General features: G+C 33.1%; 8 protein-coding genes across 12 annotated transcripts; 5 read left to right on the forward strand and 3 right to left on the reverse strand.

Moving 5' to 3' along the window:
* Window positions 1–12,631: 12,631 nt before the first annotated feature.
* LOC129886632 (flap endonuclease GEN-like 1) lies at window positions 12,632–19,069 on the forward strand. Of its 2 annotated transcripts, XM_055961405.1 has the most exons (9): window positions 12,632–12,940; window positions 13,875–13,905; window positions 13,987–14,051; window positions 14,883–15,053; window positions 16,063–16,244; window positions 16,391–16,637; window positions 16,770–16,899; window positions 17,983–18,449; window positions 18,559–19,069. In XM_055961405.1, exons 1-9 carry the CDS (start codon window positions 12,746–12,748, stop codon window positions 18,799–18,801), a joined length of 1,731 nt encoding a protein of 576 aa, XP_055817380.1. In that variant the 5' UTR covers window positions 12,632–12,745; the 3' UTR covers window positions 18,802–19,069. The 2 variants fall into 2 exon arrangements, with proteins under 2 accessions (XP_055817380.1, XP_055817379.1); XM_055961404.1 differs by having other exon boundaries at window positions 13,875–14,051.
* Window positions 19,070–22,014: 2,945 nt separating this feature from the next.
* LOC129884045 (two-component response regulator ARR14-like) lies at window positions 22,015–24,622 on the forward strand. The gene is made up of 5 exons (XM_055958420.1): window positions 22,015–22,144; window positions 22,364–22,516; window positions 22,570–22,968; window positions 23,099–23,175; window positions 23,606–24,622. Exons 1-5 carry the CDS (start codon window positions 22,015–22,017, stop codon window positions 24,620–24,622), a joined length of 1,776 nt encoding a protein of 591 aa, XP_055814395.1.
* A 260-nt stretch (window positions 24,623–24,882) lies between these two features.
* LOC129886633 (ribosomal RNA small subunit methyltransferase, chloroplastic) lies at window positions 24,883–30,386 on the forward strand. Of its 2 annotated transcripts, XM_055961406.1 has the most exons (10): window positions 24,886–25,279; window positions 25,486–25,635; window positions 26,079–26,135; window positions 26,331–26,432; window positions 26,600–26,695; window positions 28,111–28,195; window positions 28,896–28,948; window positions 29,412–29,495; window positions 29,706–29,816; window positions 29,927–30,386. In XM_055961406.1, exons 1-10 carry the CDS (start codon window positions 25,031–25,033, stop codon window positions 29,990–29,992), a joined length of 1,053 nt encoding a protein of 350 aa, XP_055817381.1. In that variant the 5' UTR covers window positions 24,886–25,030; the 3' UTR covers window positions 29,993–30,386. The 2 variants fall into 2 exon arrangements, 1 of the variants encoding a protein (XP_055817381.1); XR_008766231.1 differs by lacking the exon at window positions 29,927–30,386 and having other exon boundaries at window positions 24,883–25,279; window positions 29,412–29,618.
* Window position 30,387: 1 nt separating this feature from the next.
* Window positions 30,388–31,270, reverse strand: LOC129886634 (uncharacterized). The gene has a single exon (XM_055961407.1). It carries the CDS (start codon window positions 31,149–31,151, stop codon window positions 30,657–30,659), a length of 495 nt encoding a protein of 164 aa, XP_055817382.1. The 5' UTR covers window positions 31,152–31,270; the 3' UTR covers window positions 30,388–30,656.
* A 958-nt stretch (window positions 31,271–32,228) lies between these two features.
* LOC129886636 (protein-ribulosamine 3-kinase, chloroplastic) lies at window positions 32,229–37,617 on the reverse strand. Of its 2 annotated transcripts, none has more exons than XM_055961408.1 (9): window positions 37,466–37,617; window positions 35,911–36,064; window positions 35,698–35,788; window positions 35,506–35,580; window positions 35,308–35,396; window positions 34,908–35,026; window positions 34,158–34,298; window positions 32,838–32,914; window positions 32,229–32,526 (listed from the first exon to the last, which is right to left on the reverse strand). In XM_055961408.1, exons 1-9 carry the CDS (start codon window positions 37,572–37,574, stop codon window positions 32,380–32,382), a joined length of 1,002 nt encoding a protein of 333 aa, XP_055817383.1. In that variant the 5' UTR covers window positions 37,575–37,617; the 3' UTR covers window positions 32,229–32,379. The 2 variants fall into 2 exon arrangements, with proteins under 2 accessions (XP_055817383.1, XP_055817384.1); XM_055961409.1 differs by lacking the exon at window positions 37,466–37,617 and adding an exon at window positions 36,182–36,358.
* A 1,090-nt stretch (window positions 37,618–38,707) lies between these two features.
* LOC129886637 (RING-H2 finger protein ATL64-like) lies at window positions 38,708–41,733 on the reverse strand. The gene is made up of 3 exons (XM_055961410.1): window positions 41,154–41,733; window positions 40,149–40,249; window positions 38,708–39,761 (listed from the first exon to the last, which is right to left on the reverse strand). The coding sequence occupies exons 1-3, from the start codon at window positions 41,310–41,312 to the stop codon at window positions 39,410–39,412; spliced, it is 612 nt and encodes a 203-aa protein (XP_055817385.1). The 5' UTR covers window positions 41,313–41,733; the 3' UTR covers window positions 38,708–39,409.
* Window positions 41,734–49,582: 7,849 nt separating this feature from the next.
* On the forward strand, window positions 49,583–50,437 carry LOC129884046 (ethylene-responsive transcription factor 3-like). Its single transcript, XM_055958422.1, has one exon. The coding sequence runs from the start codon at window positions 49,583–49,585 to the stop codon at window positions 50,435–50,437; it is 855 nt and encodes a 284-aa protein (XP_055814397.1).
* Window positions 50,438–62,173: 11,736 nt separating this feature from the next.
* On the forward strand, window positions 62,174–66,961 carry LOC129886638 (serine/arginine-rich splicing factor RS41-like). Of its 2 annotated transcripts, none has more exons than XM_055961413.1 (7): window positions 62,174–62,262; window positions 62,352–62,399; window positions 64,049–64,171; window positions 65,044–65,156; window positions 65,290–65,522; window positions 66,244–66,507; window positions 66,642–66,961. In XM_055961413.1, exons 3-7 carry the CDS (start codon window positions 64,066–64,068, stop codon window positions 66,676–66,678), a joined length of 753 nt encoding a protein of 250 aa, XP_055817388.1. In that variant the 5' UTR covers window positions 62,174–62,262; window positions 62,352–62,399; window positions 64,049–64,065; the 3' UTR covers window positions 66,679–66,961. The 2 variants fall into 2 exon arrangements, with proteins under 2 accessions (XP_055817388.1, XP_055817387.1); XM_055961412.1 differs by having other exon boundaries at window positions 62,175–62,262; window positions 65,287–65,522.
* The last annotated feature ends 4,112 nt before the right edge of the window (window positions 66,962–71,073 follow it).

Here is a 71,073-nt window from a genome sequence, read left to right on the forward strand (position 1 = left end):
TATATTATACGAACTCATTTGAATATTGTACTATATTGTATATAGACATAAGGAACTTAATCATAGTAGAGAACCTTCAATTTGTCTAAAATTATGTTTCGGCTTGTTAAGTTAGTACACGGCATGTTAATAACAAATCTTGCATAATGAATGGACGATTTTATTCGCAGATAGATTAATTAATCTGCTACTATTGATTAATAACTTATAATTTGTTTTAAGTTGTGATAAATGTGCCACTACAAACAAAGATGACTTGTTTGACTTTGTTAACTTTCATGCATTGATATTTATTTTGTCGTTTAGCACAAAATTAAAAGAAATTAAAAAAACTAAAACTAGTGATAGTTGAGAAAATGTGAAGAAGCATGGAGAGCCTTGCCTTGGTGTTGGATGCAAAAATAGTATAGTTAAAAGAAGAGCACGCATGGACTGAAACAATTTTGTACAATATATTATTTGCAAAATCAATTGGAGGTAGAAAAGTTGATTTTGGCATCAAACTTGTCTCCTTTTACTCCTACAACTACAAGTAATGGAGATTTTACTAAGTTGCAAATCTATATAACAAGTATTTTGGTTCCTAGTTCTCTGCACCAATTAATTAAGGTATCCAATGTTGCAGGTTTTACCTTGATTTTTCTCTTCTTTATTCAAGTGGTAAATGATAGGATCAAAATAATATGAAAGTTAATAATTATAAATCTTAAACAACAAATTAATTAAATATGAAAGACAAAAGTTTTACCAAAAAAAACATGACAGATTCTAACGGTAAAAACTTCATATTCATGTATATAATTATCATCTAATTATATATATGTTCTCTTAAATCAATTTTCTTCTGACCTTTAATTAGAATGGCAATTAACTTATAATTAAACTAATAAAAAGACATGGTTCACCTAATTTTGTATTAATACCTAGACAATGCGTGATTTTTCTTGTATGGATAAAATCTTTATATTTCTCTAGTCGTAATGCACCTCGCTAAGGGGTCATTTGGTTTGGAATTAAATTATATAAGGATTTATAACGTAGGGATTATTATGTAGGAACTAATATATAATGCAAGGATTAGTTGTAAATATTAGGATTGTAGTATATAACAAGGATTAAGAATGTAGAGATTGTCATGTGGGGATTATTTTATTATTAAAATTAATTTGTTGTGTCAAAAACTAATATATAGTGTATAATTTAAAATATTTATTTTTTAAATTTTAATAGGTGGAAGGAGAAATATTTTTAATCAATCCGAAAATTAAGGGTAATTGGAGTCTAATAAGAAGTTCATTTCCAATGTGTTTGGGACATTTTACCATTTTTACAGATTTCAACATAACTTACGTGTATTAGTTACGGAAAAGAAAAACATGAACCGTATATTTAATTTATTAGAAATATTATTTTAAAAAATTGAGACTGACTAAGGTAACAATCGAAAGGTGTTAACTTTTTTTAAAAGAATAAATCATATAGGTGTAATCTTGTATTCAACAATAATATCTATTACATATATATATTCTCAACCTTTTTCTTTTTTTCTAGGAGGTGTTTATTGGAATTATAATGCTTGGATTACCGACAAATTTTAAATTATAATCATTGCCGACACTTGAAATTATTTTTAGTATTATCCATCGCCTAACAATTACTGTACAAGGTTGTATTCATGAGTATTATCCATCGCCTAACAATTACTATACAAGGTTGTATTCATGAATCCCTCGATACACAAAGGAATAAGCATATAAGTGTGTGTTTGGTATGAAGGAGTTTCCAATCTTTTCATGTTTGTTTGTATTAGATATTTTGAAAAAATATTTTTGTGTAACCACTCATTAGGTCGTTTTGAGGACTAGAACTTTTTATTTCATAAACGATTCATTCCGTAAATTTTTAATTGGGTATTTTGGATTTTCGATAACTTCGGTTAATTAGTTAAGGGATAAATTTAAACAACTAATTTAATTAATGGGTTAAGTTAATAATTTATTTAATACTCTATACCAATTATTAAAATAAAAGGATAGGGTTTATGAATTGTAATATATAATTATTTTAATTAGAAAAGAAAAGAGAAGAGAAGGGTGTGAGAAAGAACTGCGGCGGCGGACGAAGAGGCGATCGAAGGCCTCCTTAAGAAAATTTGTTTCAGGTAACGACTTGTTTTGTGAAATACTTGCTAGGATAGGATATATATATAGTATATGACTTAATGTCCAATTAGTGTTGGAAAAAGAGTAATAATATGGAAAAGTTGAAGTCCTAAGTCATGTTACCTGTCGTTCATATATTGGGGTAATATAAAAAAAAAAAGATGTTAGCTATATTGGAAATAGTATACATAGGTTGTGGCTTAGTTCTGCAGTTTGTCCACCTGCTCACTTACTTCTTATTTTTGTATTAATTTATTCTTACAATTATCACATTATAATTCATGTTTTGGTTTATTGAGATAGGTAATTAAATATTAGGTGTAAGGTGTTATATGGATATCATCAAATTAATGATATTGGAGGAATTGAGGCTTAATCCTAGCCTTGAAATTTTAAGAAATTGATTATAGAATTGGGTGAGTTGTTGTGTCTAAGTTAAACACATAAATAATATTGGTGTCTACGGACTAGTTTACTTATATATATAATATATTTGATAGATTGAAAACGGTCTGAGGCATTAAAGAAATGAAGGACATTGGTGGATTAGCTTGTTTTACTTCGGTTTTCGGTTGAGGTAGGTTATGTTTTATTCTATATCATAGATAGACTCTTAATAGTGATTGATAGTAATTAAGTAATGCGTGAAGTTTACTATGCATTTAATTATTGTGGTTTGGATGGTTGGTATGTTCTTGTGATTTGTTTGAAATTCCAAGACCGTGAAATCCACAATCTTGAACTTGTCCTATCAAAAATGGTGTCTTGAATAAAGAAGACTTGATGAAATATTGTTAATGAAGTCGAATGTAATCATGAAGAATGATAAATTAATTATATTTGGATTGGGTGTCACATTCCGATACGGTATATTTGGATCGGGTGTCACATTCTAACACGGTATATTTGAATCGGGTGTCACATTCCGACATGGTAATATTAAAGGAAAACAAATTAAAATGACTTAATACTAGCCAATCCCTAATAACTCATTTTCCAAAAGAGTGTGATGTGGAGGCTTGAGTCCTCATGTGAGATCTTGATATTGTTGACTGGTTATGTAATTGTTCATTGGTTGCCACCTGTTAAGTGTTATTGTTGATTTTCCGCTATTACTTTATGCATATTGATTTCTATTTTGAGTCGGCCGATGATACTTACTCAGTACATATTGTCCTGTACTGACCCCTACTTGTATCTTTTCTTGTTTTATTTTGTGGAGTGCAGCGAGTGTTCCACCGACTTCGACTCAACCTCAGTTTTAGTCAGTCTCCAGTTCATCGAATTGCACGGTGAGCTATCCTTCTAGCTGACGATGAAATCTCTTGTCATGGCATGATGTCCTTAGTTTTCAGACACGTTATGTTATTTATTTATTTGGTGTTTGATAATTCGAGACTTAGTTTTAGAATTTAAATGTCCTTCATGTGATGACTTTCAGATTTTGGAAAAACATATTTAATTGAGCTTTCGCGTTATTGTCATATTTATTAGTTGGGATTTGTATCGTTGGATCTCCCGCTTAGGAGGTTAAGTGTGGGTGCCACTCATGGCCCATTTTGGGTCGTGACATTTTCAAATCAACTTATTTTCCTCAAATTTAAGAAAAATGACTTCCATTTATAAAATAGGGAAAACATTTTCTAAAATTATTTTGTACCTCACACCTAAACTTTCCATCTTAAGTTAAGTCTCGGGTATCAATTCTCGATACTAATTTGGATCTCGGATGGGTGTCGGGAGTCAGGATCAAGTCTCGAGTCAGATATTGAGAGTTCGATCTCAGATAAGGGTAGGATATCGCATCGAGATCTCGAATAGGGGTCTTAAGTCTCGGGTTAAGGTCTCGATCAGAGTCGAGTCTCAAGTCGGGGTCAGGGTCGAATCTTGAATCGGGATCAGGGTCGGATTTTGGATTAGTATTGGGAGCTACATTTCAGATCGAGGTTGAATCCCAGGTCATTGGGTCAAGGTCTTAGATTAGGATCAGGGTCGAATCTCGGATCTTGGGTCAAGGTCAGGGTCGGGGTCTTGAATTGGGATCTCGGGTTAGGTCGAGATTGGGGTCGAGTCTCAAGTCGAGGTCTTGAGTTGGTCTCGAGTCGGGATCGGGTAGCGAGTCGGGATCGGATCTCGAGTCAGGTGTAGGAGGTTGGGGTCGGGTTCAGGTTAGGTCTCGAGGGTCGGGTTCGGTTCTTAGGTCGGGGTCAAGGGTCGAGGGTTGGGGTCTTGGGTCGGGTATCGAGTGTTAGGGGTCAGGATCTGGGTCTCAGGTCAGAGTTGGGGTCGGGATTGGATCTCGAGTGGGGGTTGGGATCAGATTGGGTTTCGGAATTTTTTTTCTACTAACCAACCAAACACACCCTTAATGTTAATTTTTTCTACTAACCAACCAAACACACCCTTAATGTTAGAAGTCAACTTATTTTTCAAAAAAATATTTTCTAGCAAAAAAACTTTCATGAAAAATATTTTTCTTCACACCAAACACACCCTTAATGTTAATTTTTTTGGTCAAAATTGAACTTGTCTATATAGACTAGTGGTCTGTTTGTGTCCATAAATAATACCGCGTAGTGCGTATCCATCCCAATATCAATATGTTTGTCATTTGTTGTCACTTATTTTCCTTTCCTTTCACTGATTTTGCACCATTGCTAAAAAGTAAAATAATAGAATATCGTAATACTGAGTTCGTATGGTATATCTCCCAGAGAAATTAAAATTTCTTGCTCTTTTATAAAATGAATATAAAAAAATATTTATTTATTTACTCAAATTTCCTATATGTGAAGATGAAGATTTCCACCTCAAAGCAGGACTTCAGTTAGCCCATGATCAGAATCTAAGCCCCATTGAAATAAACATTGATTCAACGAAGGTTATTGAACATGATAACTTATTAATTTTTAATATCATATTTGAGTGCAGATCTTTGATGCTGAAATTGGAGGAACCTCAAGTGTCCCATAGCTTCGGGAGCAGAATAGAGTAGCGGATATGCTAAGTAAAAATGGGATAAAATACACGACTTTTGGATCAATCAATTTTCTGTTAGCCCCACCTATGTTTGTCTCAAAACTTTTATGGGCAGACAAGGTGAGAACTAATATAAATATACTATCTTAACAATTAATTAGGCGAAGAGAGTAAGCAAAATAAAAGAGAACAGAAGAAAAAAATAGAGGAAATTTGCAGTATCAGTGTTGTTCGTATCTTCACTTCTAAAGTTGCACAGATTTGTGCAACTTATATAGGCACATAAGTTAGGCCATTTGCAGGCAAATCACACAAGTGTCCAAGTGGGTGGGTCCTACTTGGATGGATGGAGACATGTCCACTTGGATGGATAGAGACATCCAATACATAATACTCTCCCTGGATGTCTATAAATAAAAATTAAAGAATAAATATACAATTAGTTATTCTGATTCTCCATAGATGTTGTGTCTACATATCTGGTAATACGCCTTAATTGCTGCCTAATTAAAAATCTTATCAGGAAAACCCAGTGGGACAAAACCTTGGTTAAGGAAAAAAGAGTGCAACGCGTATTTTACTCCCCCTGATGAAAGCTTCATTTGATATTTTGGAGACAACGCATTCCAACCTTATATCTTAATTTCTCAAAAGTTGATGTTGGTAATGCCTTTGTGATAAATCTGCAAGATTATCACTCGAACAAACTTGTTATACATCAATATCACCATTCTTCTGTAGATCATGTGTGAAGAATAATTTTGGTGAAATATGTTTCGTTGTGTCTCCTTTATGAAGCCACCTTTCAATTGAGCTATGCACGCGACATTGTCTTCGAATATAACTGTGGGTAATTTGACATTACTTTCCAGGCCACATCTTTCTTTGATGAATTGTATCATCGATCTCAACCATACACATTCTCTACTTGCTTCATGAATTGCTATTATTTCAGCATGATTTGAAGAAGTAGCAACAATGGACTGTTTTGTAGATCGCCATGATATATCAGTTCCATCGTGTGTAAATAGATAGCCTATTTGAGATCAAACTTTATGTGGGTCTGATAAATAATATGCATCTCCATAACCAATAAGGTCTGCACAACCTTTATTAGTATAAAACAAACCCATATCAATAGTACCCTTGAGGTATCGCAAAATATGTTTGATACCGTTCCAATGCCTTCGCGTTGGGATGAACTATACCTTGCTAGCAAATTAACAGAAAATGTTATATCAGGCTTGGTTGCGTTAGCAAGGTACATAAGTGCACCAATAACACTGAGATATGGTACTTCAAGACCAAGCAGTTCTTCATCCTCTTCTGGAGGTCGAAATTAATTTTTTTCCACTTCAAGTGATCGAACAATCATTGGAGTAATTAATGAATGTGCTTTGTCCGTGTAAAATCTTTTTAAGATTTTCTCAGTGTAGGTAGATTGATGGACAAAAACCCTGTCTGCTAAATGTTCAATTTAAAGACCTAGACAAAGTTTTGTCTTTCCAAGGTCTTTCATTTCAAATTCTTTCTTTAGATATTCAATTGCATTTTGGACCTCTTGAGGAGTTCCAATGAGATTTATGTCATCAACATAAACAGCGAGTATAACAAACTCTGATTCCGTTTTTTTAATAAAAATACATGGACAAATAACATCATTTATATAGCCTTCATTTATTAAGTACTCACTAAGGCGATTATACCACATACGTCCTGATTGTTTCAGACCATATAATGATCTTTGCAGTTTTATTGAGTACATTTCTCGAGGAATTTTACATGCTGCAGTTAATTTTAATCCTTCTGGAATGTGTCGGTCTGAGACGTATAAGTACTGCTGCATGTAAGATAGCATGACCTCAAACAGTAATTGACAATTTTATTTTTTATTAGTAGAGGTCTTGCTATCAATTATAGGCGCTTTATAAATGACTCTGCAAGGCCATTTTGAGTATGAACATGAGCAACAAGATGTTCAATTTTTAACCCAATTGATAAGCAATAATCATTAAAAGTTTGGGATGTAAATTCTCAAGCATTATAAAGGCGAATGGCCTTAATTGGATAATCTGGAAATTGCGCTCTCAATTTTATTATTTGTGCTAACAACTTCGCAAATGCCAGGTTGCGAGATTATAATAAGCACACATGAGACCATCTAGATGTTGCATCTATTAGGACCATAAAATATCTAAACAATCCACTAGATGGATGAATAGGTCCACATATATCTCCATGTATACGCTCTAAAAAGCCTGGAGATTCGATGCCAATCTTCAGGGTCGATGGTCTAGCAATTAATTTGCCTTGATAACAAGAAACACATGAAAATTCATCATTTGTAAGAATCTTCTGGTTCTTTAACGGACGTCCAGTTGAATTTTTAAGAATTCGTCTCATCATTATTGATCCAGGATGACCTATTCGATCATACCATAGCACAAATATATTTGGATCAGTAAACTTCTGGTGTACGATCATATATGCTTCAATTGCACTAATTTTTGCATAATATAGGCCAGACGACAAAGTTGATAATTTTTCCAGAATATATTTCTGGCCTGAGACACTCTTGGTTATACCAAGATATTCAATATTCATTTCATTTAGTGTCTCAACATGATATCCATTTCTGCGGATAGCTTTAAAATTTAACAAATTTCTTGGATATTTAGAAAATAATAGTGTATCTTCTATCACAATTTTTGTCCCCGTAGGCAGAATTATAGTAGCTCTTTCGGAGCCTTCTATCATTTTTGAATTACCAAAAATTATAGTAACATTTGCTTTTCTTCTTAGCAAGTTAGAAAAATATTTCTCGTCTTTAAATATAGCATGAGTTATTCCACTATCAATTACACAAATATCCTCTTGATTTATCATTAATCCAAATAAGATTTGAGGCATTTTCATATTTTCTTCAATAAAAAATAAAATAAGTATTAACACATGGTACATTACACAATTTTTATTTATTAAATGGACTAGAAAAATACAAATATAATATTTAATACAGATAAAAAAAATATTTACATATTATTAGTCCTATCGATATTCATATTTTTATCTGGAAAATTAAAGAAAGCAGCTGCATCCAAATGCATGGGCTCAATATTATTTTCAGAGATAAAATTTAGTAAACTTTACCTAAATCCCATAATGGAAAAGTCTAATTACTATACATCCCTCATTGTATCAAAATTACCCGATTTCCCCTTTTTTTTCAATTTTTCTGATACATTAGTTATGTATCTGATACATCAATTTAGCTGTAGAATAATTAATGAAGATCATCTATTTATGGATAGTATCTTAATATAAGGTATGATTAATTATTTAAATCAATTACTGATATAATTAATGAGATTAATTTGGTTAAAAAAATAACGGTTGTGTACATGAAGATTCAAGCCCAAAAATAGAGCATAAATTCAAACCAAATTCGATTTCAATTTTTTTTCCAGTTTTGCTGATACATAAGTTATGTATCTGATACATCAACTTTAGTTGTAGAATATTTAATGCATATCAGCTATTTATGGTTAGTATCTTAATGTAAGGTATGATTGGTTCTTTAATTGAATTACTGATATAATTAATGAGATTAATTTGTTAAAAAAATAACTGTTATGTTCATGAAAATTCAAGCCAAAAAACAGAGCATCGTCTCGAATGGAAAAAATAGAGCATCAATTCAAACCAAAGTCGTTTTCAATTATTTTTTCAGTTTTGCTGATACATAAGTTATGTATCTGATACATCAATTTTAGCTGTAGAATAGTTAATGTACATTAGCTATTTATGGATAGTAGATTGAGATAAGGTATGATTGACTCTTTAAATCAATTACTGATCTAATTAATGAGATTAATTGGTTAAAGAAAGCGACAATTATGTACATGAAGTTTCAAGCCAAAAAACAGAGCATCGACTCCAAGAAAAACAACAGAGCATCAATTCAAAACAAAATTCGCGTTTCATCAATTAATCGATGATTCAAAATCATCAAAAAAATTAGCCCTATATGCCATGCCGAATCTCAATGGATGGGACGGGATCTTCTTGATGACGTATTTCATTCTCTGCATTGACATGAAAAATGGTTAAATACAACTTGAACTTTATACATAAATACGATGTATCATATGCATTAAAATATTTGATACATGAGATTCTGATACATACAGAAGATGTATCAGAAGCAGTAAGGCTTTATAAATTATAATCTGATACATAAATATAGATGTATCAGAATCATTAAAACTTGATACAATAGAAACTGACACTTAAACACGATGTATCAAAAGTAGTAAATCTCCAAAAAAAATGGCATTTAAAAAATACACTATGTATCAGAAAAGTTAGCGCTTGATACATGATAAGCTGATACATAAACGATATGTATCAGAATCAAAAAACCTTCATAAAAACTTCATTAAAAAAACCTTAATTGAACCCATATCTTTGGGAGATAAGGGCGTGTTGTAACCCCTTCAATCTTGTTGTCTAGTTCTTTGGGTGCATGTTTAACTGGAGCTTTCGACTTCAATTTCTCACGTAGCTTATCCATTACTACTGGATCGTTACGATGTTTGGATGTAACCTCGTCGTAACCTTCCCAAGATGAATCAGAACCAGGTGAAACAAGAATTCCTTAATTTTTATTCGACTGTTTGAGACTATCAACGGATTCCATATGTATCATTGAAGATATGAGTTACAAAAACAGAAAGATTTACAGAAGAAAGCAAATGATATCAATTTTAGAAGATTTTTCAAAGATTTACAGAAGAAATCAAACGATACAAATTTTAGGAGAAATCAGATTGAATGAGGATGAAGTGAGATTCCATATAAGGAAAAATTAAAATATACCTTAGTTAGAACCTTGAAATTGAGTAACAGATGTACTCATAAATTCAAAATCTCAAAAACTGATGAAGAGGAGCGAATTAGGGAGAGGATTTAGGGAGGAAGAGTGATGTATCAGTGAGGGAGAGAGAGTTAAAGGAAAAGGAGGGATTTTGGAATTTTTTTGGTATAATAGGGAATATAAGTAAATATGGTATTAGAATATGTGTAAAAGGGTAATTTTTCCTAAAATTTATTTCTGAATTATTTTCTGCCCTCTTTAATGATGTTTGATATAGCTGAACCAGACGTTTTGACGATCGGCAAGTCCGCGACCAGTGCCCACACCTCCACATCTATGACATACACTTTCTGAATTATTCTTCAGTAAAGCTTCTGGCTTTTTACCCTGCCTTTTATATTGCTGATCATTTCTCGGTGCCAGCCGAGTATAATGATTAAAATTTCTTTTTTGACCATGACCACGATCATGAACACGACTGGGGCCATGACCTCTTTCTCGTTGGTTATAATTTGTCTGATTCACTTCAGGGAGTGGTAAAGAACCAACGGACCGACTATCATAATTTTTCATTAATAATTCATTATATCTTTCAGTAATAAGAAGGTTGGATAATAATTCAGAATATTTTGTAAAACCTTTTTCGCGATATTGCTGCTGTAGGAGCATATTCGCGGGTGAAAATGTGGAATATGTTTTTTCCAGTTTATCTTGCTTAGTGATTTCGTCTCCGCATAAATTTAACTGAGCTATAATTCTAAATAAGGCAGAATTATATTCAGTTATATTTTTAAAGTCCATTAGTCTCAGATTTAATCAGTTATGACGTGCTTGTGGAAGCATGACCAACTTCAGGTAGTCATATCTTTTTTTAAAATTTTTCCACAATTTCAGGGGATCCTTTAATGTAAGATATTGTAATTTTAGCTTCTCGTCAAGATGGTAGCAGAGAAAAATCATAGCTTTTGCACGGTCTTGACTAGATGTCGTGTTATCATCTTTGATGGTGTCTGCTAGACCCATCGATTCTAGATGAATTTCGGCAGCAAGTGCCCATGATGAGTAGCCTTTTCCAGAGATATCAAGAGCAGTAAATTCAAGTTTTGAAATATTTGCCATTTTATAAAAATAAAATTAAATAAAAATTTTACCACTTTTGTTACCTTGAATAAATAGCAGAGTTTCGTGCTGATAACGTGATATAAATATACTACCTTAACAATTAATTAGGCGAATAGAGTAAGCAAAATAAAATAGAACAGAAGAAAGAAATAGAGAAAATTTGCAGTATCAGTGTTGTTCGTATCTTCACTTCTAAAGTTGCACAAATTTGTGCAACTTATATAGGCATATAATTAGGTCATTTGCAGGCAAATTACACAAGTGTCCAAGTGGGTGGGTCCCACTTGGATGGATAGAGACATGTCCACTTGGATGGATAGAGACATCCAATACATAATAGAAACTATATTTTGGAGAAAAACAATATGTTGTAATAGTAACGTAAATCTTAACTACCAACAATGTTGCTTCGTCAAGCAACCCTTCTCTATTTAATGTTGCTAAATAAACTTCCTCTTTACCAAAAAAGAAGAAGATCTCTAGTAAAAAAATAATTGCAAGTGATCTAAATTTTTTTTTCCCTATATCCAATTGTAACCAGAAAAAACAATAGTAGACTCAATTTTCTCTTCCTAATTTCACGCTTCAATACATATATCCCTTCAAAATGATATTAAAGTATTATTTCGGGCATATTTTGGATTCACCAATTATAAAGGTTTCCTCAAGGAGAAATTACAAAATTGCATCCAACCAGGACTAATTTTTATACTATTTTCAATCTAACCTATTATTTTATGTGTTTCTCCCCAATTTTTTTTTCTCAAAGACCTAAAAATAGCATTAAAGACCATTGAAGTTTGGTTCAAATTTTTAGATTTGCATATTTGTGATTGGTTTTGATTGGGTAGTCTCTAACTTTATTAAAAATATCTTAAGAAATTTAAATATCAATTTTGGAGGTGTCTGAGTCGATTTGAGGTGGACTTTTTCTAGATTTTAAATTGGAAACTTGAGGTTGGATATGATTCCATCTGTATGTCCCGTATTGTATCCATTTATGTATATTTCATTGTATATCTGCTTACCTCTTGTCATTTGCGTAAATCCATGAAAAAATAGCATGATATACACTTTTATACTATATAAGTATACAACAGTATATACACAAGTCAGAGTGATGTCCATGAAAATATGTTTTTTTTAGATATACACGATATACCAGATAATATACACCCGTCGCGATTGCTTTTTTTAGATCTGATATTTTTAACTCCAAATCATCTCTAATTTTACTCAAATCTTTTATATTACACAAAAAATTTCATATCACACTATGCAATGCAACAACGAAAAAGAAGAAGACAGAGAACAAAAAGAAGATTATAATTGGGCTACCGAGTTTTATAATAGGTGTACTTGGGCTTTTCAATCCAATTAGTGACCCAAGTTTATAAGCAACGTCAAATTTCCAAAAATTTACTACCAAATCATGGGCCTACCAAGAAATTGCTCAGTATTAGGCTTGTTACAAGAAAAGAGCCCAACATTTTTCTTTTTTAACAGTCCAAGCAATTTCACAACGGCTAAAATTCCCCTCCTTCTTCTTCTTCCTCTGTTTGAAGTTGTAACTCTCGTAGAAACCTTTTCAATTTCTGAGGATGAAATGGGCGTTGGTGGAAATTTCTGGGATTTGCTAAAACCCTACGCTCGAGCAGAAGGATTTGATTTCTTGAGAAACAAACGTGTAGCTGTGGACTTGTCATATTGGATAGTTCAGCAAGAAACTGCACTCAAAGGCCAAATTCGAAATCCACATATCAGACTCACTTTTTTCCGTACCATCAATCTCTTCTCCAAGGTACGCTATACTTACGCACACCCAACTTAGAATTTGAATTCTTTTTCTTGTTTTTGAGGGGAAAAATCACCCTAACCAATGTTTTGGATTTTGGAGTCTTCGCCGCAACCTAGGTTGGGGGTGGGGTCATTAGACCAGAAAAGAACAAACTTGGCGAGTATCCTTGAAAGTTTTTTTTTTTTTTTTGGGCGGTGGGGTGGTATTATTGAGCATACTTAACAAATGTGTTCATGGTTTATTTGATCATCATTGTTAAGACAATGTCAATAAATTATGCCTCAATTCCATTTTTGTGGAAATTATATACCTGATCATTTGTATGATTTCGTTTCTTTTCAACATCGAGTACTGATTTTCTTTAGTTTGACAGTTTTTACACCAGCCGAAGCTTGGGATTCCATACACTTTGTGAAATTTTGATAGATGGAGTTAGAGCCGTTTGTATGGGCTCAAAAAAAGTAACTTTATGTAATAAGTGCTTTTAGAACTTTAAAGTGCTGAAAATTATTTTTATAAATAAACAGTTTAGTATTTGGACAAAAGTGTTTATGTTGAAAATAAGTGTTTGAATTTTAGGGTTAAAAGAATAAAAAGGGTAGTTTGAGAATTTAGTTAAAATGCAAGGAATATAAAAGTAATTTCCATGGTCAAACAAACTGGCTTTAAGCACTTAGAAAAAAAAAGTTAGAAATTCTAACTTTTCATTTTTGACTGACTTTAAGAACTTTATGGCTTAAAGCATTAGGCAAACACGTCCAAAAGTTAAAAAGGGAAGCCCATCCAAACGGGCTCTTAATGTAAAAACCTTTTGAACATAAGAATAGACATTTATTGCAAATAGTTTCTTTTTTCTGTATTGGTTTTCAATGGGAGCAAATAGGTGCTGCTTGGCAAACTTTAGTATTGAGGGAAGTGTTGTTTGATGATTTTGTAGTTTGGGGCATTTCCTGTTTTTGTCACGGATGGTACTGCATCACCGCTTAAGTCTCAGGTAAGGATTGCACGATTTTTTCGCACATCAGGAATTGATTTATTGAGTTTGCCAGTGGCTGAGGAGGGCACTTCAATTGAAAGGAACAAGGCATTTCAGAAATGTGAAAAAGATTGTGTTGTAAGTTTGTATACTGTCACTTTTTGTTTTGACTCTTTTATCAACATGTATCTTTGTGTTTCTTTTTGATCTCAAGATTTCTCCTTTGCAGTTCAGTATGACACTGGCCTAGGGTTCTTTTATACGTAAAAGTTGTTGTCACGAACCAGTTTTGATATTGTAGGAAGTATTGACTATTGAGGCTATGGTAATTTGTTGGATAACTTACCGCCAAGAAATTGGGTAGTAGGAATAGAAAGCTACTTTGGTTAAGGAGCTATTCACATACTTTATTTTGAAGAGTAAGTAAGATAAACCATCACATGCTTTAATAGAATTGTGGCGTGCCCTAATATCTCAGTTTTTCCCACCTAGGGTGAAAGGATGCAAAATTTAGTGCCTTTCATGTTGCTTTGACTGTTCTCCACGAGATGCCAAAGGTTATCAAGTAAATCTTTTCAGATGGAAGGCATAATATTATATGAAAAGTGGAATCTGAGGGTTGTGTCGTTATAGGACTCCACACTTTAGATTGCTATTTGGTCAGTTCAGTCAAGATCATGTTTGTATATATAACTTTCCTGTATAGAGGAGAAAAGCTTATAGATTGTAATTTGTTTAGCTTGTCCTATGGAAAATGCGGGGTTGTTTTGTCCAAATCTCGTTACTACAGACAAAATCAGTCTCTTATTGTTGACAAATTGACTTTATCCAACTTCCCTTTACTTTTTAAGTCACCACACATGGAAGTTCTTCTTTAGATGTTTAGTGAGCTTGACCTTCTGTTACATAGCTGCTAATATAACATGTTTCTGGTTGTTAGCTAAAGTATAAATTAATATGTTCTATTAGGAGCTGCTTGAACTTCTTGGAGTGCCAGTCCTAAAAGCAAAAGGAGAAGCTGAAGCACTCTGTGCACAGTTGAATAGAGAAGGACTAGTTGATGCTTGTATTACTTCTGACAGTGATGCATTTCTCTTCGGATCCAATTGTGTTATCAAAAATATGCAACCCAACTCCAATGTAAGTGTGCTTGGACTCTCTTTTCACACGAGGTCATGGTTAAACTAGATGCTTTTACTTGGACTCTCCTTCCCCATGGGGTCGTGGTTAAACTAAATGCTATTACTATGCTCCCAAGTATTTTTATGTGTAGAGAACACATGAAAGATGTAAAATTTTCGTTAGTGTGTATATAATTGTGGTACGAAACATATGACAGATATAAGATCTTATTGTATTGTTCTGTTTTATAAGGTTAGGTTGCTCTTCTTTTATTGTGTTTGTGAATCTTTTTTCCTTTCGTTTTTAATTTCTGTTTATGGGCTATGGTGCACATTCCTACTAGTAATCCTCATACATGAGTAAATGCTAGTAACAAAAGTTGAAACTAAGTGGCTATTGTTCTTACCAAAAGTTTTAATAGAATAGTTATATGATACATAACTAAATAGGTGATCATAAATAAATATAAATATATAATATGTCTTTAAATTTTCTAACATAGAGTTTGTCTTCTTCACTTTTATATTTGTTTTACTTTTACAAAAAAAGAAAATTTTATAACGTCAATTATAAGAAATATGATGTGATTTAGGCTCTTTTGTTATTCTATGTGAATATTTGTATGTCCTATTTAACCATTTATGATAAGTCATAAGTAACACACTAGCACTTCATATAAGAGAGAAGTATTCTAGTGGTACGCTTTTGTAATTCTTTTAGTTTCTTAATTCATATTTAGTTTAGTACTTTTATAGTTTTCACTTTTCTTCCATTGTTTTCTGTCTTAATATTTTCTATCAGAAAGGGATGTGCTAGCATAACTCTTGATAAGATTTTTCATGAACTTTGTATTGTATGAAAGGCCGGTAGAGTTATTTATCTAGCGAAACAAGTTGATAGAGTATCATGCTTTTAGCGGTAATTAAATGCCCGCAACTTTTTATACAGACGATTCAACTGATATCACTTGTCGTACATTGAGTCTAAATTAAATCTTACCTAAAGATGCATCTCATTTTTGGTGCAGGAACCATTTGAGTGCTATCACATGTCGGACATTGAGTCTGCTCTAGGGCTGAGGAGGAATCAGTTGATAGCAATTTCACTTTTGGTGGGAAATGACCACAACTTGACTGGTGTACCAGGGATCGGGATTGAAACAGCATTTCGTTTTGTCAAATCTTTTAGTGATGATGAGATTTTGTATAGGTTTGTATTTCTCTTGATCTGAGTGGGCAGGTGGATTATGGGCATGGAAGAGTCGATGATGATATTTTCAAATTTAAGTTGTTGGTATGAAAACAATGAATAGTGGTTCGTGAGTACCCATTACAGTTAACTGCCCATTAATGCAGGTTGCGGGAAATAGGTGGAGGGGATCTACAGGCGTTTCAGCACGACGTCAACTTAGACAGTAGTTTTATACCCAGTTCAGATGAGAGCCCTCGGAAGACCAAAGTGCCACATTGCTCAATCTGTGGGCATCCTGGCAGCAAGAAAGCTCACCTCAAGTTTGCTTGTCAGTACTGCAGTTCCACCGCCAATGAGGGTTGCATTCAGAAGCCATTGGGCTTCAAGTGTAATTGCTCCCCATGTGATTTGGTACATCTGAAACACCCTGCTTCATTGATCTTTTACTGAAATGATATGTTCTGTCAGGCTTCTTATTCAGGGCATTTCTTTTCCTTCTGGTCTCATTCTTCATTAAATGCTGGCTGTGGTGTTATATGACAGGATAATAAAGAAAAAGAACAGAAAAGAAATGAGAATTGGAAGCTTAAAGTTTGCAGAATGATAGCCTCGGAGCAGAATTTCCCAAACAATGAGATCACAGAAATGTACTTGAACAAGCAACATCAATATGGTGAGTGAACTGGCAATTATATAGAAGTTCATTTATAGTCTACCAGTTTGTGGTGCTGTTTGCATATTTCGAGAAAGGGACTTGAGAAAGAAAGTACAATTTGCATGTGAATAATAGGTCTTTTTTTGTTTTGATTTATTTAAGTTTACTGCAGTCACGATGGCATCTAAGTCATGATTTTTTTTATAAATGTGAACCCAGTGAGTCATGATTTTTTCTATAAATGTGAACCCAGTGCTTTATCCAGAGGGCCAGTAAACTTTTTGCTAATCACTCTGTCTGCTGGTTACTCACTAGAGCCAATGGATTTCCCACCACCCTCAGTTCTCCTTTTCTACATTTTTCGGTCTTCATTTTCAGCTCTACTTGTATGATTTTTCTGGCCTCTTGTTAACAAATTGGACCTTGTGCCTAATTCAACGCGGAAAACTTGCTCAAGTAGTGAGGGTATTGCCCAAGATCATACAAGGAGACTACATTCCATTCACTTAACTGATGTGGATTCTAACACCCTGCATGCCCAGGGCTGGACATTTAGAGTGTGAAGATATCACATATGTGGCTCAACCATGGTAGCTCAACATTAGGGATTTTGTTATTGTTTCATAACTTTCTTTATTTCATGTTAAGGAGTCCTCTTGTACATTGTCTACAGTCAACTCTACTAATTTCATATCTTTTTTCTTATATTTTTCTATATATTATTAGCGGCCCTACAATCTTGGAGTCTTGGTAGACCTAAATAGCTTCCAGCTAAACTTTTCTTTTCTTTTCATAAGTATACTGTTGTTATTTCTTCTATGTGACAGATCTAACAGAAAACATTCCCATTTCTTCTATGTGACAGATCTAACAGAAAACATTCCCATTTCTTCTATGTGACAGATCTAACAGAAAACATTCCCTAAAGCTTTCACTATTTCATGTTAGTATAAGTTTATCTTGTTCTAGTAGTCTGAACTCCTATGTAAGGTGTCCTCTTGCATATTGTCTACAATCAATTCAAGACAGGTAGTTCTTTTTAAAAATTATTTACAAAAATATTTCTGTACCTTGTTCACCCTTGTGGCAATTATTTTGCAGATGGTGATTATCATTTATCATGGGAAAATCCAAAGATTGATATGATAGTTGATTATCTGGCTTATTATCAGCATTGGGAGCCATCTTATACACGTCAAAAAATGTTTCCTATGTTATCCACCATATTTCTAAGAGACATGGCCTCAAATTCCAAAGATCAATTGTTAGGCGGACAATATGAATTTGACTCCATTCAGCGGGTGAAGACAAGATTTGGACATCAACTTTACGTAATCAATTGGAAGAAACCAACACGTGAAATGAGCAACGTAACCTGCATCCCTTCTGAAGACTCTGATATGGAGCAGGAGCTGGGAATAGCTGATGAGTCCACAGATTTACTTGATGAACCTGATTCTCTGCAGATTCATGTCAAGGAAGGATGCAGCTTTTTGTCAACTGAAGAAGATATGGTGCTTGTGCAGAATGCTTTTCCAGAAAAGGTGTCCCAATTCTTGAGAGACAAGGTGAAGAATGATATACTTTTTCTCTATCCTACTTCGACCCCCTCCACCCCAATTCCTTTCTGCAAGAATGTTTGTTTTGTTCACTAAATGCTCATTTGTGATATCCCAGGAACTAAAAGAATCAACATCACGTAGAAAAAGACCAATGAAGTCTGAGAATTCAGAATCATCGAGTGGTGTTCAACTCAGCATCACCAACTTCTATCGATCATCCAAAGTTCCCTGTCCTGAGAAGCCAGGAGAGAGTGAAACTGGATGTCCAAAGATTAGTTCGGATACTTCTGGAGAGAGAGATAAAGAACCCATCCGGAACTACTCCAAGTCAGTTAGACGCAAGCTTTTGTTCGATTAGCCATATTACAGGATTATCCAATACCTTTGCATCCTGTAAATTGGTAATCACAGTGATGGGTTCTTTAAACTTTATTTTTGTATTTTGCCCCATTTGGTAAATGCAAGCTCACTTGTAAATGATGAGATAAATGTAGATGAGTTTTTCTCTTAGGTAGCAATTGTCAGAATGATGTGCATATTAGTCTTTTATTTTGTTTTTTTCCCCATTTGGTATATGCAAGCTGACTTGTAAAGTGAGGTAAATATAGATGAGTTCTTTGCTGCAATGGGGCTAACTATTCAAAAAAGGAGTAACCTTTATTTATAAGTTTATGGTTAATGTTCAGAAAAACACATGATCTGTGACTTTTTCGCAAGTTTCACATTCTAACTATAAGATGTTTCCTCTTCCTACTTGAACAGTCACTGCTTATGTATTGAAATACATCTGAAACTGATTAGGTGAACTATGGTTGTTCTTTTTTTTCTATTTGAACTATCACTATTTATTCAACTAGATGTGTTTTAATACATAGGTGGTGATCGTTCACGTAGAAAAATGGAACAGTTAATGATAATTCAGGTATGAAAAGGAATAATTGATAGGTGGGAGGTGAAACTCGCCAAAAATGATAGTTCATGTGTGTTTTTGATCATTATTTTAAGTTTCACTCTCTATATTGTGAAGTGTATAACACTCACAGCCCACGGGTGTGTGCACAAGTGAGAAAGTAAAATGTAAAATGTGATGAACCATATTTGTAATTAGTTTAGCGGGTGCAATTATTACAAATATGTATATGGAAAACACAAAGTTGATGGCATACTTTTCTGCATTTTTGGTGAAAAATAAGAATGTTTTTAACCTCTTTAAGCTAATCCAAAGAACCAAGTTATTGATTTTTTATTTAATTCTAGAACCTCAACAAATAAACAGTCTAGCCATTCTTTCCAAAAAGGCCCAAGTAAGCAAAAGAAAAAGAATAGAATTTTTGCTGATTGTCTTTTATGGGACAGTTATTTAGTAAATATTTTTACTTTTTTAAAATGTAATTTATGGACAGAACTACATTAGGGATTTGTGCTGAGTCCTTTTTTTTTTTTTGCCTTGGTGATGAATAAGCTGACACGGTTTATTCAGGAGGAGGTTCCTTGGTGTATGCTATTTGCGGACTACATAGTTTTGATTGATGAGATTCGGGACATAGTTAATGATAGGCTGGAGGTTTGGAGACAAACGTTGGAGGCCAAAGGGTTCGGATTGAGCAGGACTAAAACAACATACTTGGAGTGCAAATTCAGTGTTGTAATGGATGAAGAGGGCATGGAAGTGAGGCTTGTCACCTAACCTATCCCCAAGACAGAAAGCTTTAAATATCTTGGATTCATCATCCAGAGTAGTGGGGACATAGATGATGATGTCACACACCACATTGGGGCAGTGTGGATGAAATGGAGGCTTGCCTCTGGAGTCCTGTGTGATAAGAAAGTACCACCTAAACTTAAAGGTAAGTTCTACAGAATGGTGGTTAGACCAGCGTTGTTATATGGAGTAGAGTGCTGGCGAGTAAAGAACTCTCATGTTCAGAAGATACATGTTGCGGAGATAAGGATGCTGAGATGGATGTGTGGACACGCTAGGAGTGATAAGATTAGGAATGAGGTTATTCGGGAGAAGGTGGGAGTGACATCTGTGGCAGACAAGATGAGAGAAGCAAGACTGAGATGGTTTGGGCATGTGCAGAGGAGGGGTGTCAACACCCCAGTTAGGAGGTGCGAGCGATTGGATTTGGGGGTTATGCGGAGGGGAAGGAGTAGACCGAAAAAGTATTAGAGAGAGGTGATTACTCCATATCACCGTGGACATGACCTTAGATAGAAAGGAGGGGAGGTCGCGGATTAGGATAGACGACTAGTAGGGATAAAATAGTGTCTTGCCATGTGTCTGTTTAGGGTGGTCATAGGTCTAGGCATGCCTTTATAGTTGTGTTGTTATTGCCTTCGATTATCACATTACTTTGCTATCGTTATTGTTCTTATCTTGTAAAATTTGCATCACTTTTCATTTTTTTTCATTATGCCATATATATTGTTTTTCTCTCTTACTTAGGACTGTGACTTTTGAACCTAGGATCTTTCGAAAACAACATTTCTATCTCAATGAGGTAGTGGTAAGATCTGCGTACATCCTACCCTCCCCATACCCCATTTGTGAATTTCACTGGATATGTTGTTGTAATTTATGGACATAAACCACGATATAAGATTTTTTTAAGCAAATAAAAATCTTATGAAAAATGTTACACCACAACCTAAAATTTTATAATCGTTCTGAATGGTTACCTAAAAATAATATTTGCATAAATCAACTAAAACGAAAAGTCTAATAATTGAACCCTATATTTTTATTAGTTGAACTATATAAATTCTCACCGATCATGTCACTCTTGATTCGGTGAAGTAAACTAATTATATGCTCAAATTTGAAGGATGCAGAAGTTAAATCTACCTAATCATACATAGTAAAATGTTAAAATCCTTGATTGAGGAATATTCATACAGAAAAGGAAAAGAGGGCATAATTGTCTACATCCCTTCGTAAGAACTCATAAAAATAAACCAATGAATACCCTTATTTTCATATCTTTGATGAATTCTAAATTCTCCCCTTACCCTATATAAGAAATTCCCAATTCACCTTAATTGAAAATTTACCCATCCTTGTTCTCTTATAAACTTACAAAAAGGCTCTCTCAAACTCTCTATTTTTTTAATTGGGATAATTATCTTTTTGAAGCCTCCTTAAAAAATAATAGTCGCAACAAATATATATTCTTTGTATATTAAGTATAAAAATATAAAAATGAAACAAAGCCCTTGTTTCTTCTTCTTTTGTGGCACTTTGGCATATGCACAAAGTAATAATGCGAAACTCTCAAGGAGAAGAAAATCCACGGCTAGTCACACTTTTATTATTTCTTAAGACACTGGACACACCAATAAAGTCATGTTTATATCGCGCAAGACTCATTGGGCCTACAAACCTAACAGGTTGGGTAGGGTGGGGTCGGGGTGGGGTTTTTAAGGAACTCATAGTATAAAAGCAATTAATGGAAATAATTTGTGTTTCCCGTGCTCTTACAAAATACAACATCATATCCCTTATTGACACCTTACCTCCAAATTAAACATCTTCCTTAGAAACTTTTACATCTTTGTAAAAAAAAAAAACATGGACATTCAGGGTGTTACTGCCAATTCATCTGATATGGGAACTAAAAATATCTGCATACTTCTAGTCCTTGATGATTTTACTTGTCATAATATTGTTTCTGATATGCTTCACAACCAAACTTATCAAGGTATATATCTACTACAAACTTTCTACATGTTTCTTGGAATAGTTGTCTTTGTTCAAAAATAAAGTTAACTTTGAACTGTTCTTGGCTTTTCTGTTTTATTAAACTTATCAAGGTATATATCTACTACAAACTTTCTACATCTTTCTTGGAATAGTTATCTTTGTTCAAAAATAAAGTTATCAACTTTGAACTGTTCTTGTCTTTCTGTTTTATTATCAGTTTTGCATGTTGGAAAAACAATGGATACTTTAAATGCTATTTGGAAGAGAAAGAGCATGTTCAATCTTGTTCTTACAAACATCCACAGGCTTAACACAAATGGGGTTGACATCCTCCAAATCATCAAGAACAAACTCTATCTTCCTATTATTTGTAAGTGTTTTCTATAGTTTATTTAATGTAATATTTGTTTTTTTGTAATCAAGATTTTAAGGGGTTGCACATTTTTACCACAGTGATGTCACCAGATGATACAAGATATGACAATCAAGTCCAAGATAGTAGTGTTGCAGCATATGTTGTGAATTTCTCAGACACAAATGAGATGAACAAGTTTTGGCAAATGGCATTAGAGAAAGAGAAAGGTAGAAAAGAAGCACCCAATCAAGAAGAAAATGCTTCAAGATTGCCTCAGAATGTAACTGCAGAGACAATTAGAGAAAACACATCATCTGCTGATACTGATGCTGATCTGAAGGGTAAGCGAAAAGCTAACAGTGACAGAAGTGAAGAAAATAGAGACATCGAAAAGAAACGAAGGGTTGTATGGACTCCAAAGATGCATCAAAACTTCTTGAAAGCAATCCAGCACTTGGGCTATGAAAGTAAAAACATTTCCTCCCCTTCTTTTTTCCCCTGAGAGTTAATTTTTTTTGTTTGTTCTAAATTATGTAGTTGATATTCATGATGTTTTTTTTTTCTTTTTTTCTTTTGGTTTTCTTAATTGATATCCAGAGGCTGTTCCTAAAAAAATAGTTGAAATTATGAATGAGCCTGGATTGACTAGAGAACATGTTGCCAGTCATTTGCAGGTGTGTTTTCATCTATATTACTATAATCTTCTTCAGAATCTTGAGTCTCTTTACAATCACTTGTATCAAATTGTCATCAGATATGCTGTCCTGTTTATTTTTCCTTTTTCTCCATATGGACATTGCATTTTTCTCTTCTCTTTTAGGAATTATCCAAAGTAAGGAAATGTGAATCATAAAAGCGTAATTACAACACGAAATCTCTGAAATTAATACATAAATCTCCAGTTTTAGTAAGCACACGATAAATGTATTTAATATCTAGCAAAATCTTTGCATTAAGAGCTAGAACCTTGCACTTGTCCCTTGATGCATGTCACAGATGTTGAATGTCTTCATTCTCAAAATCGCGACATAATAAATTCTCGTGATATACTATTATGGTTAAGTTATATTTGCTATTAAACAAAAAGAATGTACTTACTTGCAGAAATACCGCATGTGTATTAAAAGAGCGCAAGAAAGTTCAGCTGCTTCTATCTATGACCAAATCCTATCAAATGATGCTGATGCAAAATGCTTTCAAGTTCAACCATACCAATCTCCTCTAAATTTCAATGCTTCGCGAGGATATTCTCATTCTATGCAACAGCCATTTCAGACACACTTTCAGCAAGGAACTGGTGGCATTAACTGTCCAACTTCTGGCCAAATGGGCAGTTTCCAGCAGCAGAACAGTCTCTTGGATTTTGCAAATTTGCAACAAGCAGATCATAGTGGCCTAATTGGACAGCATTCAACATTTGTGCCAAGAATTGCTCATGGTAGTAACTTCAGAATATATGGCGACAAGAGAAAGAACATGCTTTTCAGCATCCAAAGTGGCAATGAAAACCAGCCCACAAACTCAAATAATTCTGGTTTGGAGTTTATTGGTTTTAGATTGAGCACAGATGGGAAATCTGTCAACTTTGGTAACAAAAGTTCCTCTTGTACTGTAATCCCAAATAACGCGTATTCTGGTCTATGTTCCTCAATGTCAGAGGACTACATTCACAAGCAGCAATCTTCACCACAACTCCTGGAAACCCCTATAGAAAATACTTTAAGTCAATTCTCTTCAGTTCAACCTGAAAATCATACATTCAATCATCCTTGTAACAACAATTCAGAACAACAGAGCCTTCTACTTTTCGATAATGCAGAGAATAAAACATCATGTCAAATCCCAGAAATGCCTGACAGCTTCATACTGCAAGAACAGCTTTCAGCACAGCCATCATCAGGGGATCTTGAGGACTATTCTGCAATATTATTTGGTGATGAAGTATATGTGCCATCACTAGAGAACTATGATTCTATACAGCAACAATATTCTGCAACAGAGTTACCACAAGTAACGCTTGAAGTCAATAGTTTAGGTACTGAAATAGACATTAAGTCTCTGCTGGAAACAACAGAAGACCGAAGTACACAACTATTTTGGGAGGAGAATGAACTTCTTTAAACTTGCTGACTTAAGTTTTATTCATTCAAACTTGTATAGGTAGTTTAGAGATGTACCTTTTATCTCATCATGTTTATACATAGATCTGATTTTTCATGTGCTAACTAGATGCTGTAGTACTACTACGTTACTGTATTATGATTGTTTTTTTTTTAATTCCACAAGTGAGGCAGATCTTATCCCTATCGCTTGTCGGAGTAGAGAGGTTGTTTGGGAAATAAGATAAAAGTTTTATGATGGGTAAAACCAACTGTTTTCAATGTTAATTTATAAGTCTATTTTACCCTTGCAAAGTTTTACAAGACAACCAAATGAGTTCATTTTCATAAGGGTAAACTTGTCTTTTCGTGAACATTTCCATGGATAAACCCCTGAAATTAACAAACCATTAACCGCAAAAAACTACCAATGCCTTCTTTGCTACATCCCCTGCTGCCACTCTCTTCAACGCCAAAGCCTCTACTCTCAGCAAATTCGCCGGCGTACGATGGACCCTTTGCTTCCCATATCCCAAAACCCAAATCCCTTTATACAGTAACTGCAATATCTAAAACTAAAAGCGAAACAAGAATCAACAACAAGGCTGAGGACGACTATCATGCTACCCTCAAAGCTCTCAATTCTAAAGGTCGTTTTCCAAGAAAGTCACTTGGGCAGGTATTTACCGATTCCTGACTCTAATTTCATTCTATTTCAGTAGATGGGTATTGTTCATTGGGGCATTTCATCGAACAGAGCAGTGGGTATGATTGAGCGAGCTGATGTTTGTTGTTTTTCGGCTCCGTAGTGAAGTGAATAGAGAAATGGGTATGATTGAGTGAGTTTGGTGTTTCATGTTTTTCTAATTGTATTGTTAATTGTAGCATTACATGCTGAATTCGGAGGTAAATGATCAACTAGTTGCTGCTGCGGATGTGCAAGAAGGAGATTTGGTGGTTGAAATTGGGCCTGGTACCGGTTCCCTGACCAATGTTCTTGTCAATTCTGGTGCTACTGTCCTTGCGATTGAAAAGGTTTATTCTTTTTCACTATCAATATACTTCTGATAGTTTTTTATTTGTTTTGCCCGCTCATAGAGTAAATGTTAGGAGTCTTTTAGTCTGTTAGAAGAGTTTTGTATGTCAATATAAAGATAAGTTTTAGATTTTAAGACAAATTAGTTACTATTTTAATGACATGTGTTTAAATAGAATGGAATGGCTACAATCATCTAGCTTGGGATTAAAGCATAGTGAGTGTATGCCCATGCGAGTGTGTGTATATGTGTGTTGTGTAATAGAATAACCATATAACGTTGGCAAATGCTAAGACGTAACAAACTTTGAGGAAATATATCTTTACATGAACAGTTACGAGAAAAAAGAAAGCTTTTTCTATCTTTTGTTTTTTTCTTCTGTTTTTCCTTCTGGTTTCTTTTTACTGTTGACACAATTGTTCTCTTTTTCAATGATTTAAGGATCCCTACATGGCAGCCCTTGTAACAGAGAGATTTTCCAGTCTAGACTGTATAAAGGTAACAATTTTAGTTCAGTTTCCTCCAGTTTGAATACAGGATTAAAAGTTAATATTTGAGAATATAGTTCCTTACCCAATATAGAGTGTTCTTCTAGTGTAAAAGGAGATAAATGTACTTGGTTTACGTTATGCTTCAGTGGCTTCTTTTGCAAAGAAATATATAAATGTGATAATGTGACCACTGCATCTATAGGTCTTGCAAGAGGACTTCACAAAATGTCATATACGCTCCCATTTGTCCACAGTTTCACAAAGTGGAGGAAATTTTTCAGGTGTGAAACCGAAATATGCAAAGGTGAGGACCTGTATTCATTTCTCAAGTTCTTCCTTTGAATCTTGGTATAGGAATCTGTTGTTCTTATTCTCGACACTTTTGGCCTTAAATTATGTGTTTCTAATGCAAATTACCAACGTCTTCAATATCATGCTAACATGAGATGTATATTCCTTTCCTTATTGCAGGTAGTCTCCAATCTACCTTTTAACATAAGTACAGAAGTAATTAAGAAACTTCTTCCCATGGGTGATATCTTCTCAGAAGTAGTTTTGTTACTCCAGGTTTGTATTGCCAGTTTAAATATGCTTCCACATTAATTGATCCCTAATGCCAAAAATAGGTTGTAGGAATTATTTGTTATTGGGAATGGTAGTACAGTTCTCTTTTTCTTCTTGAACGGACAACTTATGTTGTGCATCAGAGACTGTTGGTTGTTCTGTGTTTTGTCATACTTTTTACGATCTGCCACTCCTTATTCTCAATTCAAATTCACCAATTAGATGGAAAAGATTATAGGCTGAAGCAATAGGACTAAAATTTCTTTGACTCAGTCCAAGCTTTGCATCTCAAATTTTTAACGGTTCGCTAACGACCTGTATGATTTCTTTTGATAGATCACAGAACTAAGCAAGCTTCTTTGTAATGCCTGTGCATGTTTAGAGTGAGTAATGTTGGTTGCCATAGAGGTTGCCTTGGGTCTTGTCATTTTTCTTATGCCCCATCCATTTTGTTATTGTGAAAGATTCTGTGATTTCTTTTTCATTTTATATGCCCAAATTTTCATTACGGAACACCAAGTTAGTGTCAAAAATATGTCCAAGTTGTTTTGTATGACAACCCAAGCCATCTAGGTACCTATGAAGTTTGTGAACCCTCTATACAACACAATATTCTCTCTTAAAGTACTAGTGAAATAAAAGGATATTCTCATACCCTTCACATTATTCTCACTGTTTTCAAAACTATGTTTGTTTTCTTCCATTCCATAAGCCCCAAAAGAGACAGAGTGGTGACATTTCAAGGCTATTCCTTTCACTGCTAACCTCTGTGCTCAAGGTTGCATTCTCTGTAGTCCGTGTATGTTAAAAGACGAGCATACAAGAGTCCTCTATCTTGAAGCTAACCTGAATGCAACTAGAGATGATTAGTATCCTCTCTAGATTCTTTTTCATGCAACGCCGACTCACAAATATTCTCCTTCTCTGTCTCAAATTCAACGCAGTCAAGGAGGCATCACGCACTGCACACCAATCAAAGAAGTCAGCTCTTTTTGGAGTCTAGAGGCATCACGCACTGCACACCAATCAAAGAAGTCAGCTCTTTTTGGAGTCTAAGATAGGGCTTTGACTTCTGTCATAGTCTACGTCTAGTTCTGTATCGGCATCCTGAACCAGTTTTTATTCACTTAGCTAAGTTTCTTGCTTAATCCTATATGAGAGTTACTTTTGATGGTTACCGAAACCTAACAAGCTCCTCGTGCTGTTCTTGTATGTTTATGGTAACATCTATTACAACTAGTTTTGGAAAAATATAGTGGTAGATGTTCTTGGGACATAATGTAGGAGGTCATTTTCACAATGCATGCAACTTTATAGCATAGAAGAAACAGTTTGATGGATTTCACCTGTTATTAGATCCCACCAAACTGTTCCTATTGTTGGAAGGACTACTGACGGTTGATTGTATGGAATTTCAGGAGGAAGCAGCTGCGCGCATGGTGGATTCATCCTTAGGGTCCTCTGATTATCGACCCATTAATATTTTCATCAACTTCTATTCAGGTACTTGAGAAATCTTGTGAGGGGTGAAGCAGTAGTTTAGACTTAAATGTCATAACTCTAGTCCTGGGCTGAGGATGACAAAACATTTGCTGGTGATATCTTGATAAAAAAAACAACCTAATTACTAAAAGTATATCTCTGTAGTTGTATACTATTTGACTACAAAAACAACCCTCAGTCATCTTATTTGGACTGGGATAGTACACTTAGTTTTACTTTGTAGCTATGTATAAGAATACGTACAATATATGTAAAAATAGATGAAGTAAATTTTCTGCGTAGGAAAGTGACAAGTGCACCCAAACCTCTTCTTTTTTCCAAGTTTTATTTGGTTTACAGCTATCGTTACACCAGGTCCAAGATACATGCTTGGCTACCTGGTCCCGGGGGACAAAAAAAGCACTCTTCCAACATTCTGTTGTTAAATTCCAAAAATTCCACTTCTAATTATCTGATATATCAACTCCTATTTGGAGTGGATTTGCCGTCTTTTATATCTGATCTTTACTACCTCAAATTTGTGTTTAGTTGAATGCTGGCGGTCCATATTCTTCGAGTCTCAAAGATATACTGTACTAATCAAAATCACATCTTTAGTATCAATGACATTTTCACATCTTTGAAGAATAAATAGCTCCAAAACTTTTTGTATGCATTAATCAATAATCTCAAGCTTTGGCATTTACATTAATCTCTGCAGATCCTGAATACAAATTTAAGGTGCCGAGGACAAATTTCTTCCCACAACCTAAAGTAAGTGCTTCCCCTTTATATTTTACTGTTTGAACACCTATTCTGAACGAGAAAAGATTATAATTAACTATTTTTTTAACTTAAACATTAGCAGTTTGGAATTTAGAGACTCTTCTAGGCACCGTCATTTTCAGTAAATGGAACATACACCCCTAGACAACTTCAAGATGTGATGCTCTATCCAATAACAAATACTTTGAACTATGGTGGAATGGAACTTTACTTTAACGTCTAAATGTGTTTCCTTCATTAAAAGATATCTTCTAAGCCTGTTTCCTTAAATACTTTCCTTGATCTCTTTGACGAATAGTATTATTTGAAGAATACAGTTCCCAAATCATGTACAGGATCTTTGCTGATGGTACAGCTTTTCCGTGTCCATATGATGGTGTCTAATAGGTAATTATGATGATTTTTCGATTGGATCACAAAGTGAAATTATCTTTTTCTTGTTCTTCTTCAGGTTGATGCAGCAGTAGTTTCCTTCAGACTGAAGCAACCTGTAGATTATCCTCCCGTTTCTTCAGCCAAAAGCTTCTTCTCAATGGTTCTCACAGCCCTCTCTTGTACTTCCATTTTTGTTTTCAACGTGGGTCCAAGTGTGATATAACATTGGAGGCATAGCACTACTTTATAAACTTTAAAAAAAAAACAGCATCTGCAATCCATGGTTAGGCCAATTATAAAACAAATATGGTAAATATTTTATCTTTCTCATTATTCATAGCTGAGATTCTATTCCTCATTGATGGTTAAGGTCAACTGTGCATTTAATGGAAAACGTAAGATGTTACGGAAGACCCTACAACATATATGCTCTTCTCTTGAGATTGAAGAAGCTCTTGTTAGTGCTGGTCTTCCATCCACGGTATTACTGATGTAGTTTCTCATTTATCCAGTCAATGAAACTTCAGCAACTGGTCTATCTAAGTCAGTTCTTCTCGCATTTGTGTTTTCCCTCCTTTTCTTCTTTTTCAGTCAAGGCCCGAGGAGCTTGCGCTTAATGATTTCGTAAGGCTGCATAATTCAATTGTTAAACCCTAGGATCTTCTGGTGTCACTTGGTGCTGAGCTGTCCTGAGGATACTTAGGCTTAAGCTTCACTGGTACCAGAATCTGGAATAGGGAGTGTACAAGCCTGGAGCAATATCACCAGCTGGGAATTCAAACAGCTACAGTTGACAGCAAAAAGAGCAACCCCACAACACTTGATTTGAGCCTCCCTTGCTACTGTTGTCAAATTCATCAAAGCCTTAATCCATTCAACACAGCATAAGTGCTGAGAGAATTGTCAAGGCTTCAGATCTGCGTGTAAATATTTTATTGCATATCTTTAACACTTCATTAGTAGTGTATAATCGATATTTTTTTGCATCAGATCACCATCTATAATTCATGAATAGTGAGAATTCTTATGATGACTCTAACTTGGCTTGGTATTTAGGCGTGGTTGTTGTTATTCCATCTCCCTCCCTGTACTATTGTGCAACTCTAAATTATGCAGAGAGTGCTGGACACTTGAAATTGATCTATCGATGAATTAGCACTGTATTCGTAACGTAACAATTTTGTAGTGAAATCACGAAGCAAAATCAATTCATGATCCAAACGGAGGAAAATGGGTTATATTATATCTCGATAGGATTATGAAAATACATTTGGAATTATTAATAACTTATCCATTCCCAATATTTCTCTACACAAATCCTTCAAGAATGAAACTGATAAATAAGATCCAAGGACCTCAACTTAGTCCCATGAGGATCAAATTCCACATCAGGTCTGTCATTGTCATAGCTCCGCCGCTGCTCAGCCACAGCTGACGCCGGGGAAAGGGGTCTTTTAGGTCTCTTATTCTGAATGAAACAATCCCGCATCCTCTCCTCAACTCTGTCAACACTAGTCTTGGAATTCAGCTCGGTTTCATTTACACCATCTTCCTCATCCCCAACTTGCATAGGTTCACCGCCTACGGCGGAGGAGACAGAATTCTCGGGAAACGGAGGTGGTGGATGATGATGGTAGGATTGGGAAAGGAAGATGGAGAGATGTTGATGAGCAGATTGAAGTGAAGAGTAGATTTGTAGGAGTTGAGAAGAGTCAACATTGGTGGGGAGTTGTTTAGCCATTAGGGTTGCTTGGTCAAGTGCTTGTATCAGTTCAGCTATGCCTCCTTTCTCCCCTGATACTATCTCCATATCCATCTCTCAACTCTTATGTTGATGGATATTTCTCTAAATCCTTTTTATTTCTCCTCATTTCTAAACCCAATAAACATAACCTCTTCTACTCCACCCTTGCTAAACTACAACAATGCATATAGTCAATAATTAGGTATTTAAGGAAAACATAAGATTAATCTAGTCAAATGCCTATTTCCATTTCAAGGAAAAAGTCAATACTTATTTTATACTTAACATTAACTACTAATTTCTCATATTTTTTTCAAGATTTTTAAAAAAACTGCTAATAATCGAAATATTATAATATGTTTTGTTTTCTGCGGTTCAGCATAGTTCCACAAGTGGGGTATGAGGAAGGTAAATATAAAGTATACGCAAACCTTACCGCTACCTTGATAGATAAAAATTGTTTTCGATGAACTTTCAACTCAAAAAAAAGCAAAAACACAACATTTATGAAGACATAAATAGTAACAATAACAAGATAGTAAGAAAATAGAGGTATAAGAGAAAACTAGTAATAATAGAAAACTAAGAATGAGAAATACAGAAATAGTAAGATAATAAAAATATCAAAAATAATTCTAAAACTACTATAAGGAGAGACAAAATGCAAAATTATTTATTACTGGGTAGACCTCGGTAAGCTAAAGATTTGTCATGTCCTAATCACATCTCCCCAATACTTAGGGATCATTAAGGTACGGCCCTTAGCCTATTCCTTTCTGCCTTTTGAATGAATCTAGAACCTCAATTAGCAAATTCAGGCATACATTTACCTCTCCATAAGTCCTCCAGCATCAAATAGAATACCTGGGGAAATTTGTATCGTCTGATTCATCCTAGGCTAATCATCTACCTTTTGAAGTTCCTTCTTTTCGGTTCTTGGTTACCCTAGTATATAAAGCAAATAACTATATCATGAATGAATAGAGTTGGCCTCCATTAACGTCCAGTTTATGACTCTTTTCTCAGTTTAATATATATATATATATATATATTCACTCGAAATAGATGAAAAATGTTATGTTCTGTCCAAGAAACTTTAGTCTCTTTACATTGTGAAACTTACATAGTGGCATTGTTAGGAGCATCAAATTGATTATACAAGCATGTATTATGAGTACCACAGTTGTAAACTCGTAACATATACAAACGGCTTATTCAAAATGGCCACAGTTAGAGAAAGACAAAAGCTTTACATGTACAAGAAAATGAAGTGAATGAGAAAGAAAAAAAGAACTAGTATCTAGACATTGAGCATCCGTAGATAGTCATCAATTATGGACATTGCAGAAGATCGGTAACCCGATCCAAACAAGTTATAGTGATTGAGGTAGTGATACAGCATGTATAAATCTCTCCTTTCTTCAAAACCAGGTTGTTCAGGCATCACCTGAACATAGAACATACACGGAAACGAAGAAGAGTAAATACCAAGAATATGAAGCAAATGTCAGACAAAGACCACCATCCAGCGGCAAGTTGACAGCCTGGTTAACAAGCCAATATGGGGGTGGATCAAAAAATTCAATGGGATGTTAATACTTAACTCGTTATTAGAGATTACCAGATATCTATTAAGGAACAACAGGGGAAAAGGATTTCTTTTTCTTTCTTTTCCCCCCTATAGAATGTCCTGGCAGATTAAATGCCGAAGACAAGTGAAACGAATGTAATTTCTGGAAATATAATTAATTGCAGCACCTCAAAGTAAGCCTTGTAAAATCCTTCTCCAAATCCAGCACACCATGACATTCCAAATTCTGCCTCATTATGTCCATCTACAGAAGACAGGATTCATAATATTAGTGCATCTGGAGTCATTAATTCGTATACCAAAAATCAAGCACCTGACAGGCAGAGCATAAATATTGCACTGAGATCGTTCAACTTACATATATTTCCTTATTCATCTAGACTGCAATGTGCCGATGATATTGATACTAAGAATAATGAGGAGAAAGGGATTCAAGTCATGTTACAATAGGCATTGACATGAATCACATAACCTAGGCTGTATATCTGGAAGTAAATCAAACCCAATGTCCAACTATAGTACTTCTAAACCCAATGTCCAATTATAAAAGAGGCTACTGGAGGATTACTCTACAAATTTGTATGAAGTTGGCCAAAATTCAAGAGGTAATGTCATTTTTAAGTGTCAACCTTCCGTTAAACAGTAATCCCAATTCCTAACTGAATATTTATGATTATAAGGGAAAATATCCAATAGAGGTAAGATCTATGTCGCTCAAACTCGTTAAAAATTCAGAAAAGTGTATGTCGGATTCTCCAAAAGTAGTGCAATTTCAAAGGATCTGACCCGGGTTGCGGCAACATTTTTAAAAGAGTCTGAGCAACATAGGGTAGGATGACACCATATGGAGACTTATCAACTTTATGTATTTGTGGACTTTGGCTAATGCATTTATAGACAAATTTAAGCAATGTGAGAAATTTCAAAGTTAAAAGTATTTCTCATATAGTTTATCATTTTTGCCATTTCACCATAAAAGTTTCAGAAATTGTCTTATATGGATTTGATCAAAATGCCGAGTTTGACCATTGAAAGTCAAACATCAGGCAATTGGGAAGGTTGGAGTATCTCATATTGGTCTTCCTCTGAAAAGTAGAAAAAGAAGCAAATATTTACTTTATTGGCATCCTATATTACAAATTTACAATATATGCTTACCTTATTGTCGTTTAATATTATAGGAGTAAATTCATCAGGATCCTAGTCATTTACATTAACTATCTGATCTTCCATCTCTTATGCTATATTAATCTTTATTGCTATAACCAGTTATGTTAATGGCTCAGATAAAAAAGGTTGTTACATGAAAAGGAGCTATGAGGAGTTTCCATAGTAATATAAACTGCAGTACTGCACCAAACATGCTTGCCTCAGATAATGCAATGTTCAGGTGCTCGAAAGAGATATAATTCATATCTGAAATATTCAATTACTAAGCAAAAACAATAATTGTTTATAACAATATTGAAACCGAACCTAGGACTTACAGTAACATGCAGGGTCAAGAATCACAGGTTCACCATTCTTGTCATATGTGATGTTCCCACTCCATAAATCTCCATGCAACAAACATGGCTCTATCACAACATTTTTGAATAAAGGTCCCAGGTTCCTTGCTAGCCTTTGCCCTATGAATAGATCAATTTGATAGAACAAAATAAATAAAACACGTCAAATATTATATAACCAAGTAAACATCCTTGAGCTGTTTAAAAATATTTACTTAATTAGACGTTTAATCTCAGGTTCCAAGCCTCAAATTTCACGAAAAAGGATTATTACAAAAATATGGGCTTTGACATATATTCAGTTTCTTAGAGTTTGATATTTGCCCATCATTCGATGTATGTCGATGTTGTCTCATTGCCCAATGAAAATACTAGGCTATAGAAGTTTAAATTAAACACTATCTATCTTAGAATGAGCACGGGAAGATAGGTATAATCATAAATCACTCAAAGTCAGATTAAAAGATAAGTGGGAGCATTGGTTTCTGCTGGAAAAGAAGAAAGCAAGCTACTTTGGCCGTTAGAATGAATTTAAGGAGCAACAATCCCTTCTCTGCTGCTACAGTAAGTTGGTTCAAATTGCAATTCTAAAAGAAGCCTCAAGCAACTTCAAATTCAGAATGGAGGAGGAGGATGAACACATTTCCACATTGCATTTATCAGGATCAAACCGTATAAATTCCATAAATGGAGTCAAAGTTTTTTTTCCCAATATAAAGGTGATTTAACCTCTCTCATAAATGGCTGGATCTCCATACTGTTCACGAGCAAACTTCAACTGGTATCCCAATCTGTGTTCCGCATAAAATTCAACCCAATCTGACATCCATGTGTTTATCTGTGGAGTACTACACATATGCACAAATATTCAGCCCTTGATATGTCCGACCTGTTTACGCCTTAATATATGGAGAGATACAAATGATGAGAAAACTCCAACTTCAACTACAAGACATTAAATTGAATTTCTCATTTCACTTTTTTTTTTTGCCTAAAGTAAAAAAGCTACACATGATCCTTCCATTTAAACAAAGAGTACAATTGTGCAGGTGTGCAATTCACCATATAGTGGATTTTGAGAAATGCATCCTCATAATGGAAGAATTTTGATATGATCCTGGCATGATACCTGCCAATAGTATTGTCAACGTGAAAGCCAAACCCCTTCTGAGATTTTGCCGCTTTATGCATTTCAGCAAGCTTCCTTCCTAATGCAGACTGAAAAGCAGAAAATGCCAAATATCTGAATGCTGTCACCAAATTAACAAAGAAAAGGATATGAAGGATACACTAATTATGGGAAAAAGAGACGAACAGTCAGTCTCACCTGATTGCCTCTAGATGCACCAAACTCAATAAATTCCATAATGATATATGAGCCGCCAATTGGCAGAGATCCAACCTACACAATGCATCAAGCAATAACCTCTAGGATACAATTACAAACTTTCTTTTCAGGAGGGAGAGGAGGAAAGCTTCTACAAAGTTTAGGACACGAGAAAAAAATTGTCAACCTTACTTTATATGGTTTTGGTACACGGATTGACCCTGTTTCGTACATAGCTTTTAAACCCAATGCCTCCCCCTCAAACATTGATGGTCCAATACTCCTGATAAGATTTTTAACATACCATATTAAGAAACTATCTACCCCTTTTGGTAATACCATACTAAAAGCAAGCATCTATCACATCTTTTTAATGTTTTGACAAGAGAAACATAATCAAAATACCTGTTTGTTTTAACAAAAAAGGAACCGGCATCAGTGTCATAACGAGTTGCCCGATTTATGCACCCACCACCAATTGGACTGATTCCTTTGATCTGTGTTGCCTTTCCTTCTGAAAGGATCCATTCACGAACTGGATCATCACTCATTGCAGCCACTGTGGAATTCAAAGGAGTGAATACACTTGATATGGGAAATGAATGTTTGTCAACGAATGGATATAGCACACAATTTGGATCAAAACCATAAAGGTTCAACGGATTGCATGACCAACCAGATGTACAGGGTGAAGACTTTTAAGGCGAAATTGCAATCACAATAACTTCTTTCACACTTCAAAATGAGTTCAACAAGTTGTAAAGTGCACCGGAAGCAAATACTTGTATGCAGCTACATTCAACCCCACAGTATCAGGATTGTAGGAATGCAAGTGACTGTAGTCTAGCACCTTAGAAATGAATTCCGGAGTTTCAGATTCTGATAAAAATTACCAAATGCTAGTACATGTGGCTGTGAAATGAACCAGAATAAAGTATTACTACCAATTCTCAGTTACCTAAATGAACAACCATTTAGAAGAAATGCTTACAGAAAAAACTCCATGTACAACGTTAAAAGTTGAAACAAAATCCTGAAAGGAACATGAAGCTACTGAATTGGCAGTTAGGCACTCTTATCTATTTTTTACACACCAAAACTGGGATTTTGATTAGTCAAGACTAAGGAATAATCTTTGCTACGACAACTTACAAAACTTACATTGTTCGAAACGGAGGAAAAGGAAGAAAGGGAATAGAGAGTGGAAGACGGAGAATGTGAAAGAGATTTAGTTTCTTTCCTTGTTTCCATAAGAAAGAAAGTGGTAACTCAAGCAATTTTTATACTTAGTTTTCATCATTCAACTAAAGCAATGGGTGCAGGAGAAATTACTTCCTTTTTGTTTCAACAATGGTAGTTTTCAGGTCAGTTTGCAGACACCTCGACTAGTTCACCGGGTAGGTGATACATCCCCCAGCATAGGTACCAGGTAACTCCGGAGAAAATTAAATTCTTCAACTTCAATGACTATGATTTCCTTTCTTTATTCAGTAAATATAACTTAGATCTCTCTATCGTAAAACCATTCATCAAAAATAGAGCCTTGGGAGCTTTCTTCTGCTAATCCCAACAATTGATAGAGCTAGACAGTGAGACAGAGATATAAGGAACAGAAATAATTATTGAATTCATCTAATTTTCTTGACGCGCCGTTACACCTTACAGAATAAACTCAATATGCCCCATAAACAACACCTCCAAGTTAACCCCAAACCCTTAAAACTTCAAATTAACAGGAGGAAAATAATTAAGTGGGCAATTCCATGATTAAAGTTGGACCAGAGAATGAGCTCTTTGAAACCATCTGGCATACTGAAAAGCTCCACATTACAGTAAAAGAAACAGATATACACAAAAAAGTTGAAATCTTTAAGCAGAATATCTTCATTACATAAACTAAATGAGCAAAATTGAGAAGAGCATGAAACTAATAAATGGTTCAATCTGTAAAGAGGCATACCAATTAGCGGTTTGTTCTTGTTGAAGTTGAAGGGGTGTATGAGAGAAGGCCAAGATATACACGGCATGGAGGAGGAAAACGAAATAGCCCCCAAGTGTGCTACAGCCATTTTTGCTGTCACTTTTTGGCTGGAGATATTTGCCCACTTTTATTTGGTTCTTATTTCTTCATCTTTTTTTACCTATCATTGTAAAATTTGAAGGAAAAAAGTTTTTGTTTTTAAAGTAAAAATAATATTTGAAAATTAATTGTGTTTGATCATAAATATAAATTGGAGTTATTTTTTTTTTACTATTTGTGAGTAATTTGGGGTTGAAACACTTTTTTAAAAAAAAATTTAAAAATTCTGATATGTTTTTCGGAGTTCAACTCCAGATACTGTATGATTGTATTGTTACTTCAAATACAAATATTTTTGTTTGCATTTTATAATTAATCCATAGTTATGTAACAATGAAAATGTTCATTTTATGTCGCAATTGGTGGAATTTCTCATGTTATTTCTATTTCCCATATTATGCATAAATCTATTTCATTTAATTATTTTGAAAGAGAATTAAAAACATGTCGTGATACAGCCAACAACGCCAATAAAAAATTCTTAATTCGTATCTGTGACGAAATCATTGGTGACATTACCATTGCGTTTTAATACTCCAATAGAGAGTTATGCGTATCTTTCTTTTTTTAATTGAATTTTTTAGTCGAAACTTTTTAAATAAAAATATGCAAGTTGTGAAGAAAGAATTAGTAAATGGTAAAATATGTGTTTCAAAGAGTCTGCGATAACCTGATTTTTGCCATCTTATAGTCCAATAAGTTACTAATAAATAGTAGTAATAATACTTTGATCCACTTTCCCGTTTAAATGAGGTTTGATTTGAAAAATTAGGCACACAATATCGTGGTAAAATAAATCAATACGACATGTATTTGCATAAAAAAAATCTCTGTTAACCATGGTAAGTTCATATAGTTTGGTATAAACGTCCAGTGCGAGTAAATTTTTATCCAAAATTGTTGGATCTTCATTAGATGTAGAAACAAATATCCTTTCACACAATAGTAGGTTTAGTTAGCTATTGTTCAATTATGGTGTATAGAAGAGAAGTATAAAATGTAAAGGGATGGTTTAGCCAGAAGCTATGAAAAAAGATGCTAAGTAGAAGAATTACCAAAGATAAAGAAAATATATACACTTAACACTATCAAAAAAAATAAAAAATCATATAGCATGGAATTGTGAGATCCAAAGAATACAAACTCCATTGAGAAAACACAGTAGCATCTAGCAAAATTCAGTCTTTATAGGCATTTGATCTTCTAGACCAATTTATAAAATAAATAAATAAAAAAACCTTCTAGACCAGCTGCTTAAAGAAAGCTAGAAAGCCATATATTTTATGGTTTCATCACATATTGGATATTGCACATCAGAAACCAGAATTGCAGTGAGGTAAAAACTTATAAACATACCTCGACTGTCAATTACTGAAAGAGGTATATGGAAGCTCATATTCTTACAGAGTACATGACCCTCAAATGAACCAATTCTAGAGCATTTTAATAAGACTTTAATTCGTCGTAATGTCTATGATGAAAAACGGAGACTCTAAACGCCTTCTTTACGGTGATATAACAGAGGATTTGACATTGCACAACATGATATAAGATGCACTGTGTTTTGATAGGATAACCAGTGTACCACAAACTTGGTCCAAAATCTCCGAATTGTTAAAAGGGTGCAATTAGAACTTCTAACTGCTTATATGCAACATTCAATTACAGAAGTTTCTGTGTCCTTCCTCTGTGTCTTCAGATTCTCCTTGTTCAGATCAATCAGTCCCATTTGTCAGTCTCCAATAAGATATGTCTGATGCAAGGAAACATCTGAATGCAAACAGAAGGCATAATTTCTTATGGTACCTCTGTGGTTGCCTTTCATCATGACCTTGTTTCTGCTTCCCGAGAGACCTCAGATTCAAGGTTGATTGAAACAGAAACAGCTTCGTTGCTGTTACTTACAGTACCTTGTGACTGTTCAGCAGTACGTAGCAGCCACTGCCTTGAATGCTCCAATGATATCTCAGAACTGTCAGAGTTTTGATCCCTGCCAAGCATTGCAGGGCGCCTTTGCTTATTTTCAATAGATCCCTGTACGGAAAGGCGGCAAACTGGACAGGTAGACTGTTTTCTTAGCCATATATCAATGCATGAAAGATGGAAACTATGGCCACATTTGGGCATAATTCTCAGAACTTCATTCTCCTGGTACTCAGATAAGCATATACTGCACCTGAAATTCAAAATGCATGACCTCATCAATGGACAAGCCTATCACACTTAGGCATACCAATCAGAAAAAAACTATATTTAGTTTTAAAGAAAAGACCAGGCTGGAAGACGAGGAAATAGCAGCCTGGACGGTACAATTGGATTTATTATAACCTCAATGAAGAATCAGACCTATGGTTTCACTCAATCTCCTGTTTGAAAGTTCAACATAGACAAGAGGGAACCCTTCTTTGATCCTTATACGGTTATACCTATTTCTGCTAGCTTAGACAAATAGTACATCAGAACATCCATCACATTTATCACTCGAAATGCATAAGATGATAGTTAATTGCCAAATGTTGCACATAGCACATAGCTCAAACAAATTGTATGGTGCTGCACTTACTGTGTATCTTCTTCCGAGGAGGTGAAAGCCTCACTGTGAAATTTCATGGTAGGAATTGCAGCAACCACAACTGAGTCAAGCCCGTTAATTCGATGCTCTGGCTGCCAGAATAGGTTTACATTAGTGAATCTGTCGGGAATTTGTAGGAATAACAACTTAAATCACAATTCATACACTTAACAGCTTAGAAGAGATATATCATAAATTCCAGTGAAACAATTTATGGAAAGAACAAATGCCAGTAGGAAAAAGTTATTCACAGACCAGCACCCGCTAAATACCATCTTGAAACTAATAGCCTGTTAGTCCGAACCTCTAAAATCAGCTTATTTTGAAAAGTGCTTTTTCTAAAACTGTTTTTCAAAAAAGTACTTTTGTGCATTAATTATTGTTTGGCAAGTTTTTCCCTAAAAACTACTTTGTTGAGCTTCGACTAAAACAACTTCTGCTACTCCCTAGAAGCACTTATTGTCTCCCCAAAGCTTGGCCAAACAGACTATAAATGTTCATGATATTTAAGCACAAGCAACGACTTAATTTGGAATGCAGCCAAAGATAACAACTAATTCTGAAAACAAAAGCATGCAATCTTGACAAGCACTCATACAAAGTACAAACTCTCCACATTGACTAATCAGTCTTGATTTTTGGTGATTTCTGTCTTTTCTGCAGCTCCATTGATACTTCAGATAGGGTAGTCAGTGATATTATAATCTCATTTTTCCACCTTTTGTTTACATGATCACAAAAATCTTATTTTACTGGTAAATCTCTGTCAAAACCAGCAAATCAAACAAGAACTAAGTTTAAGCCATCAAATCCTAAATCATTCTTCACAAAACAAAAATACAATAAACAGATGGACTAGTACTGAACAGTTGTAGCTCTTAACACAAAGCAAAATGATTATCTGCAAAAATCAGAAAAATCTTCTCGAATGAATCAACAACTGTGACAAACATTGATTAGAAACTAAAAAAAAGAAGTAATTTAAGCAAAGCTTACCTGTTCAAGATCAATCCCTGATTCAATTTCGAACATTTGCCTTGATTGCCTCCTGCTTATCCTCCCACAAATTAGTCTAGTACACACAAACACAATAAAAGTTGCACTCATCCCAAAACCAATTATTGTGGTTATCAGATTCATGCCAGACCCAAACATCCCAACCCCACTTTGCTTTTTCCTCTTCAACAACAATAAATTTTCAATTCAATAATGAGGGGAGAAGCAAAATGAAGAACATATGGTCAAAGAAAGAGCCAAAATGAAAAGAAAATAAGATTATATTTTTACAAAGACTAATTATTAGTATAGATCCACCTGAATAAAACAAAGAAAAAGCAATAGAGATGGACTTAACAACTAACGAAAGGAGTACAAATACCAACACCCCAGAATGAGGTTCACCTTAAAAATTCAAGATTTATTTTTCAAAGAAAAAAAATAATATATATATATATATATGCATATATAATTTTCTTTGGAAAAAAATCCCATCTAACATTGAATCCTAATCTCTTTGGGTGGACTCTAAGTTAAAAGAATTAAGACCAAGAATAGGGCCATAAATGGATAGTGTGGATGAGAAAAGATGTAGACCCTTTCTTTTCCTTTGGCTTTGTTTCCTTGGACTTACATCTCACTGGGGTCCACTCCAGTTATCCCACCCCCTCACCCCTCACCCTGGTTTGTTGATATTCAATAATAGCATATAGAGGGGTTGCTCGATAATAAACAATTTTCACTTTCAACTCGAAGATCATAAGTTTGACTTATCAAGAGAGAGTAAAAAGAGTGAAAGTTCTTAGGAGGGTATAAGAAAAAAATAGTATATCAGATCAATATGATTGTGGAGCAGGGACTCGTCTGTTCTTAACTAGAGATCTCAGTTTAAATCCTGAGCATGAAGAAAAATTTATTGGAAGCGCTAACTCCCAAAATGGCTTATGTAATGTATGTGATCTTGAATTTAGTTGGGACTTTAATACGGACCCCAAACGTCATTTGAGAAACAAAATAATAAATAATAGTACATAAGAGAACTAAGGAGATTTTGAGAACTATGGTGGCCTAAAAGGGTATAAACTTTTAAAATGAAATGATGGAATTGAAAGTTCTAAATTACTGTATGAAAGGAAAGTGGATTCTTAAAGATTCCTTAGTGAAAGAATGACAAAGATTCTGAATTGTCTAGATGATTTGTTCTCTGCTTTATTTTTAGTCTTTTTTGCTTAAATAGCTCTGCTAAGTGTGTTACTAATTTGGGATAATGCTTTCCCTTTTTTATGTCACTCTTGTACCATTGACTTTATTTAGACAAATATAGTGGGAAATTTCTCCACTTATGTTCACTCTTTCTGAAAATGTTATTGTGGGCCAGATTTCAATAATGAGACTCACACCTGAATTGGGTTGGGCTCATAAGAAGATGAATGAATGTTCATTCATTTATGAATTCATTATTGTAAATTTTACCTAAATCTCATAATGGAAAAATCTAATTACTATACATTCCTCATCGTATCAAAATTATTCGATTTCTCCTTTTTTTTCAATTTTGCTGATACATTAGTTATGTATCTAATACATCAACTTTAGGTGTAGAATAGTTAATGCAGATCATCTATTTATGAATAATATCTTAATATAAGGTATGATTGGTTCTTTAAATCAATTACCGATCTAATTAATGAGATTAATTGGTTAAAAAAAGCAACGGTTGTGTACATGAAGATTCAAGCCAAAAAACAGAGCATCAATTCAAACCAAAGTCGATTTCAATTTTTTTTTCAGTTTTGCTGATACATAAGTTATGTATCTGATACATCAACTTTAGCTGTAGAATAGTTAATGCATATCAACTATTTATGGATAGTAGATTGAGATAAGGTATGATTGGTTCTTTAAATGAATTACTGATCTAATTAATGAGATTAATTGGTTAAAAAAAGCAAAAGTTATGTACATGAAGATTCAAGCCAAAAAATAGAGCATCGTCTCCAATGGAAAAAGCAGAGCATCAATTCAAACAAAAGTCGATTTCGACTTTTTTTTCAGTTTTGTTGATACATAAGTTATGTATCTGATACATCAACTTTAGCTGTAGAATAGTTAATGCACATCAGCTATTTATGGATAGTAGATTGAGATAAGGTATGATTGGCTCTTTAAATCAATTACTGATCTAATTAATGAGATTAATTAATTAAAAAAGGCAACAGTTCTGATACATCAGTTATGTAGTTGATACATAAGTTCTGATATATATATGTGAATTTTATTTTCTGCGGGTTTTGATACATCAGTTATGTATAAACTGTGCTAATTAAATATTGATACATCAATTCTGATACATCAGATCTGTAGTTGATACATCAGTTGTGATACATATGTGTGAAGTTTATTTTCTACAGTTTTTTGATACATCAGTTAGGTATAACATGTGCTAATTAAATACTGATACATAATTTTTGTAGTTGATACATACGTTCTGATACATATATGTGAAATTTATTTCCTGCGGGTTGTTGATTCATCAGTTAGATATAACATGTGTTAATTAAATACTGATACATCAGCTCTACAGTTGATACATAAGTTCTGATACATATATTTAAAGTTTATTTCCTGTAGGTTGTTGATTAATCAATTAGGTATAACATGTTCTAATTATATACTGATACATCAGTATAGATACATTAGTTGTGTAGTTGATACATAAGTACTTATACATATATGTGAAGCTTGATTCCTGCAATTTGTTGCTTCATCATTTAGGTATATCCTGTGATAATTATATATTGATACATCGGTTCTGATATATCAGATCTGTATTTGATAAATGAGTTCTGATACATATATGTGAAGCTTGATTCCTGCAATTTGTTGCTTCATCATTTAGGTATATCCTGTGATAATTATATATTGATACATCGGTTCTGATATATCAGATCTGTATTTGATAAATGAGTTTTGATACATATATGTGAAGTTTATTTTCAGATTGAATGAGGATGAAGTGAGATTCCAGATAAGGAAAAACCTAAATATACCTTAGTTAGAACCTTGAAATTGAGTAACAGATGTACTCAGAAATTCAAAATCTCAAAAACAGATGAAGAGGAGCGAATTTAGGCGAGGATTTAGGGAGGAAGAGTGATGTATCAGAGAGAGTTAAAGGAAAAAGAGGGATTTTGGATATTTTTTGGTATAATAGGGAATACAAGTAAATATGGTATTACAATATGTGTAAAAGGGTAATTTTTCCTCCATTATTTGCCATTTTTCTATAAGTTATTGCATCAATAGTCTTTATTTCAAGTGGTTTTTAATTTTTGTCCTTCTTACTACTCATTTAATGAAAAACTATAGGTTAAAATATTTTTAACTGTGCGATCTAATTTCGCTCGGCGTGAATTTAGCATTTTTGCCTCATCCGACATAAATTTTATAGGAATTAAGATATTCAATATAAATTGTGTTGTATCTTATTCGCTCGACATATATTTAGAGACCATTTTTCTTATTCGTCATAAGTCTATAAGAATTAAATTATGCATCTTGTGGCATAACTTATGAATTCTAAAATTAAACTTTTATCTCGTTCAGCATAAGTTCCGTGGAAAGTATTATGTCCAAAATAGGGGCAATGACCCACTTTTCAACTACCTTGGCTGCTGAAATAATTTAGTTTCATCAATGGACTTCAACAATCAGACATAATGATCTTATTATCATTTATAGCAATAAATATTTTTTTTCAGTGAACACTTATAATACATTTATAATACAATTTTAATACATATTGCAGAGAGCTATTTATAAAACATATATAATACAAGTTTTATAGATGGATAATACATTTATCACATATTTTAATAGATTTATAATACATTATGTTAGTTTCTTACTACACAAACATAATATATATTTTAAAACACTTATAATACATTTATATTGTATGCATAATTCACTTTTAATACAAGTGTAGATTTATCATAGTATTGCTATATATTGCTATAAATGGTAATAAATAAAAAAAATTGCTAAAATCGGTAATTAATTTTTAAAAAGCACTCAATCAAGTAATTTTTCCTTTCTATATGGAGTAACAAATATTAGATTATGAACCTCATAATCTTAAAATTAGTGAATTCCTTGTTAAAAACTTTAAATATTGAACTCATCAAATTTAAAGCTTGAATTCATCTATGATACAACTTATATATAAACTAGTTGCCACATTACCTAAGGACAATTTCGACATTTTGTTATTCCCTCCGTCCTAGTATAGATCTGTTCATGAGATAGTTTATGTTAAATGAAAATGGATATAAATGTGCACAGGTAATTAACTTTTTGTATACTTTTTAGTCCCCTAATAACACAACTTTGTCATTTGCATATTTAGGTATCGTTTGGCCCCAAATAATTTTTGGGAAAAACTTAAAAAAAACTTGAGAACTAGTGTTTGGCCATATAATTTGTTATTACTTGGCAAATACCCCAAGTTCTCAAGTTCTAGGGGAAGTTTAAAAAACTTAAAAATTACCCCAAACTTTTATATGTTATAAAAACACCCATCATTTCTTGTCAGGAAGAGATTGTTCGTAGAATATGAGAATATTTTATAAAAGAATAGTTTGTTATTACCTCCTCTGGAAAAGAATAGTTTGAGTGACAAGGTTCGAAAAAAATAACAATTTATTTTTAATTCGATTAATGTATTGCTCTTGCCCATATTGTTATTTTTTTTTTGTTGATTGTTATCAATTATGTTAAAATTTATTTTTTTAACGGAACATATTCATTATAAAATGATAACACAAGCTTATGGGTATTTTTAATAATTTTTAGAACTTGCAGGTACAAAACAATATTTTTTGAAATAGTCAAATATTCTTGGAAAAATTTATGAGCAATCGCATAATGAAACTTCACCAAAACTTCAACTAAAAAATACTTGTCAAGAATATTTGGGAACTTGAGCTCAAACGCTAGCTGAGAAGAAAGTTCAAGGTGGATGATTGCATCAGTTAAATCATACTCTTCAACGTATACAATATATTGGTCAAGGTTGTAAATTTTAAATCGAATTAATTACTTTTCACTAATTTTATCTCTTTTTCAATGGAATATTTAATTTGTTGCAGTTAGCTACATAATGGAGAAGCTGACCAACATTCAACTAGGTGAGATTGATCCTTTAATTTATCCTAAGGATTGTGCTTCTACTTTTGGTGATAATTCACCATATACAAAATTATTAGCAAAAACATAATATCATAATAATTTTGAACGCTCTCACAAGATAGTGACAAGTACTTAAACTACTCGATCGTGTTACCATGCATGGAAAAGTCAGCTCGTAAACTAATTTCATTTTGTTACTAGGTTCCAAACCTTCTCCTGAACTATGGAATCTGATACCTTCACTAATGGATACAATATATTGCTCAAGCTTATAATTTTCAAATATAATAATTAGCTACCTGTATTTTCACTAATTTCTCTTATAGCTGACGGATTATTTGTCGTTAATACAATCATTCTACCAAGATTCTTTTTTTCTCTTGGTTCTATTAGTTTTCTTAGTCTCCGCTTTAATTTATTTATCTTATTTTCTTATTTAGTTTGTTTTTAACTCCTTAGTTTTAACTTTTTACATGACGTGTTTAAAAATATAAGATTACAAGGCATTTTGGTACGTTCCATATATCTTTGTTTAAGACCACAAACTTCAAAAATCTTTTTATATTTTTTAAAAAGATTGTGTCAAATCAAAATCAGACAAACAAATTAAAATGAAAGGAGTATTTAGTTTTGGTTTGGCTAGAGTCAGCAGTAGAGCATGAATTGTTTACCCAAATTTATTTTTACTTTGATCACAAAAGTGGAATTTTCTGTTTAGTTTATTCTCCCACGGCACAACCTGTATCCATATTATACATGAAGCCACGAAATTGAAGGTATTATTGTTGGTATGTAACGTTTGGTAGTGTAGCAGTTTAACCTTGAACTATCAATTTTACCTTCCATATAAAGTTTTTATAAGAGCCCAATTACGAGAGATGCTCATAAAGTACACCTATATGTTTAACTGCCTGAATTAATATTAATTCTGCAACATTATTTGGTAGTAATTAAACTAGAATTATATTGCCTTCTTCCTAAGAGACTCTTCTGCTAGCTTATTAGGTAAAAAAAAAAAAGGACAATAATGCAGACGGATGATTGATAATTGATAAGTTCAATATTTGCCTTTTCATCCAACTGCAGGCAGCTAAGTGGTGGTCTCCACATATGTGGCATAAAATATATTCATTTTGTGGTGGAATTGCCAACAAAAGCAAGTTGATTTTAAGCTTTGGTTATGGCAAACTTTATGCACTAGATCCCAAATACAATGATTGAGGAACTCATGATGTTAGATGATAGAGACATTATAGGCTGTAAGTGAATTTTAAATGTTGCTAAGTACCTAGCTAGAAGATATACATACAAGTTGACTCCATTCAAATGTTCTCTCAGAACGGCTAATTAAATCTTATTCTAAGCTTGTGATATTATCAAAGTGCATTGTATGTGCTACCAAACAATGATTTACAGACATTTTCTTACATTTACTATGTTCAACTAAAATGATATTACATTTGTCTCAATTTATGTGATGTTTTTTTTTTTTTTAATTAGTCAATTCCCAAAAGAATGACACATTTGTATATTTAGTAATAATTTAAATATAAACTTTTCATTTCACCTTTAATAAGATCATGATTTCTATAATTTATTTTAGATCATAAATTTCAAAATAATATTCTTTTATTCATAAATTCCGTATCTAGTCAAACACCTTAAATTAACGTGGAACACTCTTGAACCTCCACCACTTAGATGGATGGCCTCAAATCTCGATAGTCCTCTTCTACAATCATATTACTACTTAACTCATAACCCAAATTTGTAATACTTAATTAATACATGAAGGAATAGGAATTCTGATGAAGGAAAAAAAAAAGGACAAAGAAAAAGACAGAAAGATGAGGATCCCTTCACTAATCAATATAATTGGTGATACCCAACCCAACGTTCCAAAAACGTTTTCTCAATTCCAAATCCCTCCACTAAATTGTCTTCTCTTATGTTCGAAAAAAATATTTTTATTTTTATCAAAGACAAAGTCAGGATTTGAATTTTATGGATTAAAAATTATAGGATAGCTATATCATTTGTTAGTAACTGAATCTCAAGTTTAATTTTTGCACATATATAATGAATTTCTTAAAACAAATACAAGATTTAAACTAAAATTAAGGAATTTGACCGAACTGATAGGTAACTTTCTACCTCCCCACACAATATTTACTCAGAAATTACATTCCAAAATGACCCACTTAAAAGCCAATGACTGCCTTTAATTAATTAGTTTGTCTTCTATTTATATGTGGAGATAGAAAAATTCAACCTCACTAATATTTTCCATTTTCCCAATGCTATAAATTCAAACAAGATCAGGTGTTAGTTACTAATTAAAGAGACACTATAGAAAGAAGACAACAGAAAGGTAAGAGTTATAAGTACTGTGTGTAATTATAATATTTCAGTTCAAATGAGAAGCAAGTTGCATCATTACCATTTCCATTATTCCCCTAGTTTGCCCTACATCCTTGCCTCTCAAGGTGAATTAAATAATTAATCCAATTATATTGCACGTCAAGTTGGTTTTTATACTAATCAATGCGCCCTTGTTTCTACATGGATGCTTAATGTATTAATTTATGAGTTTAATATGCTGCTAAGAGTCTTTAATAGCTACGTCTTTGCATGTCAAGCCAAGACACTTATTCATTCTGCTAAGTATAATACATGTATAATGCAAAAGATTGATCACTAAAACTAATAGCAAAACAACAAACGAATAATTGAGAGATGGGGAATATGCTTTAGCCTTCGGGCCCTCTTTTAAAAATTAAATATCAATGATATGTTTGATTACCTCGACTATTTTGGTGCTTGCTACTTAATTAATTACTACCAATACAAGTATAGGGTAATTTTACCTGTCAAAACTTGAGGCAAATGAAAATATCACCCAATTCTTTTTATCTTTGTTGAAATTTAAACTTTGATCTTGTTTCACACTTATTAACCGTTAGATCACCCCAGAGAAGAATAGGGAGTGCAAGAGGGTTTATCCAAACCTCCTTAATTGTCAAAATTATTTTATGTTATATATAGTACATATTTAATCCTCTTAATATATTTGTAATACAGTAAAAATCATAATTCTATCCTTATCCATGCCTGTTCGGCCTCAATAGTTGTTTAAAGCACCCTTATTTATAGTGCAAGATTGGCAACACTACTCCTTATATAGTACAATTCTTTCTTCTCTTTGTCAACTATAGTACTATTTTGTAACTTTCTCCATAATGGCTACAGGTTCAGAAAACACGAAATCATCATCAACACAGCCAAACAAATCATCAATAACAAGAAAGTTTGTAGGTGTAAGACAAAGACCCTCAGGAAGATGGGTTGCTGAGATAAAGGACTCGTCTCAACGTGTGAGATTATGGCTAGGAACATACGATACTCCTGAAGAAGCTGCTCATGCCTACGACGAAGCTGCCCGAGCCCTACGTGGTGAAAATGCACGAACCAATTTCGCTCCAAATAATACCAATTCAGTTATTGATCAATCGAATAATATATTGCATAGTAGCAAACATGGTCTTAGTTTTTCTTCGCTAAAAGCGAAATTAAGTAAGAATTTACAAAGCATCATGGCTAGGAATTCGGAAAATAAGTCGTCTAAGAGTACTAGAGTGAGTGACCATTTCACATTTGCTAGAATTTTCCACTTCAAGAACAATTATGATCATCACCAATACCAAAATCATTGTCCTCATGTGGACATGAATAAAGTTGTGCAACCAAGTATTAGAGTACTTCCACATGACCTAACTGACAACGATAACAATAACAACAACAATAATAATAATGATTCGTCTTGGGAAAATTCATCAAGTGTATCTGATTGTAGTAGTGAATGGGGTGCTTTTAGGCAACTTGGGCTGGAGTCTGATAATTATGGATCAGATGGAAGTGAGTATTTTGTTGGATCAGATCCATTAATGGCAGGGTGGGTTAGTAGTCCAGATATTATGAGTAGCAGTAGTACTGAAGGATCAAGAACCAAAAGGTTTAAGGTTTCTTCTTCTGTTATGGTTCCTCCTACTTTTAGTGAATCTCCCTTACATGCTGGGAATTATGTACCATTTTAATTAGTTTATTGTACTTCTTTTCTTCAAAATTTCATGTGTCTTAAGATTAATGCAAAGTTGCATCTCCTACGCTTCCTTTCCTAAGGGTATATAAGAAGCCAAAAAAAAAGGTGTAGTTTTTATTATTGTTTTTGTGTGAAATAGTCCTTGAAAACTTGTACATTAATGAAGGAAGAAATTCGATCCAATGAATAAGATTATCAAAGAAAGGACTTGGGATCGCTCTATATTTTCTCTGTGAGATGATCATCAATTTTCATCACACTTTAACTGATAAGTCAAGACTCAAGAATTCGTTGCTTATGCAATATTTATGCTAAAAGAAAATCCATTTAACCTCAAGTCTGGCATGTAATCTTTACAAACAATAATATGTCCACAAAGCATTAGTTTTTCGTATATACCCTTCAAATTCATCTTGATTAATTGTTTTTACTTAATGGATGTTATGTTGCTCCTTTAATTTTCTCTAAAAAATTGAAATCATGGTATATTTTTATAATTTGAATATATATATTTAGCCTCATCATTTTAAACAATATAAAGAAGCATTGACTTGTAATTGGGCATTCACTAAGATCACTAATGCCTTTTTTTTTTATATAGAAGGAACACATTCTCAGTTGGCGGACAGTTAGTTTTTTTTTATAAGCGATATTCATATTGAAGTTCGATTAATCTAAATTTGCATTGGAATTTTATTTTTTTTTTTGGTTTTCTATCTGGTGTCCAATACCCATTTTGGGGCCCACCTAATCTGAATTCGAAGAGTAAGAGCTTCCTACCAAAGACAACTCAATATCTAGAGGACAAACTCGAAACATCTGATTAAAGATAAAAGAGTATTTACTACTCCACTATAACTTTTAGTAATAACGCACAGTTCTATTTTTTTACCATAACGAAATTGTGGTTTGCACTTGAACACTAATTAACACTACAATAAATAAAGAATTTTGCAGACAATAATGAATTTGGATATATATATATATATATAACCATCACTCTATAAATATATCGTTAAAGGTTTTAGCGACTTTAGATGCAATGACATTAACTCAAATGTCGCTAAATTTTTGTATGGCAATAAATATTATTGCTAAAAAAATCTATTGCCACTAAGTGTTTATTTTATTCTAGGTAAATCGATTTTGATGTTGACATATTTGCAAATGGAATGGCCTTTATTACATTTTTAAACTAGTAGAGATTAAAATAAACAAGTACTATTAATTATGAGATATATAAAGCAATCAATGCTTAAGTGCAGGCCCTTAATTCTTATATACTATTAATTAAGGAAAACGAAGTAGAAAGAAGATTTAAAAATATTGTCTTTTGGCTCTTTTCATGAACGTTGGAAGGTTGGATAGTGATCTATACGACTTTTTAAGAGCATTTAGCTTGTCAGAATTGCATCAGTGATCAGTCTTGATCAATTCAGTGTTTAAGCTTCTTCTAATTAAACACAATGCACTGTTCAAGATCGATCAAGAAAATTTATCTATATATGTTGGAGAAATTATAAGATTACAAATTACAATTAAAAAATAAAATGAAGAAATTAACTTCACTTCTTGGCTGAGGCGCGGATATCTCGCTCTCTTTAAGGAGATTCAAGCCCACTGCAGTAAATCGTTTCACTGGTCCAGCAGTAGTCCTCTTGACTTGTCCCCTCCAGGATACAACAGCCTTATCACAAAAATGTAACTCAACAAACTCTGGACAAGAGTTGAGTTTAATGCTCTACACAAAGAACACCTCCCTTCAACTAATAAGAACTCTCTTTTTTATATAAACTTAACTCTCTCAATTTTTCTTCTCTTATTCTCCCTTCAAAACAAAGAAGACCTCTCTATTTATAGGAGAGAAAATCATAAAAAGATGAAAAAATAATAGAATGCCATCATTATCATCATTTAGTGTACCATTATGATTTAGTGCACCATTATGATTTAGTGCACCACTTATTAGTGATAATTAAATTAAAAATACATAATAATATGATTTAGTGCACCACTTATTAGTGATAATTAAATTAAAAATACATAATGGAATGATTTAGTCTTGCACTAAATAAAGATGATAATGAAAGACATTTTTATGCACTAAAGAAAGAATAATAAAGATGACATTAAATGTCATCAATGGACAATTGCTAAAATTGCAATTTAATAAAATGTTAAAATGTTCACATACTAACAATCCCCCACTCATTTTAATATTGTATAAGAGAGTTTATCAGCTGAAGGAAGATTACTATACATAATGAAGGTGTGCTCTGCATTGAACCTCCACTTAGTGAAACAATAACTTTTACTCCAGAGTCGTAGTGGTCTCAGACTTGAACTATGACTGCTTAAGGGACATAAAATATTACTGCTCACACATAGTAATCAAGGTATTGTCACGAGCTTTATAAGCCAGCACATTACGGCCTTGTGCTATCCCGGTTTTATGAGTGCTTTTGAGAATAAGCCTAATTCTCATAGGAAGCGGCCTACTTCCATACTCACATAGGTGAAATCTATCAAGAGTGCTCCTGTAAATTTAACACTCCACCCATACGGGCTACAGATTTTCATTAAGAGTTTTTTTAAACTCAACCTCCTCAATTCACTACAGGAAACAATGCACTCACATCATAGGGAGGGAATAAAAATAGTGCATTTTTTTCACAACAAGTCATCATATGATTCGTTTTTCCCATTGAACCTGGTTATAGGATCTCTAGTCTCCAAGTTGGGTTTCCTCATATATGACTCATGTATTTATAGGCTTCAATCCCATCCCCCTCGATGTGCTCCAGACCTTTTCTCTTGTTAAGGCCTTAGTAAGAGGATCTGCAAGATTTTCACAAGATTTGACATAATCAACATTAATGGTACCACTTGTCAAATATGATCTTACATTACTGTGTTTCCTCCTTATAGGTCTGGATTTACCGTTGTAATAACGATTTTGAACTCTACCAATTGCTGCAGTGCTATCACAATGAATTAAAATTGGAGGAATTGGTTTTTCAAAATAAGGTATTTGAAATAATAAATCTCTTAACCAATTCGCTTCCTCACTAGCTGAAGCTAAAGCAATTAGTTCAGCCTCCATGGTAGAGTTAGCAATTATAGTTTGTTTTTTTGATTTCCAACAAACAGCACCACCACCCAATGTAAAAATGTAACCAGTGGTAGAACAGGAATCACCTGCTAAAGTGTTCCAATCTGCATCAGAAAAGCCTTCAAGTACAGCAGGATATTTTTTATAGAACAAACCACAAGTTTTTGTTCCAATTAAATATCTCATAACTCTTGTTATAGCATGCCAATGTTCATTACCTGGCTTGCTAGTAAACCTGCTAAGTACTCCTACTGCATATGCAATATCAGGCCTAGTGCAATCAGTCACATATCTCAAACTTCCAATTACGCTAGCATATTCCTTTTGATTTATCACATCAATTTCACTTTGAACAAGAAACAAGTGTACACTTGAATCAAAAGGAGTTAAAACATGCTTGCAATCAAGAAAGTTATATTTTTTTAAAATTTTCTCAACATAATGTGACTGGTCAAGGAAAATTCCATCACATGTTCTAGTAATTTTTATTCCTAGAATAAAATTTGCCTCACCAAGATCTTTCATATCAAAATGGCTTCTAAGAATGTTCTTAGTACCATCAATAACATTCATATTCGAGCCAAAGATCAATAAATCATCAACATATAGGCAAATAATAACATGTGTATTATTCCAAGACTTATGATATATGCACTTATCACACTCATTTGTTTTAAAATCATTTTCAATCATGCAGGAATCAAATTTTTCATGCCATTGCTTTGGTGCATGTTTCAAGCCATATAGGGATTTAGTAAGTTTACATACTTTGCTTTCTTGGCCTGCTTCAACAAAACCTTCAGGTTGTTCCATATAAATTTCTTCATTAAGTTCTCCATTTAAAAAAGCAGTTTTTACATCCATTTGATGAATATGCAAATCAAAAATTGCAGCCATAGCAATTAAAAGTCTAATGGATGTAATTCTTGTAACCGGAGAAAAAGTATCAAAAAACTCTAGGCCTTCTAGTTGCTTAAATCCTTTAGCAACTAGTCTAGCCTTATATTTATCGATTGATCCATCTGGTTTTAACTTTTTTCGTAAGACCCATTTGCAACCAATTGTTTTACAACCTGGTGGTAAATCAACTAACTTCCAAGTTTTATTAGAAATTAGTGATTCCATTTCATCATTTACAGCCTCTTTCCAAAAAATAGAATCATACGAAGATAAAGCTTCTTGTAAAGTGAAAGGGTCATCTCCAACATTAAAAACATAAAAATCAGGCCCAAAATCTTTTTCTACTCTAGCTCTTTTACTTCTTCTTAACTCAAAATCATCAATTTCTTTATTTTTTAAAATGGAAGAAGAAGAACTAGGTAGTGATAAAATATTTTGTTCAATTCTTTGACCCCCACTATTTTTAGAATCAAAAGGAAATTTATTTTCATGAAAAATAGCATCACCTGATTCTATTACAATATTATCTTCAAGATTAAAAAATCTATAGGCTGTACTATTTGAAGCATAACCAAGAAAAGCACAAGTAGTAACTTTCTTACCCAATTTTGTAACTTTGGGATCCATTAGCCTCACAAAGGCTAGACAACCCCAAACTCTTAGATATCCCAAATTTGGCTTATGACCTTTCCACAACTCAAAAGGTGTTAGTTTAGTCTTTTTATGAGGCACTCGATTTAACACATAACACGCAGTCAAAATAGCTTCACCCCAAAAATTCAAAGGTGCATTTGACTCAATAAGCATGGCATTAGTCAATTCAACCAAAGTTCTATTTTTCCTTTCCGCTACACCATTAGATGAAGGTGAATAAGGAGGAGTAGTTTCATGAATTATTCCCAATGATCTAACAAAAGAATTAAACTCATTTGACTCATATTCACGGCCTCTATCACTTCTAATTCTTTTTATTTTCTTTCCAAACTGATTTTCAACCTCATGGAGAAAAAATTTAAAATTTTCAAAAGCATCACTTTTATTTTTCATTAAGTAAACATATGTAAACTTAGAAAAATCATCAATGAAAGTGATAAAATATCTATTTCCTCCACGAGTTAAAATTCCTCCAAGTTCACAAATATCAGTGTGAACTAATTCTAATAAATCAGTTTTTCTTTCAACTTTAAAATGAGGCCTTTTAGTGATTTTTGCTTTACTACAAGCTTCACACTTTTCAAAATTCTTTTTAATCACTGGGATTAATCCTAAATTACTCATGATTCCAACATAACGATCATTAATATGACACAAACGAGCATGCCAAAAATTAGTAGAAGAAAGCATGTAAACAGAAGTAGAAATTTTATTCATTTCAACATTCAGTTTAAACATCCCATCACAAGCATACCCCTTTCCCACAAAAATACCTTTTTTCACAATTACATATTGATCAGATTCAATAATTTGTTTAAAGCCTGTTTTATTAAGAAGAAAACTAGACATCAAGTTTTTTCTCATGGAAGGAGTATAAAGTACATCTTTCAAAGTTAATATCCTTCCAGAGGTAAAACACAATTCGACATCTCCCGTTCCAAGCACTTGAGTAGTATGAGAATCACCGAGCATGATGGTTTTGGGCTCTCCAAAAGGAGTATATTTTTTAAACCAATCTTTGTCATAACAGACATGACGGTTTGCACCAGAATCAGCCCACCATCCATCAACATTCTCAACCATGTTTATGTCTGTAATCATTGCCACAAAAGGCTCTTCGGTAACGTTTGCCTGAGGTATAGGACCACGTTTCCGGTATCTGCAAAATCGAGCAATATGCCCACTCTTGCCACAGACAAAGCACGGTCATTTATCATAAACTTGTTGATTTTGTGCTTGGCTATTTTCACCATTATTTTTCTTGGAAAGTCTACCATTATTTTTCTTGAACTTTTTCTTCTTAGGCTTCAAAGAGGTATTTTTGTTAGATTCAGGAGTAATATATTTTGAAGTAACTAAATTTACCTTCGTTGTGATGTTGCTCTCTTCATTTTGTAAAAGTGCATCTTGGCCCCTTGCCTCCTCTTCCATGCGGATTTTCATGATCAAAGTCTCAAGAGAGGTTTCCTTTTGTTTGTGGCGCATAGTTTTTTGAAACTCCTTCCATGAAGGTGGAAGTTTGTCTATTATGCCACAAACAATAAGATTGTCTCCAATTTTGACTTCCTCAGACCTGAGCTCTCCAACGATCATTATAAAATCTTGAGCTTGGTCTATCACTGATTTATCATCCACCATTTGGAAACGAAAAAATCGACTAGCAGCATATTTTTTTGCTCCAGCTTCTTCGGTATCATATTTACTCTGCAATGCTTTCCATATTTTCTTTGCACTAGAGTAAGTTCTATCATAATAATCATAAAAATTATCAGATAGACAATTCAGAATATAATACCGACACTTGTAGGAATCATTATTGTACTTTTCCACTTTCTCTTGATGAGAAATAAGTTCATCGTTATTCATGGAGAGGATGTCAACTTTATTAGGATTTTTTTGAGTTAACACATATGAAACATTGAGAAGACTTAAGTAGAAAAGTACTTTACCCTTCCATCTCTTGAAATGATTACAATTAAACCGAAATGGTTTGTTTAGATCTCCCATCTTGATATCCGCGGATTTTTCAATTGTAGCCATATTGAAATCTCCTTAAAAATTGTTGGAGAAATTATAAGATTACAAATTACAATTAAAAAATAAAATGAAGAAATTAACTTCACTTCTTGGCTGAGGCGCGGATATCTCGCTCTCTTTAAGGAGATTCAAGCCCACTGCAGTAAATCGTTTCACTGGTCCAGCAGTAGTCCTCTTGACTTGTCCCCTCCAGGATACAACAGCCTTATCACAAAAATGTAACTCAACAAACTCTGGACAAGAGTTGAGTTTAATGCTCTACACAAAGAACACCTCCCTTCAACTAATAAGAACTCTCTTTTTTATATAAACTTAACTCTCTCAATTTTTCTTCTCTTATTCTCCCTTCAAAACAAAGAAGACCTCTCTATTTATAGGAGAGAAAATCATAAAAAGATGAAAAAATAATAGAATGCCATCATTATCATCATTTAGTGTACCATTATGATTTAGTGCACCATTATGATTTAGTGCACCACTTATTAGTGATAATTAAATTAAAAATACATAATAATATGATTTAGTGCACCACTTATTAGTGATAATTAAATTAAAAATACATAATGGAATGATTTAGTCTTGCACTAAATAAAGATGATAATGAAAGACATTTTTATGCACTAAAGAAAGAATAATAAAGATGACATTAAATGTCATCAATGGACAATTGCTAAAATTGCAATTTAATAAAATGTTAAAATGTTCACACACTAACAATATATATCGAGTGTTTACATCAAATCAATAAATATATGATACGCGTTATTTATTGAAATCTAATTTGAACTATGATATGCGTTATCTATTGAAATCTAATTTGAACACTTTCCTCCTTCGATTTAAAGTTATTCTTTACATAGTGCTATCTATCGGCAATTTTGAAGAACAATAGCAATAAGAAGAAGCAGGAAAAAGAAAGAAGAATGAGAATGAGAATAAGATGGAAGAAGCCTGTTCGTATTTTATATGGTTTTAGATTAATTATTACTTTTTTTTGGATATTTTTTTAGGAATAATTATTGTTATACCCCAAAAAAGGAAAATTATTTATCATTGGATACCCCATTACTTTCATGTCTCAAAAAGGAGTTCACCCGCATCATCAAGGAAAATCAACTAGTTCGTGCGCATCATCAAGGAAAAAACACTGCAGTGAAAGACACTGCTCAATAACTTCTTGATACTATCAGAGTATATATATAGTCTGATAGTATCATGAAGGGAAAAACACTATAGTGAAAAACACTGCTCAATTATTTTTTGATACTATCATAGTATATATATTCTCTGACAGTATCATGAAGGTATCAAGGTATGAATAATACTGCAGTGAAAATGTTTAATGATCCTTGATACCTTCAGAGTATATATATATTGTGATGTTATCAAAGACAAAAAAAAACTAATTACTGAATAAACTGTCCAATTACTTCTTGATACCATCAGAGTATATATGAGTGTATATATACTCTGATAGTATCATGAAGGGAAAAACACTACAGTAAAAATACTGCTCAATTATTTTTTGATACCATCATAGTATAGATATACTCTAACAATATTATGAAGGTTACGCGAAGACGAAAATGGGCCTAGTCACGCGATGAAGGGATGGGGCAGTGCTGTAATTACTTTGGGCCTTTGGTCCAATCAGGGTAAATAAGTTGGGTAGGTCCAGTTTAAGTAAATAGTTTACTCCCTTGGTCTATTTTGTGTAGTTTTTCCTATTTTTTTATTACAGCTATAATCTAATTTACCTTGAAATCACGTATTGTTCCCCTCATCTCTCTCTTTCTTCTCCAACCCCTCATCTCCCTCCTCCTTTAACCCCTTATCTTTCTCTTTATCCAGCCAACCTCGCCGGAGATGGCTTCTCCGACGAACAAAACAACGAATAACAAATTCCAACTCTCATTTTTCGTTCTCATCTCCACACCACCACCAAATAGACTAATCAACAAGAAATAACACAATAACCAAATCAAAAAATCACTAAATTTCTACCAAAAATTAGGATTTACAACGAGCTCCTTGAAATCGATGATGTCCAGTTTCTATTCACCATTCAATTTATAACTATATAGAACCAAAAAAGATTTTAGTTTTTATGTCCGTTGCTTAAGTAGAAGTGTAGAACATAAAATCGGTGGCGTTGTTAATTTGACATAACTCCGAGGTGTTTGTTACTCCAGTGAGCTTCATGAAAAATCAATGTTTAGATCTAAATGAAAAACTCTCTCCAGTGTTCAGATCTGATGATGGTGTTTGGATCGGAAAAATGGGAAAATGGAGTTTGATGGTTATGGGTGAGCTGCATGGTGATTTAATTTAGGATTGACTTGAGCTACTGATAGTCCGATGGCTTGGTGGTGGTGAATCCTATGAAAAAAAGAGTTATATCTTTGAAAAATTGTATTACAATTGTATTGAAAGTGTATTAAAAATAAACAATAATTGTAATACAATTCGAATCCTATATAATGCATTATTATAAATTCGATTACTATTATTTCAACAAATATAATATATTTTTAATAACGTACAATTAATTTAAATTGTACTGAAATATTTGAAATTCACACATAATACTTATAATATATTTGTATTTAAAATGTTTTAGTTATATATTCACCACATGTATTATATGTATTGTATTGTATTATATGCCTATAATATGTATTGTATATTGAATTCAAAATGTATTATAATTATTTTTTATTTTATTCTCTTATTAACTATGTGAAAATATATTATTGTATTTAAATATATTAGTTATATATTCACCACGTGCATTCAAATATGCCTATAATATGTATAATATATTGAATTCAAAATATTTTACAATTACCGTTTATATTTGTTTTTTTATTAATAATGTCAAAAACTATTAAACCTGAATTTCAAACATTCAAGCACTATTTAAATTAGTTTATATGTTAATATATATTAAAAATGTGTTAGAAATGCATTATATATGTATTCATAAAAAAAATCTTTTAGTGTAAAGAGTAGTAAAAATATCATTTGCAATAATACCCAATTCAAAATTAAATTTTAAATTAGGATAATTAATTATTATTTTAAAAAAAAAAGAAAAAAAAAGAAGAGAAAAACGGACATAAAAGAAAATATAAGGAGAGAGAAGGGGAAGAGAGAGAGAGAAAGAAAGAGAAGGATGTTTTTATTCTTTTTTTTTGGCTATTTTTGAATAAGAAAAATATAACTATATTTGATAAAAGTAAAACATATACTAAAACTCATAATTAATGCTATATAATATATTATTTAAGTAATTAACTCATTAATTTACTTTATAGTACCAGTGCATAAGATTTAAATACTTTACAAAAAGTAGCTATCTTTTAAATAAGTGCCTTAAAAATCAAAATGGTCAACTACTCAAATCTTACAAGTCTGTAAAGAAATTGTGAACAATCAAACAAGGAAACCATGCATTCATACCATTTATATTAATTCTATCTATATTTTAAAATAATTATGTATCTTACCACTAATTAGTATTTTTCTACCATATATCAAGTAAGATATATTTGGATACATGTATTTTTACTATCAGATACACTAAATTAAAAAGAGAGGCAAGCGAGATAATCATGTATTCCAGATACATGTGAATCATACTAGATACACATTAGATACATATATTTGTATGTATCTAGAGTGATTCACATGTATCTGATCCCAGATACATAGGAGAGATGCGAGTGAGATTCGTCTATATATTTAGATACATGCAAATTTACTTAGATATAGTGTATCTATAGCAAATTACACTTAATTTTGACCTCATGTATCCCAAGATACATGTATCTCTAAGTATCCGGAAGCACCAAAATTTGGTAAGATTCGTAATATTATAAACTAGATTATATTTAAATAATTAGTTTCTAAACTAGTGAAATTTCGATAAGTTTCCATCAAACAATACCCACAAGTTTTATCAATTTGACAAAACTTAAAAATAATTTAACAAGAAAGATAGAATTAAATAGTATAATTTTAAATAATTCTTGTAAATATATCCCACAAAATCAGTGTATTAAAAAACATTTTCAGGGAGAGCCCCGGGGCGGGGCGGGGCGTATCAAGAACGCTCCGGGGCGCAAATTGAAGTCGTAGATCCATAGGGCGTAAGTCCTAGAATTTGGGGCATATGCCTCGTGTATAAAAACGTAAGTTCTGGGCGTAAAAACGTATGCTCCGGACGTTAATTATTTTTTTGGTCTTAATCCATTTTTGCTTTAAATCATACTTTTTGTTATTGTTGTAATGATTTATATTTTATGTTATCATATTTTTTCAGGTTGTAGTAATTTATTCTAAAATGTATAAATAAACTCATACAGAAAATGACATTACTATAAACAATTTTTTAGATAATCATGTATGAAATTAATAGGATTTATCTTTCATAGCATTATGTTCCTGAGACAACTTTATTCATTTTTTGTCATTACTCTTACACTTTTTATCTTTCTTCTTTAAAATATATAAATAATATTCAATACAAATATTAATTGAGGGTGAGAAGAACTAGTAAACATGAAGATGAATGATAATTTTATCTTAAAGATTATTTTGGCTATTATCATTTTTTTTGTGTTGTTAGTTGTTACCTTTCTCAAATAGTAATCATAATACTTTTTTTTATATTATTAATTATGAATACCTTTCCCATATAGTAATAATTATGATATTTTTTTATATTATTGGTTATTCATTAAAATTTATTTATAAAATCATTGAACATTTTACTTTTGCTTATTTTCTAAGTAATAAAATTATATATAAATGAGATGTACGCCCCGTAGATCCATGAGACTTACGCCCTATGTCTCGGGGCTTACGTCTCACTCCGTACTGCATAAAACGCCTCAACTTATACCCCATCTTTTAAAACACTGTTCAAAACTTCAAACTTTAATGAGATTTTAATTTTCAATAAGTATGATATAAATTCCAGGACAGCCCAAAAAAAAATTGAACCTGTCCAACGAAGAAACGACGCCGTTTTATGTTCTCACAATTGATCTAATATCTTGTCATCATCCATCTTCTGGGTTTCGTTGATTTGGCTGCGAAAAAAAGCTTCAAAGGTACGATTTTTCCGTGGATTCTGCAGAAGAATAGAATTTACTTAGAGCTTTTTGCTTATAAGTTTCTCCTTATTCTTATCTATCTTCAGATTATTATTATTTGGCCCGAAATTGAAAAACAAAGGTTGCATTTTCAGGTAAACTTTCTTTTTCTGTTCGTTTAAATCAAAAGATCCATTATATTTTGCTGTCTATGAATTTATACATTACATTTTTTTGATATGCCGTAACTTTATGTTTCGAATGACTGTTAACTGTAAAGAATGTTTGGTGGTTTTTCCGATTTTATTAAACATTTATCAGTTTCAAGATGAGTAATAGCTTGTTATTTCCATGAGACAAAAAAAATGATAAATTGATATTTTCTGGAAATTGATCCTTTTTGAACAAAAGCAAAAAACTCTTTCTTGGATACTAAAAGAATACATAAAAACACTAAGCTAAATCAGATAGAGAAAGCAAGTATAGAAGGGGAAAAAAAGAAGAAGAGAGAAGCCGAGTTGCATTGACTCGGAAAGGGAAAAAGTAGTTTGAAAATTTGGGAGCTGCATTGTGGGTGCATAGAATTGAAAAAGAGAAGGCTTGAATAAACTAAAGTTGTGAGGATTTCAAGTATCTTCTTGTAGAAAGTGCTGAATTTTGTAATGAGAAATCATGGATAAATAGTTTATTTCAGCCCATTCTGAAAAAAAGAGGAAAAAAGATCCTTTTGACCTGATTTGGATTCTATAACCCAGTTTAGTTTTAAAAAAAATGTGTTCTCGGTGTTGGAATGAATGGCTGTCGATAGTCAAGAAAGGCATGGAACCATTTTCTTTGGTAGTGTTTATAAGTTCTTTACTTGCCCTATGATACACGTTTTCTCTTTACCATTAGCTCATCAACTATTTAGAAAATCTGATTAACAATTTGGCCAAGTTCTCAAGTTCAAAAGAAGTTTAAGTTGAGAACATTCTAAATGAACCACATTTTTCCAAAGTATCTTCTGCAGAAGCGTAAATTATTTTTTTCTGAGAGTTCATATATTGGAAAAAGCTATATTCTTCTTTCTCAATAGATGTTTTAGCAAGTTGAATTTATTAAATACTTGATCAAGAGATAACAAGGAAAGACACTAGGTGATTTCTTGTAATTTGCCTAAGCCTTGTACTAGTGGGACATATCATGTACCTAGTGGATAGTCGAGGTGTGCTTAAGCTGGTCTGGACACCATTGTCATTAAAAAAACTGATAACAGTTGTGTTTGTTCTTAGGAACAAACTTTGTTTTGGGGAAACCAAGTGCAATATAATTTATGGAACAAGAAACAATTTAAACACAGAGGCAAGAAAAAACATGTGAGATATTCTGAAAATTATAGAGTTTTAAGTGCCTTGAGTTTTGGTTAAATTCCTTTATGAAAATTTGAATTCAATAACAGCATCAGTCATACTGATTAAATATAAATACAATAACTTGAAAGTGGTAGTGTTTGATATCTTGATAGTTTGAAGAATGATCTAGTCTGTATGCAATACTTAAGACTGACATGTAGTCATATTAGCTTTATTGAGTTGACCTATGTTGAAGTAATGAATGTGTGACCTTGTTGAGTTTGTCTCTAGAAAGGGATAAGGAAAGACAACACGTAAAATGTCAAGAATTGCTGAAATTTTTTAAAAAACAAAGGATCTCTATCTTCTTTTCACAATCTTGTCTCGAAATTTGCACATTAAAGGAATTATGTGTGGCTATCAATATGTCTCTTGCCATGAATGGTTATCTTACACTATCTCTTTCACTGAAGGGGAAAAAGTACACGACATGAGGGCCATATTTTGTGGCAATCTGGAGTTTGACGCTCGCCAATCAGATGTTGAGCGGCTTTTCAGAAGATATGGGAAGGTTGATAGGGTGGATATGAAATCTGGTATACTACCTTTTTCTTGACCTTAAGTTGTTTTCTGGTTATTTTTTTGAAAGGAAGCTTTCTTAGAGATAGAAGCCTAAAGGGTCAAGGTAAACTGTGTGCTTATATTTGTTTCCAGGATACCTATTATATTTTGTTGAAGGACTAGACCACGATTATGTAGAGAAGTTCTTGGCAAATTTATAAATGAATCTGTTCCTTTTTAATAGTTTTCTCCATATACATGTATGTTGTTTTCCCCATGGAAATTCAAGTTTTTGGTATTTGATTCGATAGATGGCTTTATGTTTATTGAATTGCATCCTCATAAAAGTTAGATATTATTTTCTTTCTGATTGTTCGAAATGTTCTCTCTAAATTGTTTTATCCGGAGTAAAAGCAAGTTATTGTGTAGTTGAACTCCCAATCTCAATAATTTCTTTGGCGCAGGATACTTGGAAATTCCTAGATCTTCCTGGATGAAGGATTCTCTGCCTTTCTTTTTTTGGCTTGTGTCCAAGATACATACTCTTATGTTTATCTAAACGAACCAATATGATCTGCCATGGTTCTACCATCGTACAATTTACTGAGACCATTGCCTTTGCATTCCTCATGACCTTTGCTCAGTCCTCGATATTGGACATGTTTCAACATAGATAGCATGACCATCTCGGATCCAGTTGCAGCTGTTGAGTTCCTTCATACAGATTTTTCTTTCCCCTTCCCCCCTTCCCCCCTCATACGTGGGGGGGTTTGGGTGGTAAGTTTGATCTAGTCGCATTCTGTAGTGTGCTGATATTTATTTGCAGGAGGCATGTTAACTGACCTTTATGTATGAAAAATATAACTGAATTTTTTAGGTTTAATTTCATGGCACTTTGGTTTTGTAGGATTTGCTTTCGTTTATATGGAGGACGAGCGAGATGCTGATGATGCAATTAGAAGAGTTGACAGGATAGAGTTCGGTAAAAAGGGACGCAGGCTTCGTGTAGAATGGACTAAGGTATGATGTTGTTAAATCTTGAAGTTGCAGCACCATGACAGATAATATTTACAGCATCAGTTTGGTGTGGAAATGTGGCACCTCTTTTTATGTTATATGCAGAATTGACCTGACTAAGTTGATGTTACAGCAGGATCGTGGTAGTAGGAGGCCTGAAATTTCCAGAAAACCTGCTGCAAATACTAGACCTTCAAAGACTTTATTTGTCATCAACTTCGATCCAGTTCATACTCAGACAAGGGACATAGAGAAGTATTTTGAACCATATGGTAGAATATCAAATGTTCGAATCAGAAAGAATTTTGCGTTTGTTCAGTATGAGTCAGTGGATGATGCTAGCAGAGCATTAGAAGCAACAAACATGAGGTTAGCAGTTTAGAAAGACCTTTGATGAGTATTGTACTTTCCTTAATTGTAGCTAGATTCATACATATCATTGTTACTGGAATATTTGATTACACTTGCTAAGTGAGTACTCCATTTCACCTTATAAAAAATAAATTAACCTCTCTGAAATAGTCAGGGAAATGACTTTATAGACTGTAGGCACAAAATGTTGAAGGGTCATTTTTCCTTCATCAGTTCATTGCTATGATGTTATTTATTTCTGGAGATAAATTGTAGGTGTTCCTTTAAATCTAGGTAGATATAATTGAAAATCAGTAGGCAACCTCACTGCCCTCTTTCTTCCCACTATTTATTTATATTTTTGTTGTGGGGAGGAGGGGGGGGGGGGGGGGGAGGTAGGTGGATTAAGGTAGTGTTTGGATAGCTTGTGCATACCTTTACTATTTCAACGGGTATCTGAATTCCCCCACCAGTACTAGTATTGGGTAACTTTATCCAAGGCTCAGACAAATGTGAAAAATCACCTAACTTTTGTCTCCGTGAAGATTTGAACTCTGGCCTCTCATGCTCTTCCACTTCATGTACTATTGGGCAACACCCTTGGTTACAAAAAAAAAATGCCATTACTGCAATTCTCCTTTTCATGGCTGCTGCAATTCTACATTATAATTTCTTTCAAATGACTCAAATTGTATACTCTTATTTTTACTCATTTGAGGTTTTTGATTAAATTTGGCAGCAAGTTCATGGATCGAGTTATTTCTGTAGAATTTGCAATTAGAGACGATGATGACAGGAGAAATGGTCGCAGTCCTGACAGAAGAGGTCGTGATATGTCACCTGACAGAAGAGGTTATGACCGTCGGCGTTCTCCTAGCCCATATAGAAGGGATAGGGGTAGTCCTGACTATGGGCATGGAGCACCTCTAAACTCAAGGCTTCAGACCAGGAGAAGTCCTGAGTATGGTCGAGCAGAAAGTCCCGTCAATGAGAGATATCACAGGTCCCTTCACAATCTTCTTCTTTTTTAGGTTTTTATCCTTACGTCACCCACACCCTGGGGTCGGTTTATTCAAGCTGTATCCATGTCCAAACTGTTTATATATACTTATTTTGTTATGATCTTTACCAATGCAGTCGTTCACCACCGCCACGTGTGAGATCTCGATCTTGAGAAGAAAACTTCCAAGCAAAGATTTCATAAGAAAAAAACACCTTCCAATTCAAGAAAGAAGTATCAGTTGTTTATGTTGTTCTGTAGGTCTCATCGTCGTCTGGAATTTTTATCTTTAACCTTAGGTAGTCAACCTGCAGATTTTTACTATGTTGTACCATTTTGTACTTTAGTTTGATGTTCGTTTCCATTGGCGAGTATGTTGTGTGCACAAATATTAAAAATACTACTCATTGTTGCATTAACTGAAAAGGAGAATGCTCTTAAAAACTCCTTGATTCTATTTTTTCTGCTCTTTAAGCCATGTGGTGATTGTCAATATTGGTGCCCATATTTAGTGATCCTGCACACATAAGTGTCTCACATTGAATATTGGAGGAAGTTACAGTAGGTTTACAGTCCTCAGGGGTCGTTTTCGCTGATAAAGTTATTCCGTAATTATAATCTTGGAACTAGTTTATTCCACCTCTCAGGTGGAATAAAATAACACCAAGTTGGAAGGAGTATCCAGAATCAAGCTTGAGAATAAATGTATACCCTATTTGGTTGAAGATATAAACTAAATTTATACCTTCAACCAAATAGAGTAAAATAATAATTTTAAACTTAATTCTAAGATATACTACCTTATTCAGTATTAAGTGGAGATACTAATGCAGACACTAATGAATTAGAGTAGAATGAAGTGGAGCAACTGTACGATGTATTGTGTTAACTCAGTGCAACTGTACGTTTATCTGTAAATATTTTTTGGCCTATTTGATAGTGTAGGAGCGTGGCGTTTGTAGTTTGTAGTATGTAAAATAGGAAGAAGAAATGTAGCATTAGCATTGAATAATGTGACCGACAAGAGACAGCGTTCCGTCCAGGTTACGTCAAGCCGAATTCCCGCACGCTTCTTGGTTGACTCTATCTACGCTTTCCCTATCTGTACCTTTCAATTTGAATTCTCCAGGCTTACGGTAGGTGCTAGAAATCGAAAAAAAAAGTATTCTCCCCGCTTCTATCTCAATTTATATGCTAGATATTTGTGTGACTTCATCAAATACTTTAAATTCAAATTACTAAATATAAAAATGTGTTATTCTTTTTAAGACTGACTAAAAAAAAAAATGCGTGAAAAAGAGAGAGTAGTACATATTTAAAGTTATCGTTAATTAAAAAAGAAAGGCTTTCATATATCTTAGATAATTCCTTAAACTTGACATATATTGTAACATAGATTCTCAAACTTAGCCAATGAACAATAGATATTTGAACTTGGCAGTGTGTCTTTTAAACACTTGTGTACATAAGACCAAGTGAGTGAAACACACTTGGTTTTAACATATTAAATGGATCAATTAATAGTTTTTCAAAAAAATATAATTCAAATTTTAAGAAATACAAAACCACTTTAGTTTGACTTGTCAATAATTTTTAAAGTTCAAATGTCAAATCCAGCTACATATTATCAGATGGAAACCTCATTCATCAACCGAAATATCAATCAAAAGAACACTACAAAGTTAATAAAAAGATTATTTGTTTTTTTACTAAAAACAAAGGTAAAGTACATTAAACCCGGGGACATGAGATATTTATAAAATGATTAAATCACAAATGTAATTATAGTGTCCTGATCATGTTGGAACAGTTGTGTTAGCTAGCCAAAAGCCTGATACCTCATTAACATTTAGATTAGTTAGATTTACATGTAATAATTTGTTTTTATATTTGAAAAACTGATTGGAAAGGTGGTAGGACAAATTTGAATATGCATAGTGCATGGTCATGTCAGATAAGAAAGGGAGTGATGAAGACATTGTTCAAAAGTCGTACCATTGACCATGTGGGGTGGGGGTTGGAGTTAGGGGCGGAGCCACCTTACACAATTAGGGGTTCATTCGAATCTCATTTGACGAAAAATTATATTATTTATATATTATTAAAATAGTTTTTTATGTATATATAGTATATACCGAACTTCTTTGACTAGTTCATTTATCTACTTTTTAAAATTTTGAATATCCTACTAAAAATTCTGACTTTGCGAGTGGAGTGGAGTGGATTGGAGGGGTGGGGGCTTCATATTTCAAGTGAGTAATATCTTTAGTACTCCACTAATCAGACACTACATATATTACTAGTAATCATGTAAGTTTATGGTTGCCTATATTTTTGTAGGACATGATTTGGTTTATAATTTAATGATTGAGGTGAGCTTGTTTCCATCATTACTTCTCTTTTCAAAATTTGAACTTCCTTATAAACAGAGTAGACAGATATAGTAATAAAACAAATTATCCCTTTTTTTTTTCAAATTATTATTGCATATGTTTTTTGTGGTTGAATAAGATCTACAATTAAGATCTAATGAGATTGATGGAAAATATTAAGTAGGGTTTGGTCATGTGGTATTGTGAAAAATAATAGAAAAAGGTAGATTTTATTTATAATTGGCCATGAATATAAAAAAAATCATTTTATTTGAAATTGAAAAGTTGAAATTGTGTTTGATCATGCTTTTGCAGTTAATATAGAGTTTAAATGTATTTTTTTTTAAAAATATAAAATATATTTGAATGTGGAATATAATTTAAATGAGGTTATTTTATGAAAACAAATAATATCATTTAGATATTTTTTGAAAAAGTGAAAGTGAAAACAAGGTTTTGGGTGTTTTTCGAATTCCAAATACAACTTCAGTTGTATTTGAAATTTTCATGGTCAAACATTGTTTTTGGAATAAAGTGAAATAATTTTTCGAAAAATAGTCAAAAATTCCTATGATTAAATGGGTGATTATCACTGTCATATACTCTCACCTACTAGTGAAAACTTTCATGGTCAAATGTCCCTTCAGTTTGATGTGTCAATTGTCATATACTCTCACCAATTAGTTATAACAACAACAGTATATCCAATATGATCCTATAAGTGAGGTTTGAAGTAAGGGTGAGGTGTATGCAAATCTCTCTTCTATCTTACATGTGATAAAAACGTGTTTTCCAATAGATCCACAGCTAAAAAAAAGTGTTTTCAAAAATAACTATAAAAATAACTATAATAAACACATGGGTAAAAGGTATGGTGAAAATATTGTAAAAAAAGAAAAGTATTGACATAAAAAATAATAAAGATAACCGAAGTAAACGTATTAGTAAAGGCCTAACACACTCATAATGGATGCTAGCTAAGTGAGCCGGCCCATTTGTTAATCTAACTTTAACGCCCTATTATTATTTATATAAACACCATTATGAGTATTGTAGCACTGGGTGGGGTGGAGGGGGTGGGAGGTTCATATTTCAAGTGAGTAATATCCACTAATCAGACACTACATATATTACTTGTAATCATGTAAGTTTATGTTTGCCTATATTTTTGTAGCACATGATTTGGTTTATAATTTAATGATTGAGGAACTTATTTCCATCATTATTACTTCTCTTTTCAAAATTGGACTTCCTAATAACCAGAGTAGACAGATACAGTAATAAAACAAATTATCCTCTTTTTTTTTTTTTCTTCAAATTATTATTGCACATGTTTTTTGTGGTTGAATAAGATCCACAATTAAGATCTAATGAGATTGATGGAAAATATTAAGTAGGGTTTGGTCATGTGGTATTGTGAAAAATAATAGAAAAAGGTAGATTCTGTTTATAATTAGCCATGAATATAAAAAAAAAAACATTTTATTTGAAATTGAAAAGTTGAAATTGTGTTTGATCATGCTTTTGCAGTTAATATAGAGTTTAAATGTTTTTTTTAAAATATAAAATATATTTGAATGTGGAATATAATTTAAATGAGGTTATTTTATGAAAACAAATAATATCATTTAGATTTTTTTTGAAAACAAAATAAATTAAAAAATGAAAAACTGAAAGTGGAAACAAGTTTTTGGGTGTTTTTCGAATTCCAAATACAACTTCAGTTGTATTTGAATTTTTCATGGTTAAATGTTGTATTTTGGAAAATAGTGAAATGATTTTTCGAAAAATAGTGAATAATTCTCATGGTCAAATGAGTGATCATCATTGTCATATACTCTCACTTATTAGTGAAAAAATTTCATGGTCAAACGCACCTTTAGTTTGATGTGTCAATTATCATAGACTCTCACCTATCAGTTATAACAACAACAACAATACATTCAGTATGATCCTACAAGTGAGGCCTGAAGTAAGGATAAAGTGTATGCAAATCTTACATCTACCTTATGTGAGGTTAAAAGGTGATTTCCAATAGATTTCCGGCTCACAAAAAGCATTTTCAAAAACAAATGTGATAAACACAATAGTAAAAGGAATGGTGAAAATATTGCAAAAAAAAAGAAAAGTATTAGCATAAAAAATAATAAAGATAACCCAAGTAAAAGTGTTAGTAAAATATCTTTCGGGCCTAATA

This window comes from Solanum dulcamara, chromosome 4 (genome assembly GCF_947179165.1).
Source record: "Solanum dulcamara chromosome 4, daSolDulc1.2, whole genome shotgun sequence".
Lineage (NCBI taxonomy): Eukaryota > Viridiplantae > Streptophyta > Magnoliopsida > Solanales > Solanaceae > Solanum > Solanum dulcamara.

Coding starts and splice junctions, on each gene's coding strand:
- LOC129886632 (XM_055961404.1), top strand. CDS start 12,746: ATGGGCGTTGGTGGAAATTTCTGGGATTTGCTAAAACCCTACGCTCGA. Junction 16,245..16,390: donor GATGATGAGATTTTGTATAG/GTTTGTATTTCT, acceptor CCATTAATGCAG/GTTGCGGGAAATAGGTGGAG. Junction 16,900..17,982: donor GAACAAGCAACATCAATATG/GTGAGTGAACTG, acceptor ATTATTTTGCAG/ATGGTGATTATCATTTATCA.
- LOC129884045 (XM_055958420.1), top strand. CDS start 22,015: ATGGACATTCAGGGTGTTACTGCCAATTCATCTGATATGGGAACTAAA. Junction 22,145..22,363: donor TCACAACCAAACTTATCAAG/GTATATATCTAC, acceptor TTTTATTATCAG/TTTTGCATGTTGGAAAAACA. Junction 22,969..23,098: donor CCAGCACTTGGGCTATGAAA/GTAAAAACATTT, acceptor ATTGATATCCAG/AGGCTGTTCCTAAAAAAATA.
- LOC129886633 (XM_055961406.1), top strand. CDS start 25,031: ATGCCTTCTTTGCTACATCCCCTGCTGCCACTCTCTTCAACGCCAAAG. Junction 26,433..26,599: donor TGAAACCGAAATATGCAAAG/GTGAGGACCTGT, acceptor TCCTTATTGCAG/GTAGTCTCCAATCTACCTTT. Junction 28,949..29,411: donor ATTTCTTCCCACAACCTAAA/GTAAGTGCTTCC, acceptor GTTCTTCTTCAG/GTTGATGCAGCAGTAGTTTC.
- LOC129886634 (XM_055961407.1), bottom strand. CDS start 31,151: ATGGATATGGAGATAGTATCAGGGGAGAAAGGAGGCATAGCTGAACTG.
- LOC129886636 (XM_055961408.1), bottom strand. CDS start 37,574: ATGGCTGTAGCACACTTGGGGGCTATTTCGTTTTCCTCCTCCATGCCG. Junction 35,581..35,697: donor GTGTACCAAAACCATATAAA/GTAAGGTTGACA, acceptor TGCATTGTGTAG/GTTGGATCTCTGCCAATTGG. Junction 35,397..35,505: donor GTGCATCTAGAGGCAATCAG/GTGAGACTGACT, acceptor TCTGCTTTTCAG/TCTGCATTAGGAAGGAAGCT.
- LOC129886637 (XM_055961410.1), bottom strand. CDS start 41,312: ATGTTTGGGTCTGGCATGAATCTGATAACCACAATAATTGGTTTTGGG. Junction 40,250..41,153: donor CAGGGATTGATCTTGAACAG/GTAAGCTTTGCT, acceptor CTATTCTGGCAG/CCAGAGCATCGAATTAACGG. Junction 39,762..40,148: donor TCCTCGGAAGAAGATACACA/GTAAGTGCAGCA, acceptor TTTGAATTTCAG/GTGCAGTATATGCTTATCTG.
- LOC129884046 (XM_055958422.1), top strand. CDS start 49,583: ATGGCTACAGGTTCAGAAAACACGAAATCATCATCAACACAGCCAAAC.
- LOC129886638 (XM_055961412.1), top strand. CDS start 64,066: ATGAGGGCCATATTTTGTGGCAATCTGGAGTTTGACGCTCGCCAATCA. Junction 65,523..66,243: donor TTAGAAGCAACAAACATGAG/GTTAGCAGTTTA, acceptor TAAATTTGGCAG/CAAGTTCATGGATCGAGTTA. Junction 66,508..66,641: donor GTCAATGAGAGATATCACAG/GTCCCTTCACAA, acceptor TTACCAATGCAG/TCGTTCACCACCGCCACGTG.